At 39.4% G+C, this 69,852-nt stretch overlaps 5 protein-coding genes, 3 long non-coding RNA genes and 1 pseudogene across 13 annotated transcripts; 5 read left to right on the top strand and 4 right to left on the bottom strand.

Annotated features, from left to right (window-relative positions):
• The first annotated feature begins 5,308 nt into the window (after positions 1–5,308).
• On the top strand, positions 5,309–9,681 carry LOC112194960 (cyclic nucleotide-gated ion channel 1). The gene is given in 9 exon segments (XM_040517224.1): positions 5,309–5,382; positions 6,033–6,465; positions 6,597–6,794; positions 7,530–7,554; positions 7,557–7,833; positions 8,261–8,372; positions 8,528–8,803; positions 8,989–9,152; positions 9,204–9,681. Coding segments are annotated over 9 exon segments (1,776 nt in total). The 5' UTR covers positions 5,309–5,326; the 3' UTR covers positions 9,439–9,681.
• A 975-nt stretch (positions 9,682–10,656) lies between these two features.
• On the bottom strand, positions 10,657–15,106 carry LOC112194711. 3 transcript variants are annotated; one of them, XR_002934115.2, is made up of 9 exons: positions 14,953–15,106; positions 14,779–14,834; positions 14,593–14,645; positions 13,787–13,927; positions 12,163–12,346; positions 11,882–11,926; positions 11,535–11,640; positions 11,025–11,140; positions 10,657–10,930 (listed from the first exon to the last, which is right to left on the bottom strand). It is a non-coding gene; the product is annotated as an uncharacterized LOC112194711 (long non-coding RNA). The 3 variants fall into 3 exon arrangements; XR_002934114.2 differs by having other exon boundaries at positions 13,827–13,927; positions 14,953–15,105; XR_005808597.1 differs by lacking the exon at positions 13,787–13,927 and having other exon boundaries at positions 14,953–15,105.
• A 53-nt stretch (positions 15,107–15,159) lies between these two features.
• LOC112194710 lies at positions 15,160–27,460 on the top strand. Of its 3 annotated transcripts, none has more exons than XR_002934113.2 (21): positions 15,160–15,724; positions 15,809–15,908; positions 16,000–16,082; positions 16,274–16,497; positions 16,591–16,708; positions 17,254–17,336; positions 17,543–17,749; positions 18,181–18,534; positions 18,805–18,955; positions 19,479–19,670; positions 19,874–20,083; positions 20,182–20,274; positions 20,772–20,986; positions 21,249–21,806; positions 21,887–21,967; positions 22,056–22,141; positions 22,812–23,561; positions 23,808–23,961; positions 24,055–24,150; positions 24,900–24,967; positions 25,322–27,460. XR_002934113.2 is itself a non-coding variant. In XM_024334926.2 (21 exons), exons 1-20 carry the CDS (start codon positions 15,305–15,307, stop codon positions 24,916–24,918), a joined length of 4,182 nt encoding a protein of 1,393 aa, XP_024190694.1. In that variant the 5' UTR covers positions 15,160–15,304; the 3' UTR covers positions 24,919–24,967; positions 25,322–27,460. The 3 variants fall into 3 exon arrangements, 2 of the variants coding, with proteins under 2 accessions (XP_024190694.1, XP_024190696.1); XM_024334926.2 differs by having other exon boundaries at positions 24,055–24,138; XM_024334928.1 differs by lacking the exons at positions 15,160–15,724; positions 15,809–15,908 and having other exon boundaries at positions 16,274–16,493; positions 16,586–16,708; positions 24,055–24,138.
• Positions 24,959–27,477, top strand: LOC112194465 (annotated as a pseudogene).
• A 6,476-nt stretch (positions 27,478–33,953) lies between these two features.
• On the bottom strand, positions 33,954–34,578 carry LOC112194463. The gene is made up of 2 exons (XM_024334702.1): positions 34,327–34,578; positions 33,954–34,238 (listed from the first exon to the last, which is right to left on the bottom strand). Exons 1-2 carry the CDS (start codon positions 34,576–34,578, stop codon positions 33,954–33,956), a joined length of 537 nt encoding a protein of 178 aa, XP_024190470.1.
• A 5,416-nt stretch (positions 34,579–39,994) lies between these two features.
• Positions 39,995–41,746, bottom strand: LOC112194462. Its single transcript, XM_024334701.1, has 3 exons — positions 41,572–41,746; positions 41,414–41,529; positions 39,995–41,062 (listed from the first exon to the last, which is right to left on the bottom strand). The coding sequence occupies exons 1-3, from the start codon at positions 41,744–41,746 to the stop codon at positions 39,995–39,997; spliced, it is 1,359 nt and encodes a 452-aa protein (XP_024190469.1).
• Positions 41,747–50,556: 8,810 nt separating this feature from the next.
• Positions 50,557–51,577, top strand: LOC121052111. Its single transcript, XR_005808012.1, has 2 exons — positions 50,557–50,814; positions 50,924–51,577. It is a non-coding gene; the product is annotated as an uncharacterized LOC121052111 (long non-coding RNA).
• On the bottom strand, positions 50,722–52,331 carry LOC112193181. Its single transcript, XR_002933794.2, has 3 exons — positions 52,172–52,331; positions 52,016–52,086; positions 50,722–51,380 (listed from the first exon to the last, which is right to left on the bottom strand). It is a non-coding gene; the product is annotated as an uncharacterized LOC112193181 (long non-coding RNA).
• A 2,506-nt stretch (positions 52,332–54,837) lies between these two features.
• On the top strand, positions 54,838–56,947 carry LOC112191501. Of its 2 annotated transcripts, none has more exons than XM_024330847.2 (4): positions 54,838–55,020; positions 55,137–55,177; positions 56,055–56,102; positions 56,229–56,947. In XM_024330847.2, the coding sequence occupies exons 1-4, from the start codon at positions 54,966–54,968 to the stop codon at positions 56,367–56,369; spliced, it is 285 nt and encodes a 94-aa protein (XP_024186615.1). In that variant the 5' UTR covers positions 54,838–54,965; the 3' UTR covers positions 56,370–56,947. The 2 variants fall into 2 exon arrangements, with proteins under 2 accessions (XP_024186615.1, XP_024186614.1); XM_024330846.2 differs by having other exon boundaries at positions 54,843–55,020; positions 55,105–55,177.
• The last annotated feature ends 12,905 nt before the right edge of the window (positions 56,948–69,852 follow it).

Here is a 69,852-nt window from a genome sequence, read left to right as displayed (position 1 = left end):
TTCGAAACCCGTGGGAACAAAGTATATTCCGGAGTCCAATTATAATCGCGCCCCTGAGAGAGGGCTCCAAGAGTGAAACCCTAAATATAGGGACAATTCTGAATGTTTTGGTCCATATTCTCGATCTAATGAGGAAGGTAACCGCCAAAATAGGCGAACACGGAACCGAAGAGGTCAACGTGGAAAGAGAGTGGGAGGCAACGCCTCTGGCCATGTTGGTGGCACCACCAACACTAAGAGCCATCCAAATGACTCTCTCAAAGCGTCTCAATCAATGGAGTTTAAGCACAGAGATGTATGTTCTCGACGTGGATTATCCGGTCATTGGGCACATATTTGTAGAGCTTGTGAAAAAATTGTCACTGCCTACAAAGCATATTGTGAAGCAAAAGAAGCTCACTATGTGGAACAAGAAGATTAAAAAGATGATCTAAAGTGAAGGGTTGAAGACTTCAAATCTGGCTGGGATCAATAGATCTCCAATTCTGTTTAAGTCTTTATTTCTCTAAGAGATGTAATAGGCAATTGCCATATACTTTGTAGTAAATACCATTGGTTTAGTTTTTCTTCACATAGGCTTAACCAAAATGAGTATGATGTCTAGGAAGCTTTTGAGATAAGTGGTACTTAAGCGAGTTTTGCTCCACCGACATCTCTCTACTCACCTGGTCATATTTATTTTGGAATTATCGAAAGAAGTCAAACAACAACCTTTGTTTTTCATTAACTAGCATTTAGATTAGATTCTTTTAATGGTTAAGAGACAATGATGTACTCTATTGGTTTATGAATAAAATTTTGAGTTCTTTTCATTGACTCCATTTTGATTGTGAGCATATGACATTGTGCCTACGATGGCTGGGCCATAATTAGTTCGAGGATATGGAATGGCCCAAATTTCGCTTGCCCAATGGCATCTTGATTACCGTCACAAAAACTCTCTACGCTCTTAGGGAGAATTGAACCCTATTGAGCTATTCAAGCAACGGATTCCATGCGAAAACACATGTAGAGAACGACAATGAGTTCCTTTGCAATACCTCTAATGATTGTGAACAAAGGCGCATCATAGAGAAGTTTATGTGTCTCTCTAGTGGACTCTATGTCACTATTCAATCTATTAAATCCAATAAAACTATGAGAGAAGATCTCTTAGATTTAGACACGTATTGGCTTTGTCACAACAGGATAGGTCATCCTAGTCATAATGATCCGTCTATTAAAGACTTCACATGGACATCCATTCTTTCGAGCGAAATGAAGCATGAATCAAAAGTTGATTCCTAAACTAAGTGTGACCGCTTCTGGCACAACCGCCGTCCACCACTAGCCTAGGGCTAGCACAGTCTCTATCTATGACGCCATAGATGGCTTCCATCATGGTGATGGCACCCTAGGTGATGCTGCAATCACCTACTTTGCTTCAAATAGCGTTTCAAACGCTCAAACCCAACCAAAATCCTTATTGATTGCTTATAATGCCTCTCGCTTATTTCACAAAGTGTGTTCCTTAGGGAAATTAGGACTGAGACTATCTTATGCAAAGGATATGAAAATTTTCATTCTGTTCTTACATAGAGTCCTTGGGGATTCTGTGAACTGGTTCAACCAACTTGCGGACGTTTAAAATATCTCATGATGTTGGTTGACACGCAAACACGCTGGTCACATGTTATGTCATTGTCCACTTGTAATGCTGTTTATGCAACACTTCTAGCACATATCATATGACAACATGCTCACTCCCTAGATCATCCTATTCAGTCAATTGGATTTGACAATGCCAGAGAGTTTATATCAAAGACTTTCGATGGTTATTGCATTGGGACTGATGTTGGACATCAAATTCCCATGTACACACCCAAATGGTCTCGCCGAAATGACTACGATGGTAGTCCGGACATTGATAATGCGCACTAATCTCCTTATATCTGATTGGGGTGATGCAATATCGCATGTAGCTATGCTAATTTGTCTACGACCCACTGCCACTCAATCTACCTCTGCATTATAGCTAGTGATTGGGTACCAGCATTGTACTTACGCATATTTTAGTGTCCCATTTATGTGCCAATTGCGCCGCCACAACGTACTATGATGGGTCCTTACAGACGAATGGGCAACTAAGTTGGATTTGAGACTCCAACAATCGTCCGCCATTTAATGCCCTTGCTAGGCGAACTCCTTACCGCTAGATTTGCATATTGTCACTTTGATGAGACAGTATTCCCGTCGTTAGGGAGAGATAAAAACACGAATGTTCAACAGGAACGACAAGAATTGTCGTGGTCTGTCCCTACTATGTCTCATCTCGATCCTCACTAAAGTGACGAGATCACACATATCTGCTGCAAACATGGCTGTAATGATGGACGTCCCTACGAGAGGATATAGCGCCACCCTGCACGGAGGTAACCATGGTGCCAACACCATAGAGAGTAGCACTCTGGCGTTACAGGCCATGGCCCCAACTAGGATGCGTTGGAGGCCCGTACGTTGGAAGGATACTTTGGCACAACCCAATCCTTGGATCGTCGACACTCAAAATCTGTCTCATGATAATCTTCCAAATTATGGTTATCATTGGGGAACGCCTCAACATCAGAACCTATTCTTGAGAATATAGAGCTCTTTGAAAATTACAATAGTGTACATAAGATGTGGGATAGAAACTCCATCATAATTGATGATGTAATCGCGCATTTCGTTACGCATGAGTTTGTTGAGTCTGATGATATCGAACCACGCTCCGTTGATGAATAAATGCCAATGTAGAGAGATTTGGTCTAAATGGAAAGATGCAATCCAGGTTAAGTTAGATTCTCTGACAAAGAGGAACGTGTTCGAGTCAATGATGCCAACACTTCCCAACATAAAAATCTATTGACTAATGGGTCTTCGTTAGACAGTGTAATGAGAAAAAGAGATGGTAATCTCACCTTATGGCAGAAGACTTCTCACAAAATGCCCTGTAATCGACTAAGATGAGACATATTCTCTCGTAATGGATGTCATTGCACTCCACTACCCTGTCAGTTTGGTAGTTTCCGAATAACTGAACATGCAGCTTACAAATGAGGTTACTACGTATCTCTATGGGGATCTAGATACGGAATATACATGAAGATTCATGGTGAACTTCATTTACCCAAGCCAAGTGGCTTTAGACCATGGAGCGCGTTTACAATGAGGTTGAAACTCACTAAAGTGACTACTTGATTGGGAAGGGATATGCCCACGCGTTTCCATAACAAGTTTCTGATTCTATCGAGGTTTATGTTGGACATGATCTTCATTGGAAGCCTTTAAAGAGTTAAGGGAAACCGCTGAACACTTAAAATCCGAGTTTGAGATGAAAGATCTTGGGAGAACACGATTATGTCTCGGTTTGGAACTTGAGCATTGTGTTGATAGATGCTTAGGCATTTTGACAAGGTCAAGCCTTCAAACACCCCCATGGTCGTCCGTAGTCTTGATCCTGAAAATGGTCCTCTTCATCCAAAGGATGATGACGAAGATGTGCTTGAGGCAGAAGTCCTTACTTAAGTACAATAGGCACATTATTGTACTTAGCTCAATAGACCGGACATCTCATTTGTCATGAACTTGTTAGCTAAATATAGTTTTGCGCCAACACAATACCATTGGATTGGTGTAATAGATATCTTTTGGTACTTGAGATGTATGATTGATATGAGCTTATTCTATCCCTACAGAGAGACAATGGATTCGGACTCATCACATACCAAGAACTCCGCCAACACTAGTTTGCGTCCTCTATCCCCATCCCAAAATGATATGTGTTTTGGAAGGTTTTGTTGATGTTGGGTATCTCTCTGACCCACACAAAAGTCATTTCCAAACTGGTTAAGTGTTCACCATGGGTAAGACCGCAATATCTTGGAGGTCTACAGAACAGACCCTAGTCGCTACTTCTTCGAACAATGCAGAGATTATTGCTCTTCATGAAGTGGTTCGTGAATGTATATGGATTAGATTCATAATTATGCATGTTCGAACAATTGTTATTTGAAGTCTACCACAGATGGGCCTACGAGCATTTAGGATAATGCTGCTTGTTTTGAATGAATGAAGCAAGGTTACATCAAAAGCGACAACACCAAGCATAATCAGCAACAACAGACTCTCCTCAAGATCAAAGTGAACTAGGTTCGATCTGAGGATAGTATGGCAGACTTGCTCACTAAGTCATTGCCTAAATTTCACTTTCGAGAAATGTGTTGGTAGCATCGTCTACGGAAGTTATCCGAACTCCCATGACTGTTGTCATCAAGGGGAGATGTCTACATATATAGTCTCGAAACGTGAAGGGTGTGTTGTGCTCGTTTTCCTTTGATCGAGGTTATTTTTGTCCCACAAGGTTTTGGTTACTCGATAAGGTTTTTAATGAGGCAACAAGAGGAGCACCACGTTTGGACGACATAAGGGGGAGTGTTCAAGTAAATCCAGAATATGTGTCTGATTCAAACTCTAAGTTACTTGACCTAGTTGTAATAGGGTTTGAATTAGAGATATTTTCGGAGATATTCATAGATATCCGATTAATTGTACGATTATCTTTCCTTGTACAACTCTGATTCTATATCTTGTAATCCTTTATATAAAGAGCCTCTATTATCAATGAAACTCATGAAAGTACGACTCAATTCTCTCTCAGTTTCAGTTTTTCTTAAACAAATATAACTTTTTAAATATTTATTACTCTTAATTGTATAATCTTCTAATTATAAAAATAAAAATAAAAATTAATCTTAAACTTGACTTTTTTATTAATAAAATTAAAATAAAGAATAAATTTTATTTTTGTGTAATTTAGCTCTTTTTAATTGAAAAAAAATATGTATAATTCCACATTTCGGCCGACTAAAAAAACACTCAAATAATTCAGCTGACTTTAAAAAAAAAAAAACGCAAGGTTACTTTGGGGAATAGAGTTGTTTGCTTGGGCTCCCTGTCAGTGTCGCTTGTGATATATGCTGTGAGCTGCACTTGGTGAAAGTCTTTTTCTATATAATTGAATCTAACCAATTTGTCCATATTGGTTCTACTTCTTACTAGCCATTCGGTTTTCATTTCCCATATTGAAATTGTTACCAAAGTTCCACCAACCAGAATTTTGTTTCGGCCGTACGTACGTTCTCCTGCTATCTGCTTCTCGATCTCCAGAGGTTCCCCTTCTCCATCCTCGCTCAAACTTCATGAATTTACTATATATGTGATACATATATTAAGGTTCAGGCTATAACCACCTGCAGTTTCCATATTTTCAGTAATTTCTCAGGACTATCTTCCGGAGTCCTATCCTATGCAACATATATGCATGTCTAACAAGCAGGTACCCAATGATGTCCCTATGATGAGGTTAGTATCTTTTCCTCGTTATTTTTTTGGGTATCATGATTTTATGTTTGTATGTCTGGTTACCGTTTATTTTATGAGCCAGATATGTAGTAATATTTGATTTTCCCTTGCAAGCAAATTTTTATTTTTATAATTATGACTATCGACAGCAGATTTTTACCATTATCATTAACTAATAAAAATTTTCTGGGCAGTAGGTTTTTCTTTTTGCTACGTACATGAGTTTATTAAGATTGAGGATATAGACTTTAAGAAGAGGAATTAATGCTCTAAAGTCATACTATTGACTATTGACTTAATTTATAGTTTTATACCAATACAAACATAAAAATGTAGAGCATCACATAAAAGAAATTAGTCTGCAATCACATGCTCTTCATGTGCACGAAAAATTTTCATTTAAAAAAAAAAAAAGTGGGTAGTTATTGCAGAATAAATAGATTCATTGGTAGTTATCGCAGAGAGAAAATTATGGGAGAGAAAAATGGGGGTTGTGGAATCTTTTTTTTTTTTTTAATTTTCTCAATAAAAATCTATTTTATAATTGCCATATTTATCCTTGTGATTTAATTTATTAAATTTAATCTTTTAGGGTTAAATCTGTTAAAATTTTCAATTTTAGCTAACAAAGCATTTTCTCTTAATAATAGTGTAGATGTCGAGGCGCAACCGCTAGATCCCTCGAGTGGAGATCGAGATGCAGTTTCAACAAAAGAAAAATTGAAAGGAACGCTTCTTTCAATTTCATTCTGGAATAAGATGTTCATAATTGCATGTGTGATTGCAGTCTCATTAGACCCATTGTTCTTGTACATTCCAATCATAGATGAAGAAGAAAAGTGCCTTTCAGAAGACAAAGAGTTGAGGACTATAGCTCTCATTTTGCGATCGCTTACTGATGTCACTTTCGTAGTGAATATCATATATCATGTTTGCAAAGCCATTAACGCTGCCTACAAAGAACACAAAGGAAAAAAGTCTGAATTGGCAGCGGTGATAATTCCATTTGCTAAATTTGTTGCTGGGAAGCTAGCATGGCGCTCTACGCTAACCAGCATTTTAGCTGTTTTTCCCATGCCACAAGTAAGTTCCCATGCCACAAGTAAGCAGATCATAATTTGAGTTAATCCAATTATTTTAAATAGCTAGTTTAATTAATAAGTAGCTAGATATATAGGTTTAGAAATCTGACCAAAATTATTTATTCTTTCTAGCTGCTTCTAGTATTTGTCTTCTTCAAAATGAGAGGCCATGGATACTTGCAAGGTAGAAAGATTCTGAATGGCTTTCTTCTAGCTCAATATCTACCAAGGATCTATCGAATTTACCTATCATCTCAGAAACTCAGACAAACTACTGGAATATGGGCTAAAGCTCTGTTTAACTTTTTTCTATATATCCTTGCAAGTCATGTAAGTTTCATTTTATTAATCTTTAGTTTGCAAACTAGGACTCGATGAATATATATATATATATATATATATATATATATATATATATGGATTTTATCCAGAGCGGAGCTCCGCTTTGAAATTAATGTGTGAAGTTTGAGTTTTGGGTCACTTTTTGGTCGCATATCCACATCTCGACCGTTCAGTTTTTAGGTACTAATGTATAGATCATCTCAGCAAATTTTCAGCCAAATTGATGATCGTTAAGGTATTTAACTCGATTAAACTAATGGATGGACTGAATCTGTCAACCTGAACCGTACTAACTTTAAGACAATTATCAATGCCTTAACTATCATCATTTTGGCTAAAAATTTGCAGAGACGATCTATACACTAGTACCTAAAAACTGAACGGTCGAGATGTGGATATGCGACCGAAAAGTGACCTAAAACTCAAACTTCACATATGAATTTTCAAAGCGGAGCTCCACTCTGGATAGGATCTGTACATATATATATATATATATATATATATATATTTTACACTAAAATTGCTGACTTGGGAAAGATTTGATTAATTTTTCAAAATTGACGGATTCTTATTTTCGAGGTTTGTTGGTTGCTATAATACATCTCCCCACTGTTGAAATACCCCTACATAGTTGAATTATCTTTTTGTTTTTCATATAGCTACATGAGTTTTCCGTATTTATTAATAATATGATCAGCAAATAATTTGTGCACTGTCTTTTAGGTCCTTGGAGCTTTTTGGTATTTTTTTCTATTCAACGAGAAACTTCTTGTTGGCATTGGGCATGCGTATTTAATAGTACAGATGTTGAAGAATGTATGAGTACCTTATACTGCGAGGTTCACAATACTGCTGCAAGAAATGTCACATTCCTTAATCAATTTTGCTGTATAAGTGCTGAAGAGAATGCTAAGGCCCCTTCTGATTTTGGAATATTTTTGGATTCCCTCAAAAATGGTATCACAGGGAATATACCTTTCGGAAAGAAGTTATCTTACTCTTTTTGGTGGGGATTACGTAATCTAAGGTTTGCTTATATGCACGGAAAGTCAACTATTGTTTTACAATAAGTTTGAACTTTTATTCTTTTACTGTAATGTCTCTCGCAATGGTCGAATATGGTGGTTTTCATCCCGTTATCTGATGATCAAATAATTTGCCTTCATGAACCATTTTAAAATCAATGGTTGTGATTAAAACACTGAAAGTGTATTGATTTAGTTTCAACGCTTGATATTAAATCTAAAAGTGAATGACTATGAATTCTTTAATAACCTGATGACTAGATAAATAACCGTGGTCTAGTCATAGATGGATAATCTCAAATATTTAATTAACTAATTTCCTTTTCTTTTCTTTTTTATCCATACAAACTAATTTCCTTTTTCTTGAGCTCCAAATATAGTTTGTGTGCACACTAGTTCGTTGTTAATATTACTTCTGGCTTTTTGCAGTAATTTTGGCACAAATCTCGAAACAAGCACCTATGTGTGGGAAAATTGCTTTGCAGTTTTTATTTCTGTCATTGGCTTGCTACTATTTCTATATCTCCTTGGAAATGTACAGGTTGGTCATAAATCTCTCTATTCGTACTGTATCTTTATGTAGATGTGTTCAACTTGAATACACACATCATGATTTCCTTTATGGTGTTTTCATACGTGTAGTTAAGCTAGATTTAAGCAGCTAATAGAGCTAATTAATCGTTTCTGGTGAAACAGATATTTATGTCCATGGAAATTCAAAGACGGGAAACTCAAAGATGGGAAACTCAAAGACGGGAGGATGAAAGAAACAAGATACAATTGAAAGAGAAGTATTCAGGATGGATGGACAGAAATGAGCTTCCAGACGATTTGAAGAAAAAAATTATGAAGAACATAGAGCAAAAACTGGAAGAGAACAAAGATACTGATCCTAAGAATCTAATCTCTATTCTTCCGACGCATACCCAAACGTGTCTAAAGCGTTTCCTGGGCTTGAAACTGCTAAAGAAAGTATGTCCGAAATCTCTCTCTCTCCCTACACCGCAGACTTGTTTGCATACATGATTCTTGAATTGCAAGAACATTTTTGAGTTCTTTTGCATCCCTAAAAAATCCTAGGCTAATGAACGCTTAATTTGTTGATAAATATGACATGACATGTATAGCTAATAATTCGGCGATCTTATATTCGATAGGTACCGAAGCTTGCAAGGATGGATAAACGTGTGTTGAAAATGTTATGTGGCTATCTAAAGCCAGTGATGCATGACAAGGGCACCGAGGTTTTACAAATGGGAGATCCACTACATAGCATGCTACTCATTACAGAAGGCACATTATTGACCTGCAGAACTACCAAGTATGATTGTCATGTTGCAACTGAAAATGCAAAAACAGGTAGTAGTTCAAGTTCCCCGTCAGTGGGCACCCTTGACAAAGGTGACTTTTACGGTGCCGAAGAACTGATCGAGTGGGTAACACAAAACAAGGATTTAGACCAGCTTCCCGCCTCTTCCTTCAATGTGAAATGCGATTCGAAAGTAGAAGGCTTTGTTCTCAAGGCCAAGCACTTGAGAAGTGTAGTATCCAAAAACGAAAAACGGTGGAAAATTGGCATTAGCAAGTCAGACCACAGCATATACTAGGATTGTGCGCAGAAACCTGGAGTGAATCCCCAGTACTAGCAGAGACCTGGAGCAGTTAATTTGTACCTCTCTCCATGGCGGCTGGTCTCCCGGAGGCAGTGCTATGTGATTTTAGATCTAGGGTCTTCCTGGTTATTGTTGTTGAGCATTTGGGCCTCGGTTTGTTATTTTCTACTGGGCTTCTAGGCCTAAGACCCTTGCTTCATTGTGTACATCTACATCTACATTTGTAGTATGTTTCTATTAATGAATGAACTATTTGACCAAAAAAAAAAAAAAAAACTAAGACAAAACCAATGATCAACTGCTTATGTGTGTATTTATATAGTTATTAGCTAGAAACAGAGTGCTGAAGGTGAAATAATCGAGGGGTAATGGCGAATTTATCTCCCAAAGACTAGTACGTAATTGTCACATGCTCGTGGCCTAGTAATTGTCATATTGACTTGAAGTATATTTCTTGTAATGTATATCAATATATTGAATTATGAATAATTCTACAGTACATATTTGCATATCAGGTATATATTTACAGCTATGATATGTTCGGTATGGTGTCTTTATTGTTGCATTAATGCATGTCATTAATTCTAATAAAAAGAAGAAAAAGAAAAAACAAAAAATAAAAATCAAACCAGCGTAGCAATAACTAACTGAGAATAAGAGGATAAGATCCTCATCAACCAGTCCACCGCTACCAAGTTCTCAACCACCCGTGTAGAAAAATGATTTTGTTGTGCTGATGACAACTACCGTTGCTCTAGATCGACTTAGTTCTCCACCACATTTAGACAAGCTTTCGTCCATTAACCGATTTTTGTCCACTTTAAAGAGGTTATTCAGATTGTCTTGGCAATCACGCCCTCGACGGTTACTTTTCTCTTGGGCATCCTTGAGCCCTGTGTGTGTTCCTATCGGTGGAGGAGGTGGTGCGATATGATTGTGCAATGGTTGCTTCTATCCAGGAAGTTGCTCGAATATGGCAGCAGGACTGTCCAATAGCAGATCCCTCGGTGGCAGTTTGATAGGATTCTAGAGTTTGCTAGTTTTTCTTTAGGCTTTTGTCTTGTATCTAGGTTAGACCCATTGCTGATTTTCTTTTATGTTCGCTGGGCCTATGCACCTTTCTTGCTTGGCTCTTGTACCGTTGTATTTTGTTTGATCCTTTAGATCTTCTAATACAATCAACCATCGATAAAAAAATAAAAAAATAAAATATTAGCACTTGGTAAACAATTTTTGTGGTGTAACCCTTTGAGTACATTTTGTCTCCCAAAAAGGTTTTAGTTTTATTTTCAAGTCATGTGTATTAGGCAGGCTCAAATACAGTTGGTAAGAAACAAGACATGATTTTTACATGGTTGAGCAAAAATTCAACACCTATAAATGAAGTTCAGAATTTAAATAATTTTGAGCTAATAGGCTACTACACCAGGAACTCTCATCTCAAGATAGCCTTCAACTTGCTCTCAACCAACTCTCTTACAGTACCCTGCATATGCAATTGAAACAAGTTTTGAGGTTATGCTTTTTGTATGCTTCTAAGAACGAAAGAAATGTTACAAACTCTTGTGTATATGAGTAACCTGCAATTTATTGACTTCCTCGTCTGTAAGTGATCGTTCCGTAGACCTATATAAGCAATCCTGTAACAGTGACTGGTCATTCCTTTCTTGTTTGTGAAATTGTCTATCAATTGCACCTGGCATTATACAAGAGATATTTCAGTAAACAGCTTGAAAAACAGCCAATATTGATGGATTGCAAAATATATTGGCAAGTATTAGGGATTATTCCACAAGACTTCTAGTCATTTGGAGCACAATGTACATGTTTTTGGAGAGATTTTGGAGCAATGTTTTGGACAGACAAGGTTGAGAAAACGTCAAAATATACTGATTTTACAGGGCAATACAATTGTTGAACAGACATTCCACAGTGAACTGCTTGATGGAACTTTCAAATTTGAAATACAAAATACTATGTGAAATGCAAGGATTATATTCCACAAGAACCAATATATTTTCTTGGTGCAGGAGATTCTTTCAATTGATGATTTTCAACGGCTACACCAGAGCAAACACTAAAAGACATACCTCCTTAGCAAGATCTCCAGCAACCTCTCTGACAACTTCACATAAATTGTTTTCAGTGAAAGATTCACTTGATCCAAAAACTAACATCTTTGTAACACGGAGGATACTGAAAACAAAGGAACAAATACAATAAGAAATGTTTGCCAGCAGTATGTATCCGTTAAACCTATAGTTACAAATAAAGGAAACTGCCTTCAGGTGACTCATACATAGAGAAATACATAGTTTTTAACTTTTTATGAATTTAGACCTAATGAAAATCTTCAAAATCAAATATAAAGCATCAGTAGAAACCATATTGCATACGAAAAATGTAAGTTTCTTCTCTCAGTGTGTTGCAAAAATACCTTTGAATATGGCTTGAACTTGACTCCCAGCTGCCCCTTCAAAAACTGTAACAAGAAATCCAAAATCAAATAATCAGACTTGCAGTTTAAACAAGGAAAAGAAAGATATCAGTGGACTACCCAAGTATCAAAGACTGATAATTTGGTGTTTTTACTTTTCAAGAAGACTTGAGTTCCAAAAAAAAAAAAAGGATTACATGTGAAAAAAAAAAGGAGGGAGGGAGGGAGAGAGAGTGAGAGAAAACAATACAAAAACATTATTTAATGGGTACAGGAACCACCTGAGAGCCCAAGTCAGGGATGTCATCAGTTGACCAGAAAAGGCGAATATCAGGGATGTCAAATAGAACCATTGCCAGCCGCTCCAATCCAAGTCCGAAAGCCCAAGCAACATTCTGTTTTCCCACTTCTCTTCAATATTTCTTGTTCTGTTACTCCGCAACCCAAAACCTCCAACCACTTTTCCTGAAATTATATTCAATATCAGTTTATAAATGTTCTATAATGCTAAGAAAAGAATCACACACACTAACTTAAATATGAAGCATGACCAAAAGCAGAGAGAGGGAGAGAGAGGCATTTAGGTTTTGAGATGTGGGAGGGAGGGAGGGAGGAAGCTGGAGGTGGCATTTTATCTATAAACTTCACCATATTCAGGTAATGGTGCCAAACTTTGACAAGAGTTTGAGATGTCTTACTGCAACTCTTATAAATTTTTGTCCACATGAATTTAAGTACTTTCTGTTTTTGTTTCTAAGACCCTTTTGGTTCTGCGTTTTGGAGCCTGAAATCACTTTTTCTCACTGTATTGGATGGAATTTCTGTTTGGTAAAAAGATTTATAGTGGGTTTATGAAACCATAGGTCCTAAACGGTGGTTTTCAGAAAGCTGCCACTTGCCTGCTTTCTAAATACTGAGTTTTCCCATAGCGTACGGAGAGGCCCAAGGTTTAATGAAATTTTGCAAATGCCACTAGCACCCACACCTTTTCATCAAAAGTCAACCCTTATCCTCCGCGAACAATTGAAACCTCCTCCGGTCCTCCCCCTTTCTCTTCCATTTCCTTCTTCTCCATCTCTTGTTCACCTCTATGTCCAATGCCTCTATATTTTACTACTTTAGCCATTCAATTCTTCTTTCTTCTTAGATTAGATGGATTTTCTTTCATTTATTAAGTTAATCACCAGCGAATTGTGATTGTGTGAACCCAACCCTTCCCCTTCATCGCTCATCTTTCTTCCTGATGAATCTTCTTCTGTAGTTCCCCTCCAATTTTGGTGGCTCACTGTTTAAATTTGTTTCCCAAGTGCTGTAAGTTGCTTTTTCATTTAGAATAGTTTTGATTATTCTTGACTTGCTAGTTCCAATATATCTACTCTTAACCTAATTGGTTTTTAAGTTTTTGGTAGTGTTCCTTCTAATATATGGCTTGTTTTGCTCAATGGGTTTCTTGCTTTGTTTATGTTCTTTTTCTTTTCTTTTTGGTGCATCTACGTTTTCATAATACTTAACACTAAAATATCCAAACCTTAGAATAGCATTGTATGATTATGTCAATTCAAAAACTCATTTCACCAAACACTTGGCTGAGTTTTACCTTTGACTATTTTAACAACTGAGTTTTTTTAAAGTTAATTATTTCCACAGCAGTACCAAACTAAGCCTAAGAGTCTCAAGATTGTTCACTACATGTAATTAGGACATGCATGAAGTTCCATTGTTTCATCACCTATTAGTGTTCCTAGATATCACAACAAGCAGATTGTTTTAATTCATCTTGTCTTACTTGAATATATGCCATTCTGAAAAGTTGTTTGCAGTAAGTTAATAAGATATGTCCCTGAATATTGTATTAGTTTTGATTACCCATAAATGGAACAAAAGAAGTTCTAACAGAATGATCACCTGAGACAGATAAAAGCAGATCAAAATTCAAAGTTCTAACCCATTAAATGATTGGAATCAATGCCTGAAAGAAAATCTCAAGTTCAAATGATGGATTGGTAAATGGAAAGTACGTATCAACCCAGCGCATCTCCACAGCACCTGAAAATATTGATCTCATCAAATCAAAGGTTGAAAGATAGTATATAAACATGACGTATAAGAAAATTACGAGGCAAAAAAGAAAAATAAATGAAGACCTTCTAATTAATAAAAAAAATAACGCAATAAACGACTCCACTAATATATAGAGAAAATTCAATATATATAGCTATTATATGTGAAGTTTTCCTTCAATATTACCTCAAATATTGCTTCTATGTGAGTATTTGTTGTCTACGGTTCAGGAAACTAGCCTCCATACTCTCAACTTATGCACGATACCTTTTGGATTCTAAGGCCCTTTTAATGGTGTGCCCAAAATTAGAGTCATATATGAGTGTTCCAAGATATTAGTCACTCTTATGATCTTATCTTACCAAATAGGTGGCGTGCCAGACCCTCTAAGACATTTCTTGAAGTAAAACAACTTGAAAGAAACCACTCTAACCCCAATTATGCATATCTTCATCTGTTTAGGGTTTAGGACTGAATACATCCTGTGATTCTTCTACCCTTAGTTCTGTCAGTTCGATTCCAATTACAAACATATATAGCTATCCCAATTTAGATTTCAGAAGAAAAAAATATGATGCCATTAAGATGAGAATGAAATACTACGGGTGTGATCTAGTGCCGGAAAGAATTAAAGGGTTGTGAAAACTAACCTTCTCTTTTCCATCTGAGGAAGGTCGCACTTGGCATACTTTTCAACAATCACCTGTAGCCATAGACAGAAGGAACATGTCATGGTTAGTAATCCATGCATGTACGTTTAATTAATTAATCTTCAGTTGCAATTAGTAACCTTATCAAAGAAAATTGATCAATAAAGCAGTTGGGGTAGCTCTTACCGGAACTCGATCAGGGTATTTGGCCTGAACATCCCGCGATTCTTGCACCCTTTGCTCTGTCAGTCCGATTCATATTTCAAACAGAGACGAAATCATATCACTAAACTCCAATCCTAAACAAAAACCAAAAAAAAAAAAAAACAAGAAGAGAAAACTGAAGAGGCGAAAACAAACCGAATGTAAGCTCGTCCTTGAATGATTTTGTTCTACCCATCTCTTCTAACTCTGCGTTGTCGATGGTCTCTTCGAAATTGAGAGAGATAAAACAAACATGAAGAAGAAGAAGAAGAAGAAGAAGAGAGTGCCGCAAACGCAATGCAAACAGAAACGATGGCCTTCCAAGCAACATCTATATAAATACGCCAACGAATTTAATACCGGGTCAATCTCTAACAAGTTTTTTACGTCGGCCCAGTTTTTTCGACCCGACCCGACCCGGCCCATTAGCTCTTGAACCCTTTTAGAACAAAGGGGTTTGAGAGGTTTCAGTAGCAGGCAGCTGAGTTGTGAGAGACGGCAAAAGGCAATGGCTACGGAGGAGAAGAAGAGCGGCTCGTGGCGTCTGCAAAGTGGTCAATATCTGGGAGAAGTGTCAGCCCTGTGTTTCCTTCACCTACCTTCTCACCTGTCAATAATAAGGGAGCTTCCTTATTTAGTGGCCGGGTCCGGTTCGCAAATCTTGGTCTATGATTTGGAGCTGGGAACAATGATGAGTTCGTTCGACGTTTTCCAAGGCATTCGCGTCCATGGGATTTGCTGCGGCGCTACTCATACTGATGGCCCGGAGAGTCAAGGTGTTGATTTCGAAATCGCTGTGTTTGGGGAAAGGAGAGTCAAGGTGTTTAGATTGGAGATTAATTTGGGGCAGCAAGTCAGCGTTGGTCTGAGGCTGTTGCACTTGTTACCTAACTTTGGGAATTGGGTTCTGGATGTTTCCTTCATCAAGGTAATCAATGCTTACTCAACTTCAACTGGTTTTGTTTAGTAACAATTTTTTACTATTTAGTGAATTTTTTTTTTAATGTGGTAGCATGGGGAAGGTCAGTGTCTTGCTATTGGGTGTAGTGACAACTCTGTCCATCTTTGGGATGTATCTACTTCTACCGTGGTTCTTCAAGTTCAGCATCCTGGTTAGTTCTAATTAAAATGATTGATTTGTTTTTGAGCTTCTGTTTTTTTTTTTTTTTGTTCAAGAATTGAATTTTTTATATTCAACTGTAGAGAGGACGCTTCTGTATTCAATGCGGTTATGGGGTGAAACTATTGAAGCTCTGCGCATTGCATCCGGTACTATCTATAATGAGGTGGCTAATCTTGCCTTTCAATAATTCCCCCCACAAACTTAAATGATTGAATTAGTCTCCCTGCTGTGTGTGTCTTCTCATTACTACTTTTGCTGATACCAACTAATACTACTTCGCCCACCCCCATAAACGACTTAATTTGTTGATCTCTCTGCTTTTCTGAACTCTTTTCATGAATTGGATTTGCACAGATCATTGTTTGGAAAGTGGCTTCTCAGTCTGATGCATCATGTTTGACAAGCCAAGTTGAACAGCACTTTGATCAAAGCAATTCGCTCTCAAACGGTGTTCAGCTTCATAATTGCCAGTATGAAGCTATTCATATTAGCAAACTTGCTGGACATGAAGGTTCAATTTTTCGCATATCGTGGTCCTCTGATGGATCAAAACTGGTTTCAGTATCTGACGATCGTAGGTGAATTATTGCTTAAATTCTATGATCTTTATGATACTTTTTTTTTATTAATGAGTGTTTCTAATCATTAATTTGCTCTCTTTGTTAGCACAGTGCTCGTGTCTGGGCAGTTTGTACTGAAACGATGCATTCTAATAAGCCAGCAGACTCCATTGGGCTTATGTTATTTGGTCACAGTGCCCGAGTTTGGGACTGCTGCATTTTTGGATCGGTAAGCTTTACAAAATGTTCGAACATTGCCTTTTGTCCTAAAAAGAGACTATGTTAGTGGAAAATGAACTCCCAGTGAGAGCAGATATTTCAAATTTATCGTCAAGAAGAGTTGTCATTTATTGGATTTTCAGTCCAGTCTATCTTCGATGTGTGTAACGGTTATATGAATTAATTTGCCTAAATTTTATCTCCTAGTCAACTGAACTTTACTGTTCTGGTTCTGTTTTGCATATGGTTAATTTCCCCAATGTGAAATAACCAAGTTGGTCTACACGAGATTATAAATTTTTTCTTCTATTCAACTGAACTTTATTGTTCTGTTTTGTTTTGCATTTGGTTAATTTTCCCAATGTGCAATAACCAAGTTGGTCTACGCAGCATTATAAACTTTATCTTCTATTCAACTGAACTTTATTGTTCCAGTTCTGTTTTGCATATGGTTCCCAATGTGCAATAGCCAAGTTGGTCTACTCTACATTATAAGATTCTTATGAGTAACTGATTCCTAACCAGTTTCTTCGACACGTTTTTTTTCTTATGAAGTTAATTGTCACAGCTGGTGAGGATTGTACTTGTCGTGTGTGGGGCCTGGATGGAAAACACCTAGAGACAATCAAGGAGCACATGTAAGTGACTAGTGTTTCTTTTTCTGTTGAATTTTGAGAAACAGAAAATGATTACGTTGGTTTCTATCATATAAAACTGTAAATCATTGTATACAATATCAGCATTGTTTTAGAATAAGTTCTGGAAAAAATTGGTTGGTAACAGTTCCAGGAACTCTAATTATGTGGCAGACAGCCTTAATCATTCCCATTCTTTTTATGTACAGAGGAAGGGGCATATGGCGATGTTTGTATGATCCGAAATCTTCGCTTCTAATTACTGCTGGCTTTGACTCTGCAATTAAAGTGCATCAGCTGCACATTCCATTCTCTGGGGGATTAAAGGGACATGCAGAGACAAAACAAATCGGTGGAATAGTTACATACACAACTCGTATCCCTACTTTATCCGAGCATATTGGACCTATGGACAGGTTCATCTCGGCCCTCTTAAACTACACAATCTTAATATTATCAAAGAGGAGAAAATATAAGTTTGTACTCAGAAAACTCTTTTTAAGTTTTTGAAAATGCAATATAGAAATTTGGTCGTCCACATACTGAGCTAGGGTAAGTGATCCATTGGCACAATAGATAAGAAAGGACTAGACTATAAGAGTCCAACTTCTTAAAATCTTGGTTTCTTTGGCAGCAGGTAATGATACATTTGTCAAATAGATGGGTGGGTATTAAGACCTCAAGATTTATAAATATGCATACATCTAATTTAGTTACGCGCACACCCATTTTCTTTCTTTCCACTTCCTTTTTTTTTTTTTTTTTTGCCCTCTTTTGTAACAAACCAAAATATTGTTTACTTTATTGGTAAAAAGTGGACTTATTGGCCGCTTTGTTATCTCTCCAGCAAAAGTGAATATGTTCGTTGCTTGCGTTTTACATGTGAGGACACCCTTTATGTTTCCACAAACCATGGTTATATGTACCATGCTAAGCTATTGGATACCGAAGTAGAATGGACAAAACTTGTTCGCGTCAGTGAGGAGGTGCCAATTGTTTGCATGGATTTATTGTCAGAACCATTCAAACTTTCTTCTGGTGTTAAGGATTGGATTGCTGTTGGAGATGGTAAAGGAAACATGACAGTTGTTGGGGTTATATATGGTGCTTGTACCCCTAGAGTTGGTTTTGCCTTTACTTGGTCAGCTGGAATAGAAAGACAACTCCTTGGAGCACATTGGTGCCAGTCACTAGGTTACGGGTAATGTTCACTTAATTCTCATCCATACCTAAGTTACTCATACATATTGAATGGATGCTATCCAATTTCCCATGTAGATGTATTGGCCATGAATGTCAATGTTGATCATATTCTAGAATTGCTACACGTATCACTGTGCCAATTTGCAGACTGATTATGGCCATGCTACTTAGACTTCCCATGATAGACATTCAAATCTTCTTGATTTGTTTTTCAGATGCCTAAAGTTAGAATATTCAGCTCATCAATTCTGCCGTTGTCACCATGTAGGTTCATCTTCACTGCTGATCCTAGAGGAACATTGAAGCTGTGGAGGCTGTGTGATCACTCTGCAACGAGCTGTGATGTGTCTCTTTTAGCTGAATTCACATCAAGTTTCGGAAGTAGAATAATGTGTTTAGATGCATCTTTGGAGGAAGAGGTGACCTCATCTCATCATTTTTTTTCCTGTTTAATTTCATTTATATGGGATTTTTACCATTATCTGTTTCTTCTAGTTAAATGTTGTTTCATCGTTGGTAAGAAGTGTTTGGAATCTGTGTGTGTGTGAAACCGACCCCCGTGCAGAGCAAACTTAAATTGAGCCATATGTGGTGTCTGTTCTTACTTGTTAGGCATCATATCTTCTGTCTTGATCAATCCAACAGTAGTGTCTCTGCATCCCATTGCCCTCCCTTCTGACACAAAATAGTGAAACACACATACCCCAAAGCTCCAAATTTAAGTTCTTTGAAACTTCTTCAGTATGCTTAGGTAAGACATGATAAACAATGACTAGTGCAAGTCCCAGTGACACAGGAACAAAAAGCATCCACCTTCGATTATAAAATACTTGCCTAAGTTAATATATAAAATGAACAGATCATTTCAAATTGATGCCCTTGCTGGACTTGAATTAGATTTACTGTAAATTGTTTTTATATTCCCTCAAGTTCAAATTGCAGGTATTGGTATGTGGAGATATACGTGGAAATCTTGTTTTGTTCCCTTTGTTGAAGAGTGTGTTGCTGGGCACATTGGTCACTTCTGATGTTAAAATATCTCCATCAAGTTGTTTCAGAGGAGCTCATGGGATATCAAGCATCTCCAGTGTTGCTGTTGCTAGACTAAGTAGTAATCAGATTGAAATATGCTCGGTAAGGCAAAATTTACTTGATATGATACTCTTTTCTATCATTTTTTTGTGTATGTCTGTGTATGTGTGTATCATGAGAAATTTTGGTGCGATATATCATTCCCTTGTCTTTCAACAAAAAAAAGAAAAGAAAAAAACACACTGATGTATTATCATATTCATATCTTATTCATGGTTATGTAATTAACTTCTCACTCTTCTCAGACTGGAGCAGATGGGTGTATATGCTATCTGGAATATGACAAAGATAGGAAGGATTTGGAATTTATAGGGATGAAACAAGTGAAGGAGTTGAGTCTTATTCAATCTGTCTCTGCGTGCAATAGCTTTGTGAATGAGCCATCAAACTGTCATTATGCTGCTGGTTTTGCATCAGTGGATTTTATAATTTGGAATTTATTAACTGAGACCAAGGTAAATTCTCTTCCTGCACATCATATTGCTTCCTTTAAAATGATTTATAAGTTACTTGTGTTCTTCATTTTTGGTGCCTGAGTCCATATTTGTTCCAGGTCTTCCAAATCCCATGTGGTGGATGGCGGCGTCCTCATTCCTATTATCTTGGTGATGTACCAGAGATAAAGAACTGCTTTGCATATGTTAAGGTTTGTATCAGCCTGGCTATTTTGATTAAATAATTTCAGAAAATAAATAAATAAATAAACCCACTAGAATAAGTATTCCAGAAAGGTAGGTACATGAAGGGGGTCAAAAAACTGGTTGTAACTTTTCTTTCGACCCTAAACGGTGGAGTCGTCCCTTACAAAGCTGTTTTTCTGTCAATTTTCTTTTGATACAAAGGAGGGATAAGACCCAGGAGGGAACAATGAGAGTCAAACATTGACCTAGGTTTGGGTAGAATTGCTCTCTATTACCAAAGCTACAAGCCTCACTTTATTTTAACTCTGGAACAAATCTATAAGAGGCCATGATATGACATACATCGTAATTGAATTGATTTGCTGCTAGCCACATTTTATCTTTATAGTTAACCATTATGCGTGTCTTTCATTATTTTCACTTTTGAAAAGTAAGGTTCAAACATTTTCTAGTAATTTTGAGTTTATGCTAAAAGTAAGCCCAATATTCATTTCTTTGTCAGGATGATATCATTTATATTCATCGACGCTGGGTACTGAATGGTGAAGGGAAGGAACTCTCTAGGAATTTGCATATGCAATTCCATGGGAGAGAGATGCATTCCATATGCTTTGTCTCAGAAGAATTGCAACCTGGAGTAACTGGGAAGGACCATCTGCTCTATAGATCTAGTTGGATTGCAACTGGCTGTGAAGACGGAACTGTGAGGTTGACTAGGTATGGCTATTGTATGCTGTTTAGAATCTGATAAATGTGGCCAGTTTGCTGATTTGTTTTTTTCGGTAATATAATTAAATATTTGATCCTATTTTCTAGACCTTAAGTTGGTCAGCTGAGAGTATACATGCTTGCAGCATGTATGTACTACATAGAAATGAGCATATGCTTGGCATTTTAAATATTGTTGCAATTCCACCCAAGTCGGTAAAGTGAGTAAATGTTTATGCAAGAGCAGCTAATCGTGTAATGGTTTACTTAGGTATATGCCAGATGTTGATAATTGGTCTGGATCAAAATTGCTTGGGGAGCATGTTGGTGGATCAGCTGTGAGATCAATATGCTGTGTGTCAAAGATAAACATACTTCCGTCAGATATGACTGGCATTCCCAATATAAGAACTGCTAACAATGGAACAACAGAGAATAGAGAGACTCCAACTTTGTTGATTTCTGTTGGTGCAAAGCGGGTCTTGACTTCTTGGCTACTAAGAAGTAGGAAAGTAGACAAGAAGGAAGAAATAGTACGTGATCCGCAGCATGACAACACTGGAAATGGCAATACATGTTTGTCCCCAGAGTCGCCTTCAATGTCATTCCAGTGGCTTTCTACAGATATGCCAGCAAAATATTCTAGTATTCAAAAAGTTCCAACAAACATCGAGAAAAGAGCTGATCAAGCTGGCGATGCTGATGGTAAAGATGATGCAGCATCAGAAAAGGGAAACAAAGACTTGAACTCCTGCATTAAAGATAAATATGAAGATGACTGGAGATACATGGCTGTTACTGCTTTTCTTGTAAAGTGCGCCAATTCCAGGTAATAGAAAACAACTAAGATTTGTCTTTCTTGTCAATTTCCACTTTGGACCTAATACATTGTCTTGCATTGCTTTTCAGGATAACTGTCTGTTTTATTGGTGTTGCTTGTTCTGATGCCACCCTTGCATTACGGGCTCTAGTTTTGCCCTATAGGCTATGGTATTTATGAAGAGCTTTTGTTGTTTTTTTTTCTTAATGTTTTTTCATGGTCTCCTGTATGATATTCTATAACTTCACCTCGCTGTAGGTTTGATGTTGCTTTTCTGTGTCCTCTATCATCACCAGTTCTGTCCCTACAGCATGTCATCCTTCCTGCATGTCTACCTTCTGAAGGTTAGTTATTATTCTAGTGGGTAGAAGTTTGTGCATTGGGAAAACTTTTTGATATACATAGTTGGAATTGTTGAGCCCCTCTATTCTGGACCGTAATGTTGGTCCCCATTAGTTACATAATTTCCTTGTATTGCAAATCAAATGATGTAATTTTAAGAATGTGGCTATTCGGGTAAGTTTTATCATGTGATTTATCAAAAAAAGAAAAAGAAAAAAAAAAGAATGTGGCTATTCAGAATCTCCCTCAATAGCATTTGGTCTGAATCAGAACTGCATCTTAGGTCGGGAATTTCGTTTGGGCAGCACCTTTTTAAGTGGCATTGACCATTGCAACTATGCCATTAGAATAAGTGTTGTTCCTCTGTCTCTAACCATCAAGTAAAGTATTTTTGGTATTTTCTTGGGCTTCTCTTGCTATCTAACAACTCATCCACAGTCTAGACATTTTAGTTGAATGTAAGATTGATATCTTTTGACATTTGAAATTACGTTTCAAAATGTAGATAATCACTTGGCTCTCTGTCGCCCAAGGTTTCCCCTTGCCATTATTTTTGTATTTTTAAGCATATGCACGCTAGGGTCTTATTCAAAATGTTTGTCTTGATTCTTAATATCTTGATTTTTTGGGTTGCATTACAGAAGTGTTGCTTCTTGTCACTTTGATTCACAGGCAATTGGCAGATTGGAAGTTTGTATATTCTCATCAGTGGGGCTACTGATGGAAGTATTGCCTTTTGGGACCTCACTAGAAGCATTGAAGCTTTTATGCAGCTGGTATCAGTGCTTGATACAGAAAAGTTCATTGACTGTCAGAAACGGCCGAGAACAGGGAGGGGAAGTCAGGGTGGAAGACGGTGGAGATCTTTAGACAGTAGAATGTCAAAGAATAGGCTAGGTGCCAGTTCTACTACTGTCAAAGCTGGAGTGGAAACTGATGAGAATTTGCCAAAGCATTCTGGGGATGGAACTTCATCAATGCTAAATGATAATGGGAGCAGTAGAACGGCTTCTTCACATGCTATTCATACTGCTTCCCTAGATTCAGAAGCAAGTGCTTATGATTCCTCATCGGACATATGTGAAATATCACCATTACTTGTCTTCAAGGCCATTCACAAATCTGGTGTCAATTCTCTCCACATTTCAAATGTAGAGGGTTGTCTAAGTCCTGAAATCGGTTTTCTCTATAATTTAATTAGTGGGGGTGATGATCAAGCCCTTAGCTGTCTTACATTTGAATTGTCATTGTCAACATTTAGCGCTGAATTTGATAATATGACACTGGAAATCAAAAATTCAATCACTGAACTTGGAAATGCAAAGAAGTTGGTTCATTCTAACCAAGACAAGAAGAAGAACTATTGGATCCGATTCTTAAATCATGATACAGTCCCCTCAGCTCACAGCTCTGCCGTAAAAGGTGAAGGCATATATTCAATCCTAGTTTCACAATGCCGTCTTTGAGTACATAATGAGCGTAAAGAGGTCTTGTGTAGTTGAACTCCCTTTTTTCTTTTTTCTTTTGTCTTGTGTAGTTGAACTCCCTTTTTTCTTTTTTCTTTTTTTATTACCCCTTGATGTCTCTGTTTCCTACTTGAACTTTGATCTTCTAGTTCGTGGTCTGCTAAAATTGATCATGTTTACTAAGATACTTTCTTTTATTTAGGTGTTTGGACAGACGGATCTTGGGTTTTTTCAACTGGTCTGGATCAGCGTGTCAGGTGCTGGCGTCTTCAGGAGGAAGGTAAATTAATCGAGTATGCTTATTTAGTCATCAGTGTGCCAGAGCCAGAAGCACTGGATGCTAAACTGTGTGGCAGGTGAGTAGGGTGCCTTACTGGACAATGATGTAGCATTTTATTAATATAAAATTTAGCAGATAACAATTTACAAGTGTTGTTTGTTCTATTTAGGAACAAATATCAGATTGCTGTAGCTGGGAGGGGAATGCAGATGCTGGAGTTCTCTGAAATTCTGGCATCAGTTGATATAACCCAGTAAGAGGAAGGGTAAAGTCATTGTTTTGTTTTTTATTTAGGTTTTGTTCGCTACTATATGCTGCTTAGATCCAACGGTTTTAAATTCTATTATAGTATGCTCGGTTTTGTTTTTGCAATTAAAAGAGCTTCGGTGTGTTGATAATGGGTATGTCTTACCTTAATATTATTTAAGAATCAAAAATTTTGCCAGAATGTTGAGGGACCTGGTCTATGTATTTAACATCTTGACATCTTGATTTAGAATGCAATGACCATTCGTGTTATCAAAAATACACACTCATTTAACCTTAAGATACTCTTTTACTTTTTGCTTGGAATATTCATTTCTTAGAGAAAGTGTAGGTATATTAATCTTGTGGGATGACAAAAAGAAGTTTTTTCTCTTCTTTTCATTTTTAATCATACCAACCATTCCATTTAAATTAAATCCCTCTCTCCTTGATTTCATGAGGAAGGGAGCATTCAAAACTTCTCTGTTGGATTTTCCTCTTTTTTCTCAGAGTATAATTCGGAGAACTTTCCCTTGTTTTTCTCCTCGTACCTAAAACGTCTTGGAGAGAGTCATACATGATATTTACGCAGGGACAGTTACCTACAAAACAAACAAATAAATGTAATTTCATTTTTCAAATTTGATATATCTGGACTTCCCTCAGGGTCTTATGATTGCTTTGGCTAATTCTGTTGAGTATTATTCATTCTTCTGATTCTGTTGAGTTTTATTCATTCTTCTGATTATTGGCATTGGGGTATTGCAGAACTAAAATGATTTTGTGAGATTTTGAACCAGACACATCTCGTCCGCTTATCTACGAAAATGATGCAGGTAATTCAAAACTCTTTAGAAAAAGACCAAGGAGTTGGGTTTTGTATTGATTCATCCAGCAGCCACAAACGTTTTTCCTTCTTTCCATATTGGTTTTTTTACCTGCTAATTCTGATACCCATAGATTTATTGCGAATCTGTGAGGGCAAAACAAGCTTCGACACTGAGAAAAATCTGGCAACTAGGTTTTCAAAAATGAATTTCACAATTAGACCCAAAATGTAGAAGTCTTTGTATCTTTGCTGTAAATTTGTGATCAGCAATAGGACTTCAAAATTGTTCATATTGAGTTATTAACAATGTGCCCCTTCGAAAACAATGATTATTGGGTAATCAAGTGTATATTGTTTATAGGAATTGTCAACCATTGATGATCTACTTGCAACTAATGTGGAACTTGAACCAGAAAAGATTGAAGATGGGAAAAATGGAGGTCCTTCATTCCATTCTGATCTTTACAACACGGAATTAGTCCACAACATAGCTCAAGGTTTCATTCCTAGATTAGCTGCTGCTTGTGTTGATAAGACATCTGGAGATATCTTCAAGACCCCTGCTTCTGTGGCGGCCGATGTGAGAAAGGAAATGGTGGAGTTGTCACTCAAAGAAATGAGAATTTTGTTGCAGAATCTGTTATCCTAGAAGGTGGCCAAGATCGTTAAGTGTCTGATCATCCCTATGACATCATTTCTGATTTTGTTTGATGACTTTGCCAGCTCCAAGAGAAATTTATTTAGTCAGGTTTGAGGATGGCTGCTAAGTGAAAAGAGAGAAGATAAAATAGATGATTTTGTTCAAGAGATGGAAATAAGTGGGTTTTGGTTGGTTGATGAGATAGAAACAATAGCACAGAGTTTGGTAAAGAATGTCGACCTCAAGAATTAGCATCACTGCGATATGAAATTTCACACCCCAGAGGAGCTTGAACAGAATTTTCCAAATTGTGGCTATAGGTCTATGAGTTGCACAAATGATGGATATAATGCCATATTTTGTGCAAGCCAGGTGTATAAACATGATGCAATATGCTCCTTCAAGAATCAAGATAATTCCATGCGAACAAAACTGCACCGACACGATCATGAGACGTGAGATGGATAGACATTGTATTACCATCTGTCCAATGAAGCTTGTTAGTTGTCCTTTCTATGCAGTGGGATGGCAATTCCCAATACCACATTGTAAGCTTGAGCAGCATCATTCAGATGATCTCCATTCTCACATGCTGGTTGTTTTACAAAGTATTCATAAAGAAGCATCGATGGAAGATCTGGAAAGAAGCCTGGAGCAACTAAAAGAAGTGAGTTCTTTATATCTTAGTTGCACTTTTGTTAACTACAGTTTAAGGGCAAACACCACAAAGATCTGCTATTTGGTATTACAAGATTTAAACATAAACAGTTATAGCATTGAATATGAAAAATAACTATGCTCTTTTTGGTATACCTGGAAGGCTAGAAGTCTGGAACTACCTTTAGCATTCAACCCCCAGAAATATAGATATTTCATTTTCCAAATATGTGTAGGTGTCAGTATAGGCTTCTTAGTTTTAGTGGTCTTAATTTCGTGGATATATTGGGAAATGAACAAAAGAAGGCTCATCAAGCTAAAAAAGAAGCACTTCTAAGAAAACAGTGGCTTAACGTTACAACGACAACTCGCTAGTCATAGAGGAGCCATGGAATCAACAAAAATCTTTACAGCGGAAGAACTTGAGAAGGCCACAAACAATTATCATGCAGATGAGATCCTTGGTGAAGGAGGCTATGGAACGGTTTACAAAGGAATTCTACCCTGAATACTTTCCAGTCCAATCAACTCACCGAAAAAAGTGACGTCAATAGCTTTAGAGTTGTCCTGGCAGAGCTACTAACGAGCGGAGTGGCACTTTCTTTTGCTAGACCTGACGCAGAGAGATGCCCAGCAAGTTTCTTTGTTTCTTCAATAGAGAAAGATTGCTTGATTGAAATTCTTGATGCTGACATAGTGAATGAGAAGAACAGAGACAGCTCTCTGCTGTGCTTATCTCGCAAAAATATGTCTGAGGATAAAAAGAGAGAAAGGCCTACAATGAAGTAGCCATGGAATTGGAGGGAATGCAAATTACAGCGAAGCATCCATGGGGAAGTAATGCAAATTCATGTACCGAGGAGACTGAGTAATTGCTGGGGTCCTATCAATTCAGAAGCTTACATTGTTAATGTTAAGGGTGATGGTGATGAAGGCTCTAGTGGCACAACTAGTGAGTATGACAGCATGCAAATTCAGATGTTAATGCCCTATGGTGGTGGGAGTTTTAGGTAACTTGTTTCAATTTGGGTCCTCATCGAATAAAGTAAACTACGTAGTGTTATTATTTTGTGTAATTGATTAATTTTCGTCATACAAAGTTGATAATATGTAACTTAGGATGAGGGATTTTCTGTTCCAGCAATTTGTAACAATTTGTAAAGATTTGGGTCTTTTCGTGTATTGTTATTGGAATTTGGAGTATGTTCTTTTCTGTGAGATTTTTAGTGTTTAAAGTGAGAGAGTAATCTCAACAAATTTGGTCAACAAGGGAAAGCCAAGGTTTTGATAGTCAAACCACACCGTATCAATCATCTGAAATGGAGAATCAAGTTTGTTATAGCCCTCTATTAGTAGACTTAGTCTAGATAGACTAAGACCCAGTTTGGGATTGCTGTGCTGTAAGAATAAGTACTTCCGAACTTACTGTGAGAAGAAACAATTCTGATTTTGCTGTGAGAAGAAGTAACTGAGTGTTCGGTAAACTGTTTTTAAAAGTGTTGGAAGAACGAAATGCAATTTTTGAGTGTTCGGTAAGTTGGAAGTGAAAAGTGAAACTAAAAATAGCTTCTAACAGGCCTGGCTTCTAATTTCCTGCTGCCCATGTAATCGCTTCCACACAAAAGCAACAATTTTGGAGTTTATCAAACAGCCTTTCTACCAGAACAATTTTTAATTGGACCAAAAGCATGTTTCAAAAGCGATCCCAAACTGAGCCTAGGTCTAATCATGTATTGGATATAAAATTCTAAGCCTTGTAAAATTAACAGAAAAATATCAAATACTAGTAGCCTTTCTTCTTTCCTTCTTATATTTTCTTAGATTTCTTGCTAGCCTTCTTTTTACCTTTTGTTGTTTCACCTTGAACTTTAGCAATTAGGATATATAGTATCTGTTTGACACAAAAATCAGTGAGGTACAAACTGTCTCTTTTGAATGCCCGAGCGTGCCAGCACCGTGGGGTGCAGTCGTCGGGGTGTCCCCTGACCTGACTTCTTGATCAAGCGTTGTGGACGAGGAGAGCACCAACCTCGTCACAAGGCTCTTTTCTCTGCCTTCCGAGAAAGGTCTTCTTGCCTTACGGATAAGGCTTCGGTTGTGATCTCTTCGCATCACCAAATCGATACTCAACATTGTAGGTCGAGCAGAGCAATCACTGGGAAGTTTGGAGAAAGCACAAGGTTTGCTAAAGCGTGACTTTAGCTTCGCGGGGGTTGCGAGGGTGTTACCCTAGCTTCGCTGGTAGTATCGGTGGCAGTAGCACTAACAGTCGGCTCTTGGAGAGATTAGGACTGGAAGCACGGTCGCCGAATTTCAACGAGGTTGAAGGTTTGCTCCAAGGAGGCTTGATAATCCGAGGGATTGATTGATTTGAGAGATGTCCCTGATTTGTCCTTGAAACCTGGTGTTTATACCTAGAGTTTCGACTGTTCCTTGCCATAGAAGGATTATTGATTGAAGTTTCCTATTCAATCTCTGGTACCTGACTCCAATAAGGGCTCGTTTTCCTTATGGGTTTTGGAATGAGCGAAGCTGTAGCCCAATTCCAAGTAGACTTATTTTTGGGCCGCAGGTATCGGCCTGCTATGCTAAATCCACTAAAGGATCTTGGCAAAATTACTTTTGGGCTCAAACATTGCCCCCCAGGCCCCGAAATCGGGCCCGTGAGAATGTAACTGATTGAAGGGGACTAAAACGATGTGTCTGATGACCGAAACGATATCATTAATGAGGATTGCGTCTATTCGCTTGGAAAAACGTCTTTTCGTCACATCGTTTCCCTCACAAAATCTTTTATTTAAATCCCGCAACCACTCCAAACCTGTCACATCAGAAACTCTTCAATCTCCTAAAACCCAGAAACTTTTTCGTCTCAAACATTTCTCCTTACAGAAACCCAGAAATGGCTCCTCCAAAGAAAATAGTTATCGATCAGGAGGAAGAACTCAACGAGAAAGCTGCACGCTCTTGGGGAACCGGAATTGGTGCCCTCTGTCGTCTCCACACCAATATCCAGAGACCACTGCTTCTCAGGCTCCCAAATCAACATGTCGGACTGGGCCCAGCGCCACGAGATTCCATTCCAGATGACGCTATCTCCCTCTACGGCCTACCCATCCGTCGGCCCATTCCGGTCTTCCGAAGGACCCCTGGAGATTTCAGCAGTTGGGCTGCGCAAAAACATCGAGAGAAAATAGGGTACTGGCCGTCCTCGATCAGGGCGGCAGAGCTTTCTTGGTATCGCGAAGCCCGAGCGTGAGATTTGGCTGGCTGGAACGCAGCAGGTATTACCTAAACCATTGATTTATGCTTTCTCCTTCCTCGCGGTGGCAATCGTTAGCCACTCGCTGCCTTTGCTTTTGGAATACTGCCACCAACACCTTCGATTTCCGATTTGGCCAAATGAGTATTACACTATTAGATATTTTTACCATTACTGGATTGCCCATTGACGGTGAGCCCTATCGGCATGGCGAATTCGATTCTGACAACTTCTTATCAACCATGGCTCAAACTAGTCGCGGCGTTCATAGTAGCTCCTATCCGCGGTGGTTGGCCTATTACCACAAAGAACACAATGTGACTGGTGGCATTGCTTTTCTGGAGTATTGGCTCTGCAAGTTCATCTTCTGTATCTCCGCCAATAAGCCCATTGGTCCTTGGACTTTCCTGGCCACAACCCTCTATAACGGCCGCTGCGTGGGGTTAGGACAACCAGTGTTGGGTGCCCTCTACCATACTCTATACCAGGCCACCATGCATTCTTTCGAGACTAGCATTTCTGGCCCTTTTTGGATCCTTGATTTCTGGATTCAAACTTACTTTCCATTCTTCCGTCGCGACGATATTTCATTGCTACCACGGGCTAACGCCCTTCTTGGTCAGTGGCTTTGTCGTGAGGAGAGGTACACATCCCCACCCTATTCTGAGTGTTTCTCATATTTGTACCTCCTGCACGAAATGCCTTACTGCGACTTAGTACTCAATAGGAGATTGCCCACTCCTCTTGAAAATGGGTTCCTTCCTGGGGCTCCTAATTATAGTGATCGAGCGCGCCTGGGTTTTCACCGCGCGATCTCTTGTTTAGACATTAGGCTTGCATCTGATGAACTCAGTTATGAGCTGTATGCTCCCAACCACTTCGCTCGCTAGTTTGGCCTTATCCAACTAGTGCCATTCCCCCTCTATGATGCTTGGAACTACAACACTTCTTGGCGCAGAATTGGCCCCTTAAATGGGCCTCCGCCAGTACAAAACATGCTTATACTGGTTGATCTCCCTGACTGGGCTAATAACATTGACCCCGTGGATGGGACTGCTAAAGATTATGATCAATGGTGGTCAGAAGTTTCCGTCAACTGCTAGGGACAAAAGGATGACGAGCTCTTCGCGACCATTTTTGAAGAGCTGAGATATCCTTATGATGCTGATACCGAGTTACTTGCTCGCTTTCCTGAAGACGAGGCGCAACCTCCGCTATCTGAACAGGCTCCTCTACCCGCGCGAGCCCCGCGCCCAATCCAGGCTAGGATTGTCATTTGTGAGCCTCCCCAAGAGGTAATTGTCTTTTATATATATATATATATATATATATATTTATTTATTTATTTTTTACTTTCTGTATGTTTTTTCCTTTTAACCCACACTTTGTTGCATCAGGGAAACGTGCCACCCTCTGGCGGTCGTGCAGTTGACGCTTCTCCGGCCCCTGGTCAGACCGCGAAGAAGAAAGTGATAGCGACGAAACTTGAAGTCGAAGACTCTTCCTCTGACGATGATGACCCACAAACAGTAAGGCTCTTATCTTAAAATCTCATAATTCTGATATCTCCTTCGAAGCTTATTTTGACTTTACTTTAATCCTGACAGATTGCTGCCGCTTTAGCCCGCAAACGCAGTCGCGCTGATCCCCGAACTGATCCATGGGCAGAAGATGAACCAGTCGCTGATCGAATGGTAATACTCATCTAAAATGAGCCATGACGCTTTGTTCTGTTATGTATGACTCTATAACGCTCCTCCTCCGCAGGTTCGCCGTAGGTCATCAAGGCAAGTTGGGGAAGGATCATCCGTTGCAGGCGAAGGTGCGTCCGGTGAGCAAGTCCAAGAGCCAAATGGTTCCAATAATCCTCCCTCCCCAACTGCAAACAATATGCAGTTGGTTCTGGTCCCTACAATGGTTATAGATGGCAGCTCGCCTGAGGTTGACGAAAGAATGCCGCTCCCAGACACCTCCCATGAGCAACCAACTGCCTCCCTCCTTCTGGGACAAGTAGCGCCTGATTCAGTTCCAGCATCCGGTGAGGTTGCCCAGGAACCTGTGCTAACAGCAATTATTCGCGAGCCACCTGTTGAAGAGGTACCACTCTTAACAAAATGTTTTATCATTAACCCCTGGCTTGGTTATTCTGATAATGCCTCCTTCTAGGATCCAAATGCTATTCCAAACGAGGAAGCGGCTGTCATAGCTGGAGAGATCGTGGCTGAGAATCCTGCTGAACCTGTCCTCGATGTGGTTGGTCAGGAGCCTGCCCCCCAAGCCATTGAAGCTAGGGAAGTAGGGGAAAACCCTGAGCCATTGCCAGAGGCAGTACCTGTTGCAGAACCTCTTGAGGCCCCTCCTGTCGCTGAGCAACCGCCTCCGTCCACTTTAGAACGGCTAGCTCGTGTGCTTGAGGTGACCCCTCCTGGGGTCGTAGATGATACCAGAGAAGGCCTTCATCGCCTCCTGGACCCTGATATTCTGATTCCTGGCGCGCCCGCGAAAGTTTTGGAGTATCTGAGGGTACTTCTCCGCGAGGGGGCTATCACTGAAGACCAATTTCAAGAGGTTGACCAGCTGCTGCAGGATCTTCCCCAAGGGCTCAATGAAAGGGCGGTCGCGACTGCGTAGGCCAGGCAGACCGAAACACACTACCAGACTCTTGCTCAACAGACGGCCGCTGGGCGTGATTTCTTGGGTGATCGGGCCAGTCTCATCAGAGATCTGACTCTCGAGAGAAACCACCTGAGGACCCAGATCCATGATCTTCAAGCCCGATTAACTGATGTGACGGCTAGGCTTGCTCGAGCGTAACCTCAATTGGAGCAGCCCCTTGCCGCTTTCGAGACGTTGACCCATGACCTGGCCCAAGCTCGTGTAGCAGCCCAACAAGCTGCAAAAGCTGCCGCTGATGCTAGTTTACGTCTGGATGAACTTTTCCTCCGCTTAACTCATGCAGGCCGAGGATTTTTAGGCCGCTGATATTAGGCCCATTAATTTGTACGAACAATATTACTACCAATAAATTAATTATTTAGCCCACTTGGTTGGCCCAAATTTCTTTTATCTCTTAGGCAATAGCTCTGTTCAATTCTTGCTTTAACTACACAAAAACAGTTTCAAAAAGATAATCTCGAAAAGGAGTAGTTATCTCCTTGGAGATCGCTCTCTCGTCCATGGGGACTCAATTTCATTTATTTCCGAGATTTCAGCATTGAATTCCATTGATATTCCCATTGATGGTGTTGAAACGTCTTCAACTGCCCGTATCCAAGGGTTGAAGCCACTGAGGCAGGCCTCTATAAATATCAATACTTTGGAAAGATGAAAACTTACACAAACATGGCTTACCCAGCAATGACCTTGCAAGCCTTTCTCCTCTTCCTTTTCTTTCTCAAATCTTCTCCATACGATCTCGCCCTTAGCGTCTAGATTTTAGGCTTTATGGCTTAATCTCACTGCCTGTGTAGGCCTTATGGCCTAATCTCAGGCAACCTCGTGTCTTTGGTCTATGAAAGCCTAGATGAAACATCCTATGTTTTTGGTAGATTGAAGATCACAAGGAGCTCCTAACGCGAGGCACCACAATCTGGGGAGTCCCTCTCCTTAGATTTCTCTGCGTGGAGCAAAGCGAAGAAGGGCGAAAGGCCACTCGAGGCCAATCGTTCTTCTTCCACTGCCTACCTTAGGGATCTGATGAGCCGACTTCTGTTTTCCCCCTGGAGGTAGGTGAGGCAACTGGGTCGCACTCCAGCGCTGATTCCGTCTCTATCCTTAAGGATAACCAACTGGAAGGGTTGCGATGGATTATTTTCTTCCCTCTCCTTCCAGTATAAATGATAGTAGCTGCGACTCAGATCAGAGGAGGGTGAAGAGAGGAAGAGTAAGAGTCGATATCTCATCAACCCTTCTTGCCGCAAGATCCGGAAGCTCATAAAAGATATGAATCCTTATTAGTTGTTTTAGCCAACTTTCTGGCTTTGTATATCCTTTATATATCGTTAATGTAATTTTTCCGAACACATTGTCTTGCTCTTGGCTGCAAAGCCACTTTATGAATGAAAGATTCGAAATTTTCTCATTTGCTAAAAACAATATGATATAATAAGGCCTCTGGTATAGGCCCTTACACACATTCCTAACACATATTGTCAAGGATATTGAACGAAAATGTACAAAAAACTTGCCAGAAATGGCTAATGCAAACATGCAAAAATAAAATAATGGCCACTATAAAGGCCCTTATGCATAGAGTGTTGCCCCCCTAGTGTTCGTAGGTGGAGCGAAGACAGGTGAACGAGGCCACAATGAAAAGGCCTAATTATAAGGGATGAGGCGAGCCAAGGGACACTATGTTTGCCCCCCTGTCCTTGCCACGGAAGAAGCTGGGGGATCTTCAAATTCCCAAACGCTGGGGTAGTATTTCTTTAAGAATCAGCCATTGATAGGGTTGCAGTGGAGGTCGCCATCCAAATCTTTGAGGTGAAAAGCCCCACGTTCCAGAATTCTATAAATCACAAAGGGCCCTTCCCAGCGTGGGGTCCATTTACCACGACGGGTCAACTTCTCACCAAATGGAAGAACTGCCTTCCAAACGAGCTCGCCCTCTTTGTAACTGCGGCCACGAGTTCTCTTATCATAGGCGTGAGCGATGCGTTGCTTCTCCATCACTAAGTTGTCGAAAGCCTCTAACCGTTGTCCGCTAAGGTCTTCGTGCTCCTGCCACATGGCCTAGACGTAGTCATCACCAATCAAATGATTGATCTTGGACGCGTAGAGAGTGAAGATTTATCTCCAAAGGTAAAACCGCGTCGTGACCAAACATGAGTGCATAGGGCGTTGTGGCAATAGGAGTTTGTTTTGAAGTGCGATAGGCCCGCAATGTTTCATACAATGTCTCATGCCATTGGCGAGGGTTTTTCACAAGCATCTTCTTCAGTAGGGTAATGATAATCTTGTTACTGGCCTCTCCCTGACCATTAGACTGGGCATAATAAGGTGTGCTGTGGAGAAACTGGATGCCGAAGTCGTTGACGAGCTGCTCCACATCACCGCCCATAAATGCTACCCCCCTGTCCGATACTAACACCTCGGGGACGCCGAACCTGCATATAAATATGTCGAAAGATGAATTTGTTGTGAATTTGGCTTGTTGATATGCCTAAGTTGATTAGGATTCAAGGCAAAACCAGATAGGTAAATGAAGATTAGTGCGCACAGGAATTCTTCTAGTATTCTAATGGGTTTTAGAATAGGAAGAGTTATTCTTATTGATTTAGACCTGGAAAGTAAGTTCTATTCTAGTTAGGAATAGGAAAGCTAGCTCTCTTTCCTTGTTCTAATAGTTTTAGGAATCCTAATGTGACATGTTTGTAACCAGCACCTATAATCTATAAATAGGGCTGCAGGGAGGTCACATAATGTGTCCTAAGATCAGAGAAGAGATCAAAGAGAGATCTCAGAGAGTTCTCAGCTACATATAAACACAGGGGCAGGGAGAGCCAAGGGTGATAGAGAGATCTAGCAAAAGGGTTGGGGATTAGCATAGGGATTTCAATAAGTACTTGTAATCAAGTTGTTATTCTCCATATTGCTAGTGATTCTCAAGAGAGATCACACAGAGGAGGTAGGCAAAGTTTTTTGTCGAACCTCTATAAAATTCTGTGTTGGTGTGTTGTGGTTTGTCTTGCTGTGATATTTTGCATCATCATCCTATTATTGTTTGCACAGTCATAAGCCTATAAAGAGAAACAAAGTTCTGGGTAAAAGGTGCATATTTACTACAAAGTGGTATCAGAGCTTAGGCTCAAGGTGTTTCTAAAATGGCAGATGACAAAGCAGACGCAGGCAGCAATGTGATGCCCATTATGTTGAATGGGAAGGATAACTTCACATTATGGCAGAGGAAGATGAAAAGTGTCCTGATTCTACAGGGTCTGTACGAGGCTATTCTCGGGATAGAGAATATGGCAGCTGATATGGCAGACAAGGTTTGGCAGAAGATGGACAAGAAGGCAAAAAGCTTTATAGAGCTACATCTTGCTGATCATGTATTGGTTAGTGCCAGTGAGAATATGAACAACAAAGAGACCTGGGATTATCTCAAGAAGGTTTACGCGAGTAAGGTTCATATTGGTGAGAATATGGACAGTAGTAAGACATTGGACAATGTCAAAGAGGTTGACGCGGATAAACTCTTTCTGAAAGACCAACTCTATAGTCTTTGGATGGAAGAAGGAGGGGATCTGCAGGATCATCTGAATAAATTTCAGATTTGTGTTGCCAATTTATCAAAGGTGGATGTGCGGTATAAAGATGAGGAGAAATCACTTATGCTGCTAAGATCTTTACCATCTTCATTTGAGCACTTCATCACTAGACTCGTTTCCGGTAAGGATTCTCTCAAGTACAGTGAGATTACCGAAACTATTCAATCTTATTTTAAGATGAGTAGGGAGACCGAAAGCTCTCAAGAAGGAGGCATTCATGTCAAGGGCAAGGAGACAGGTCAGTTGACGAGTAAGAAGGATAAATCTGGTAACAAGGGTACATCAAAATCCAAGGAAAAATACAAGAAAGGTTGCTTCAAATGTGGTGCTACCGACCACTTGAAAAGAAACTGCAGAGAAGGGAAGATGAGAGCAGAGGCGATGCCAGGGAGTTCAAACATAGCCAATGTAGTCATCAAACAAGATAAAGATGACGGTGAACTCCTTGTGGTAGCAGCCAGCTCCAATGCTTTCAGAATTTGGATTTTGGATACCGGATGTACATTCCACATGTGTGCAATCCGAGAATGGTTTGGCACATTTGAGGACAGTAGCAGTGGAGAGGTTTTTAGGGGAGATGACTCATCATGTAGGATCCTAGGTATTGGATCAATGAAAATCAGAATGCATGATGGAGTTGTTAGAACGCTGGAGAATGTCAGATATTTTCCAAAGTTAAGGAAGAACTTGATATCTTTGGGTACTTTGGACAGGGCCGGATATAGGTATCGCTCTGAAGAGGGAAGACTCAAAGTTCTCAAGGGATCACTTGTTGTGATGAAGGGCAACATTCAACCTAACAACTTATACAAGCTTCAAGGGACTACAATAATAGGTGGAGTTGCAACGTCTATTGAGGTAAAAGACAAGACTGAGCTATGGCATCATCGCCTTGGGCACATGAGTCAAAGAGGAATGCAAGAACTCCACAAGAAAGGTAAGCTAGAAGGTGTCAATGTTTGCAAACTGAACTTCTGCAAGGATTGTACTCTTGGGAAGTAGAAGGTGGCATTCAAGTTAGCAAATTGTGAGAACAAAAGCAAAGGATTGCTGGATTATATTCACTCAGATGTATGGGGCCCTGCACCAATAAGGTCTATGGGAGGCTTCAAGTACTTCGTTACTTTTTTAGATGATTTTTCGAGGAAGATTTGGGTCTACTTTATGAGGGAAAAATCCAAGGTTTTCACCAAGTTTAAGGAGTGGAAAACAGAAGTAGAAAATCTAATAGGCAGAAAAATCAAGTATTTGAGAAGTAACAGTAGCAATGAATATAGAATGAAAAGGTTCTTACAATTTTGCAAGGATGAAGGAATCACAAGACACTTCACGGTGAAAGAGAATCTCCAACAAAACGGAGCTGCTAGAAGAATGAATAAAACTCTCTTAGAGAGAGAAAGAAGCATGCGGCTGCATGCAGGATTACCGGACACGTTTTGGGCAGATGCAGTTAACCATGCGTGTTACTTGGTTAATCGGTCACCATCAAAAGTCTTGGACTTCAAGTGTGCAGAGGAGGTATGGTCTAAAGAACCAGTTGACTACTCTAACTTAAGGGTGTTTGGTAGCAGTGCATATGCTCATATTTCCAACAATGAGCAAACCAAACTCAGGCCAAAGTCACGCAAGTGCATATTTCTCGGTGTTGAGAAAGGAGTAAAGGGCTACAAGTTATGGGATATTGTAAGCAAGAAAAGGGTTCTAAGTAGACATGTCATTTTTTATGAGGAGACAATGCCGTTCAATGAAGTCAAGAAAAGTGAGGTGAAGAAGAAGACTGATGTTGTAGAGAAAGCAACCGAAGTTCCTCTAACCAAAGGGATCATGGAAGAAACTCCAGCTCAGGTGGAGCAAATTGAGCAAGTGGAGCATGATAAAGGGGTTATCAAGGAAGAAGTCTTAGAGCAACAACAACAGTCATTAATACAAGCTCAGGTGGAGCAATTAGCACTGCGAACCTACTACTCGGTTCGTCAGTCACTTGGGCAGGAGTTCCAGAGAAGCATAGCATTGGACAAGCATACTCTAAGTTTGAGTCCAGGAGATCCAACCACGTATCAGGAAGCTATAGCAAATGATGTACGGGAAAGTTGGATGGGAGCTATGTTAGAACAGATAAAGAAGTCCATGCAGAAGGACTTGGTTCAGGAGTCGGTTCCTAAGCCCAAAGAAAGAAATCAGGTTGGTTGTAAGTGGGTTTATAGGAAAATGGAAGGAATGCATGATAAGGAAGCCATGAGATTCAAAGCTTGGGTTTTGGCCAAGGAGTATTCACAGAAAGTAAAGGTCGATTATGACCAAATCTCACCAGCGGATAGCTGCGTTTATCATCATGTGTTCAAGGGTAGTATGGGTTTACTATTGCTACTTTATTTAGGTGACGTGTTGACTACATGTCGGGATATGTCTAGAATTTCGAAGTTAAAGGCACAACTAGGGAAGGAGTTCGACATAAAGGATCTAGAAGCTGCACAACAGATCCTAGGAGTGAAGATAAGGAGGGACAGAGAAGCGGGAAAAATATGGCTGTTTTATGAACCCGTGTCTACTCCACCAGTAGCACACTTCCAGTTGAGTGTGCAGAGATCATCTATGAAGGAGTTAGATGAGATGATGAATGTGTCTTATGCAAGAGGAGTGGGATGTCTTATCTATGCTAGAATCTGCACAAGACCAGGTTTAGCTCAAGCATTGAGCATTGTGTCAAAGTATATGGTGAATCCAGGTAGACGGCACTGGCAATCAGTGAAGTGGATTCTGTATTACTTGAGAGACACCAAGGAGCATGACTATGTTTGAAAGACAATAAGAACAAGCATGCATTGTTGGTCCTGAGGGTTCAGATTTGGCAGGAGACATAGACAAGAGAAGACCTGCAACAAGTTATGTTTTTACTTGTGGTGAAGGTTTAGTGAGTTGTAGAGCAACTAAAGAATCAGCTACGACGTTGTCTACCATTGAAGTAGATTGCATAGCACTAACAGAAGCTTCTGCAGATGCATTATGGCTTAATGGATTGATGAGTGACTTTGGAATTCAACAAAAAGTTGTGGTGAAGAATGGGGTCATCAATTTGACAAGGAATCAAGGGTTTCAAGTAGAGACGAAACACGTTGATATTCGTGGTCATCGCAGCGAAGGTTGGGTCAAGTCAAGGAAGATAACAATTGAGAAAGTTCATTCAAGGGAGAATGTCTTAGATTGTTTGACCAGGACCATTGCCATGGGGGAGTTCAAGTGTTACTTGAACTTGCTCATTCTTACAGCATGTTGAGATTGAGGTGGAGCACCTCCTCACTTGAGGTGCGTTGAGGCAAATAGACTTTTGCCAAGGTGAAGGTTCTTGAGGGTTTTAGGATTACTTCAAGAAGTACAAGATATCCTGGAGGTTGCAGAAATCAGTTTGGTATCAACTCACCAAGGTGGAGATTGTTGTGAATTTGGCTCGTTGATATGCCTAAGTTGATTAGGATTCAAGGCAAAACCAGATGGGTAAATGAAGATTAGTGCGCACAGGAATTCTTCTAGTATTCTAATGGGTTTTGGAATAGGAAGAGTTATTCCTATTGATTTAGACCTGGAAAGTAAGTTCTATTCTAGTTAGGAATAGGAAAGCTAGCTCTCTTTCCTTGTTCTAATAGTTTTAGGAATCCTAATGTGACATGTTTGTAACCAGCACCTATAATCTATAAATAGGGCTGTAGGGAGGTCACATAATGTGTCCTCAGATCAGAGAAGAGATCAAAGAGAGATCTCAGAGAGTTCTCAGCTACATATAAACACAAGGGCAGGGAGAGCCAAGGGTGATAGAGAGATCTAGCAAAGGGGTTGGGGATTAGCATAGGGATTTCAATAAGTACTTGTAATCAAGTTGTTATTCTCCATATTGCTAGTGATTCTCAAGAGAGATCACACAGAGGATGTAGGCAAAGTTTTTTGTTGAACCTCTATAAAATTCTGTGTTGGTGTGTTGTGGTTTGTCTTGCTGTGATATTTTGCATCATCATCCTATTATTGTTTGCACAGTCATAAGCCTATAAAGAGAAACAAGGTTCTGGGTAAAAGGTGCATATTTACTACAGAATTGGCGAATGGTTGCTCCAGAGGCCTCCTTCAAAGGTTCAGCTTCCACCCATTTAGTGAAGAAATCCGTAGCGACGATGATGAACTTGTCTTGGAGTGACGAATGGGGATGAATCATGCCAATCAAGTCCAATACCCATCCTCCCGCAGGCCAAGGTTTAATAATAGGTTGCATGGGAATATTGGGAATATGCTGAACTGGTCCATGAGACTGGCAATCCTGATAGCCTTTCGCGAACGTGATATAGTCTTCAAAATGTTGGGCCAATAATAACCATGTCGCCTGATGAGCCAACGCATCTTTGGACCCGCTTGATGGGTGCCACATATGCCGACATGTGCTTCTCGCATTAAACGTTTTGCATCTCGGCCAAACACACACCGAAAGTCTATGCCATCTTCGCCACGTCGACGCAGCTCATCGGCTCTGAGAAAGTAATTCAAGGCAAGAAAACGAGTCTTCCTATCTGCAACGGAGTCTGGTTGCTTTAGGTAAGCAATCAAAGGGACGCTCCAGTCTATATCAATAGGTTTAAGGACAGCAATGATTGGATCATCCAGCGGGTCAGGCGGCGCGAGCCAAGAAGGCAGCGTGCGTCGTTCAACTTTCAGGATTCGCTCTCGAACCCCATATTTCAAAGTAATGCCTGTAGCCAGTTGAGCAAGTTCGTTGGCCTCAAAGTTGCGCTCGCGAGGGATATATTCCAACTCCACGTCATTGAATTGATCCAGAAGTTCAGTGGCGCGATTCAAATATGGTACAAGCAAGCAACTCACACACCTGTACTTCTCTTGAAGTTGATTTATGACAAGCAAAGAATCACCGCGTACTTGGACATCTCTCACTCCTAGCTCCAGTAAGACCTCGAGGCCAATAATGAGGGCCTCGTACTTTGCTTGATTATTAGTGCACTTAAACTCTAATTGGAAAGAATAAGAAAAATGATCGCCCGCTGGGTTTTCCAGAATAATCCTTGCCCCTGCTAGTGTTTCTGTTCTTGAGCCATCAAAAAATAATATCCAGGGTTGAAGGGAGATTGTGGCCTGATACCAAATAGCATATTCTGGAATGCGCACCAAATCTGGTCGAGTTATGGTTGTGGTCACTATCTCTAACTCCTTCACTGTGGGGACATCCAACATAGGGTGATGTGCTAGAAAGTCTACGATGGCTTGTCCCTTCACTGCTTTCTATGGAACGTATTGTAGCGAGAATTCGGATAATGCCAGTACCCATTTGCCAATACGACCTCGCAGAATAGGTCGCGACAGCATGTACTTAACCAAGTTGGTTTGAGCGATAATGCAAGTGGTAAAGGATAACATGTAGTGTCACAACTTGCATGCTGAGAAGTACATTGTAAGACACAATTTTTCCATGGGTGTATACCTAGTTTCACAATCTATCAGTGTGCTACTGAGGTAAAAAATGGCATGCTCGACACTTTCCTCATCATCCTGGGCGAGTAGGCTGCCAATGGACACTTCATCTGCCGAAATATATAGCTTTAATGGAAACCCAGCTCTAGGTGGAACGAGTACTGGCGGGCTCGCCAAATAGGCCTTAATTTTATCAAAAGCCTCTTGGTGTTGAGGTTCCCACACAAACTCGTTCTGTCCTTGTAGTCTTAGTAGTGGGGAAAAAGGCTGGATTTTACCTGCAGAGTTAGATATGAAACGTCTCAAGAAGTTGATCTTACCCAGTAATCGTTGTAACTCTTTCTTTGTGCGCGGGGAAGAGGCGTTGATGACTGCGCTTGCCTTATCCTCAGGGACCTCAATACCCCTTTGATGGACAATGAAGCCCAAAAAATCTCCTGCCTGAACTTTGAAAACGCACTTGGTGGGGTTCATCATGAGCTTGTGCAGCCGCATTCACTCGAAGACTTTCTTGAGATCTGTGATGTGATCCCCGTGCTGCTTGGACTTGACGACCACGTCATCAATGTAAACCTCTAAAATCTTCCCCAGGATGTCGTGGAAAATCAGGTTCATGGCTCTCTGAGACGTTGCCCCAGCATTCTTCAGTCCGAAAGGCATAACCATGTATTCAAAAACGCTCGCGAATCCTGGGCAACGGAAAGCCGTTTTGTGTCTATCTTCCTCTGCAACCGGAATCTGGTGATACCCAGCAGTTCCGTCCATGAAGGATAACAATTCATGTCCTACCACTGCATCTACCAACATATCCGCGACCGGCATGGGGTAGACGTCTTTAGGCGTAGCGACATTAAGGTCTCTGTAGTCCACGCAGACCCTCATCTTACCATTCTTCTTATGGACTGGCACGATATTGGACAGCCACTGATTATATTTGGCCACCCGAATGATGCTCGATCTATGCATCTTTTTAACTTCTTCTTTGACCAGAACTTGGGTCTCGGAGTTCATTAGTCGCGGCTCTTGCTTCACAGGCCTCTTTTCAGGGAGTGTTGGTAGTTGATGGCAAACCAAGTCAGGTGATAGGCCGGGCATGTCTTGATATTTCTCCTCGAAGTAGTCTTTAAACTCCAGTAATAAATCAATGAGCCTCTGTTTCTCGCTAGGCTTTAAGTAAGCAGTAATAGCCACTTCCATGGGTGCAGCTGCTGTTCCAAGATTGACTTTCTCTGTAGGATCCCTGACCTTTGGAGGGGTGTCATCCAGCGCTGCTGGAACCAGCTGAATTTCTTCTGTGTCTTCTGTTTCTTGGTTAGAGAACTCATCGTCGACAATTTCCAAGGTCGCGACACGATCATAGGCCTCTTTTTCCACCAGGTACGAGGATAGTCTTTCGTACAGCGAGTGGAATGCCTCTATCTCTTCTTCTAGAAGGTCGTAATCCATTAATCGTTTAAGGGTTTGGGCACAACGTGGCCAGGCCTTTCCAAGCCTTCTTTTGCAAGCGTAAGCTCCCACTGTGCCAATTCAGAGGCCGTCACCCCTGTGGGGCGGCCTTTGTCGTTGATGTCACTAACTTGCAATGGAGTAATTGGCTCCAAGTAGTACCTGGCATCTACATAGTTATCGGAGACTGGGAATGGGCGAGGATCCGCTTTAATCACCTCAGCTTGATCTGTTACCCTATTCCACATCACCAATTCCTGGTGGAGAGTTGAAGGAACACAATAGCTCTGGTGAATCCAGTAGCGCCCTAGGATGGCGCTATAGGCCGCGTAATAGTCTGTCACGAAGAAAGCATAGACTCCCTCTACTGGTCCTACCTTGATACGTAGAAACAATAAGCCCAAAGTCTTTGTGACTGTCCCCACGAAGTTCTTCAGCGTGAGGGATGTAGACTGGATCTTCTCTTTCTTGATTCCAAGTAAATGCATGGCTCTTGTGGTGATAACGTTGACAGCGGCCCCTGTGTCGACCATGACCTTACTGACTTTAGTGCCAACAATCTCTACTGTTGTATATAAAGGTCGCATGTGCTGAAACATCACGGGTGTTGGTCTTGTGAAGCTCATAAAGAAACCTTTACCCTCAGCGTCTTCAGTCTCAAGAATCACTGCCTCTGCTAAAGGTGTCGTTGCAGCCGATGTGATTTGTAGAGGCTGATCGGTACCTTCTTCATTCTCCACACACTCCTGCGCGGCGATTGGCAAAGAAAATCTCGCGGGAAGTACATAGACCATATTGCAGGCCACCTCAGTTTCGTCTATGTCGTCCTCCAGGTTGAGCTTCGGCTCTCCAACCGGGATGTCAGTGTTGAACTGCTTTGCCAGTCGATCTACCAATGACTCTTCTGTAATGCCATTTACCGCACACTGTTTCTGTTCCTGCAGCTCGGCCATCAAGTATGGTGAGTTTGATTTCTGTTCCCCTACAAGTATCTCCTTTGGGGGTGCCACCACTAGACTTTGGACTTTTTTAGGTCTCCACTGTAAAGCTTCTGCAGTATTGCCCTTGCCCTCCAGTCTTTCAAAAACTGAGGGTTAGGCTTCTGGTTCCTCTCAAAACAACCTGCGCCTAACATTTGGCCCCCTAGTTGGCGAGTTGTCCTTCCTAGCTAGCAGAGGTGCCCTTTCTGTCGTGATCCTGCAGAAAACACTAGGCTTAGAGGCTCCTGATTCGGAGCACGCCTGTTTTTGAAAACTGCGAGGAGCCACCAATGGCTTAGCAGCTAATGCCTCCATCTCCTTCTGATATTGCTCAGGAGATTTAACTAGTTGCAATGGCTTGATCAGGCCCTGCTCCAGAGCTTCTAGGGTGCGCTTGGCTTCTCCGAACCTGCGCTGCAATTTCCTTTTTCTGGAAGGGCTGATCTCCACTGCTTTCCCCTTCTCTCTGGTATACCATTTGACTTCCTTGATGGTGGACGTTGAAGCAGGAGGAATGTATGGTTTGGTCACGAAATCTTTGTGCTCATTCCATGCCCTTCCTTCTTGTTTCTGATCGGCCGTGGCCGCTTTCAATTTCTTGAACAAGTTGGAATCCTTTGGGAATAGTGGTGACTTTACCTCATCTTTCTCCTTTGGGCTAGAGGGCTTGTAGTTTCGTGACGGTGAAGCTCATTTGATTGGAGGGAGGGAACCAAAAGGAAATGTTTGCTCGACTTCTGCGTGCGACACTTGGATGCTACATTCTTCTTTGCATCCCGAGCAAAGGACCACTGGTGCGGCCTCGTTGATGGGCTTAGCTTTCTTCTTTGCAGGGATTTCCTCCCCTTCATCCCTTTCTTCTTTCCCCTTTGTAGTCAAATCCAGGGTTGGTTTCCGCTGGTTCTTCTTGGGCCAGTTCACATCAACCATACTGACTCCGGTATCCGGAAAAGGGTTCAAGTCTACTAGTACTGCCACGGTCGTCGAAACTTCTACCTGCAAACTGCCGTTATTGAGCCATACCTGAATTTGGTCCTTTATCTTCACACAATCAGCTGTGTTATGGTTCCACAAGTTGTGGAACTTGCAGTACTTCATCCCTTTCAACTGATACGGTCGAGGGAAAGGGCCAAAGTCTATTTTCACCATCTTCGCGGCAATCATTTCATCCAGAATCTCATGTGCCTTATTGGCATCATATGTATATGTCGCGAACTCAGGTTTAGTGAAAGCCACAGACTTGAGCTTGACAGGCTCTTTAGATATCTTTAACTGCTTGAGGGTTGAATTCTTCCTACCTGTCAACTCTAGCGCGGAGATGTCGTTCTCCTCTTCCTCATCTTCCTCTTCACCCTGGAAAACCTCTTCCCCTTGCTGGTGATAGTAAGGATCATAGATTGGCTGTAGGTATCCAAGAGTTGCCACTGTGCGGTGTTTCCCTGGCACATATGTTCCTTTGGATGCATTTTTCCTAGCATCAGTCTCTCTGAGGAGATGCTCAAAGCTACCCACCTCTGTGATCAGTTCTCCCATTGACTGGATCATGCTGCCATGTTGCTTCTTTTGTTGGTGCGGTTCCAAACCCTTGATCGCTAGCTTGACCAATTCTTTTTCAGGAAGGATCACACTCAGTTTGGCTTTCTGGATCTGAAAGCATTGAAGATAGGCAACGGTAGATTCGGTGGGTTGTTGGGACATCTGGGTAAGAGAGGCCAGATCGACCTCGGGCTCAATGGCTCCAAAAGTTTCTCTGAAGAGCTTTTCCATTGCGGGCCAATCTGCCACTGTTCCTGGTCGAAGTTTGGAAAACCATCTAAAGGCTACTCCAGAAAGAGAAGTGCCAAAGATCCTGCACTTAAGGATGTCATCATTCTGGTATTGGCCGCATTGCACCCTGAACCTGGCCAGATGAGTTGCCGCATTCTCAGTTTCCTCCCCTTAAAAAGTAGAAAATATAATATTCTTATAACCTCTTGGAAAGGGCGCGAGTGTTATATGTGGCGGGAAAGGTCCCTCATAGACCCCATCCATCTGGGCCGTAGGGTTAGCCAGCCTGACCATCTCCTCTACCTATTCACGTCTCACATACTCTGGGCCTGGAGGAGGAGGATTCTCCACAGTCTGGTGAGCAACCTGTAGAGGTACGGTTTGACAAGCAGTCGTTGTTCGTTCCTTTAGGCAAATAGTCTGGGGATTAGCAGATTGCTGAGGAGTTACCTCTGGTACAGGTGGATCCTTGACCAACGCTGTTATCTTGACAGAGTTGCCTGCCTGGTCAATGCCGTAGTAATTGTCTGGGAGTTCATGGTAGACATTCTCTGCCCCGTCGCTGTCGTACTGAGTAAACACTATAAGATCAGCTGGAGTACTATCACCGGTCTTTTGGATCTTATCCTTTTGTGAGGCTGATGAAGCAGCCTTATTACCACCAATCACCAAAGCTCTTTCCTTATTTTTGGTTGATGCAGCAGTAGCTGTTTCAGGAGGTGTGGCTATACTGCTGCTAGCCTTCTCGCGAGCGTTTGGTAGTATATACTTACCAGAACCAGAGGGCTGACCAAGTGAGCTGAGAATGGCGCTAGGATCGCCTAGAGCTTTGTTCAATACTTTTTTAGCCTGGTTCAATTCGGCTCTCTGCATGGCGACCTCTGTTACAAGATTAGAACCATCCTTGAGAAGACCTACCAAATCTGACGCAGTTTGCTTGGTTTGGCTCGCGATAGCTTTCATAATTTCTTTTTGATGTTGACTCTGCTCATCAGCGATACCTCTGGCATGAGCCCTTACTGCATTCTCCGATCGTGCGATTTGTTGCTTAGAATCCTCAGCATGTTGGGTAATGCACTGGTCTAGTTCGCGTATAAGTTGGTCTGTTTTCACGGTTTCCCTGTCAAAGTCAGCAGCTACCTTCGCACGATGGTTCTCGATATTCTCCATGATGATCGTGAGTTTTTCCTCGAAAGCTGCTTCATCTGGAATAGGCTTCGGAATGAAAGCCTCTCTTTCTACACTTTCTGCGGCATCAGAAACCACAGTAGTGTTGACAGGCGCACTTACCTGGTTAGTAATGACACTTTGACCCTCAGTAGCGGTCGGGTGATTTTCTCTCTGTTCAGTTGACATGTTGGTTGATTGTGGGTAAAGAGAAAACCTTTGAGTCACTTGTTCTTCAGAAAGACCACGACAGTCCGCGCGAAAGTTCGGTCTGTAACTAGAGGTCTTATGCTTTGAGCAGTTAGCGTAAACCTTTTGATAAGGGTTTTCACTTGACTTCCCAATGGTTATGTTCGCGAAAATCTAAAGGTCCCACTGGGCGTGCCAAAATGTTTGACACGAAAATCAGTGTGGTACAAATTGTCTCTTTTGAATGCGTGAGCGTGCCAGCACCGTGGGGTGCATTCGTCGAGGCGTCCCCTGACCTGACTTCTTGATCAAGCGTTGTGGACGAGGAGAGCACCAACCTCGTCACAAGGCTCTTTTCTCTGCCTTCCGAGAAATGACTTCTTGCCTTACTGATAAGGACTTTGGTTATGATCTGTCACATCCAAAATTTTTTTTTTTAGATGCGACTTATATTCCAATCATGGAAATAAATTTCCAAAATTGAAATACGAATAATTGGAAAAGAACGATAATAGACAAGTTTCCGAAATTGAAACACAACATTTATTACAAGAGGGGTTTACACCAACATTTACAACAAAAGGTCAACTATATTCCAAGTTCTTGTCTAGGAATCCAAGCATGATTAACAATAACACACATGTATATTACATTATTAAAAACACCCTTGCAATAAAATAACTTCAAACTTATTTATTCGTCACCTACAAAATGATAAAAAGGGGTGAGCAACCATTGCCCAGTAGGAGAAATAAACCTCTTTGAAAATCATAGTTAGAATAGCAATAATGAATGGATGCAACTATTATCTATTCCCAATAATCCACATTGTAAAATAAACTGAACCTACATGTCCCATACCATGTATTTTACCACGAAGGTGACTAAGAGTATTCAACAATGTGAACTAACTCCCACCCAAAATCAATCCCACTAACCCTCATTTGCTAGTCATCTTGTCTATTCCCCTTTCGCCAGTCCCGAATTACCCTTTCAATATCCTATACTAAGTGCACATTCACAAGTGGGCATACCTGGGATCTGGTACCTGCTGAGGTTATAGACTCAACTACGCAAAAGATAAACCAACATACTCATTCCAATAGCATATTCACATTATCATTACCACCCTTATACTTCATGTCTTATTGATGCACAAATACTTTGAATGTGTATGTGTATTCACTATTCAGACATACCAAACAAACATAAACAGAGGACATAAATGCATATAATCATGTACACAACCATCCAATACAATCATGTAAGCAACCATCCAATACAATCATAGAGGCTCCCCAAGTTTTTCCCCTACCTCGATTGATTTTCACGTTAAGTATCCGGATGAAAACAAGTTCCTATTGCAAGAATAGAATTTATTAGTTCCACACACAAAGAATTAAAGTAAAACTCAGTTAACATACTATGAAAATCTTAGCAGTGAGTTATTTTGACCAAAACAGGTTTTTACTTGACAAACTGAAATACTGCAGTTTTCTGACCCAGTCACCTAAATGTTTAAAACTGTACAAATTTGTTTAAAATCTGCTTTCAAGGTCTTCTAACGATTTGTAGCTGACATCCTAAAGAAACTTTCGGAATTCAAATCATCTGAAAAAAAATTTCCTAGAATTAGTTATGAATTTTTAAAGTTCAGCTATAGTCCCACGTTTTTCTGCAGAAACTGCCACTGTGTGCTAACCTCTTCATTTTTAATGTACTTTCTACAACTCCAATTTGTGTAAAACTTTCAATACTGAAAATAGACATTCTAAAGTGTCAAAGAAAAGAAACCACACTTACAACAAGGCTTTAAAGGATGAGTGAAGGCTTTCTAAATTCAACTTTAAAACTGCATATGTTTCCTACTTGGTTCTTGACTCTTCTCAAATCAGATTCTATTAATCTATGTCTTCCGAAAATTCTAATGACTAAAGGAAACAACAAACCAGATACAAAGTGATTTCAAATTCTAATTTGGATCAATTCAAAGACAAAAGATATAAACTATTTTCCAGAAAACTAGTGAAATCAAATAGAAGATGAGAAAATAATTAGTTCTAGTTGTTCCAGTAACAACAACTTTATTCCTAACTGAACTTCATCTCTATTGTAACTTCTTCTATCATCAAGAACCCCAGGTCTTATAATAACCTATGAACATAACCCAATTTCCAAATTGCATTAACCATCAGAACCACAAAGAACTCATCAAATCAAAAATTAAAAGAATCACACCTGACTTTTTACTCCTCCACTTCTAAGATACCAAAACTCTCTCTCTCTCTCTCTCTCTCTCTCTCTCTCTCTCTCTCTCTCTCTCTCTCTCTCTCTCTCTCTCTCTCTCTCTCTCTCTCTCTCTCTCTCTCTTGTTTGTCTATGTATCTATCAACTCAAGAAACTGTATGGAAATCATAGATGGTTCAGCCTATTTATAGTGTCTGGAAAGGATGGGTAAACGTAGAAAGCAAGATTAGTCTAACAGAAAGAAAATTTGATATTCTAATTGAAATCTTACCCATCTAGATACTAGACTTGCCACCTCCAGATTTCTAGAGTTCCAGCTCTTGATTCTAGGGTTCCAGCTCTAGCTTCATAGCTTTGGGGAATCACCAATCTGAAACTTGATTTCCAAGGCTGTTGACACCTCCTACTTCCCCATGGCGGCGGCTATGTCCTTTGTACTTTCCTAAGGCGGTGGCTGGTGTATTAGATGGAGGAGAATATGGGGTGAGGAAGCTGATGAAGAGACGGGACAATGCTTTGAGTTTAGGCGTTGTTTGATTTGGTTTTGTCGTGGAGTTTATTCTATCAGCTGTTAAGCTACTTGGGTTTGAGTTTTGGGCCAAATCTTTTGGGCTAAACTCTATTTACTTAAACCCAAATAAATAAAATTCAGCTCTATACTATATATATAGATATATATATAAACAATATTTAAACAAATAGTTTAGCACAATAATTAAAATTAAACTTATTATTTTTTTTAGAAAATGTTTAAAAATTTTAGGTCGTCACATGATCTCTTCACGTCACTGAATCGATACTCAACATTGTAGGTCGAGCAGAGCAATCACTGGGAAGTTTAGAGAAAGCACAGGGTTTGCTAAAGCGTAACTTTAGCTTTGCGGGGGTTGCGAGGGCATTACCCTTGCTTTGCTGGTAGCATCGATGGCAGTAGCACTAACAGTCGGCTCTTGGAGAGACTAGGACTGGAAGCATGGTCGCCGGGTTTCAACGAGGTTGAAGGCTTGCTCCAGGGAGGCTTGATAATCCTAGGGATTGATTGATTTGAGAGTTGTCCCTGATTTGTCCTTGAAACCTGGTATTTATACATAGGGTTTCGACTGTTCCTTGCCATAGAAGGATTATTGATTGAAGTTTCCTATTCAATCTCCGCTACCTGATGTTGAAACCGAAAAAAAATCACGAGTCCAAAAATTGGTCCTTTAAATCAGAAAAATCAAGAGCCCATATTGGTGCGCAATTATACGCTTGTATAAGTTGTTGCGAGACCAAAAAAACAAAACAGAGAAATACATTCATACATATCTATTGATAAGCTTAAAAGTTTGAATGGATAGCTATTTGGATATTTGCATTCCAATTTAAATTCATGGTCATCAAACTTCAACAAACAATGGATGCTTAGTTGAAAAAAGGATAGGCGTGCAGATCACGTCCAAGGTGATTATTTGGATATTTTGAATCATGATAAGATCAAAGTCAGGCTAGCTATGACCAATTCAATTTAAATCCCAGTCGGTTGCATGGGAATGCACTAAGGCCTACAAACTTGGTCAAACCGATTGATATGATTTCAAATTTAAATTGGAGTCATCTTTGACTCTAACTAATTCATTACTTCTCTATAAAAAAGAAATATAGAGAGCATAAAAAGGGGGAGGCAGCAGAGAGGAGGAGAAAACGCTATACAGCAGAACAAAAGAAATACAAAGAAGTGGAAACACACGAGAGAAGAAGCCACCAGAGAAAGAAAGAGAAAAGCTACAGGTATACATATGCCTTCTCTGTGATACATGCTTCTCCAATTAATCCTCGTATGCCCTACGGCCCTTCAAGACTCTAATAGGCCGTTCATGAACGACCACAACTATTACAGTCTTCCCATGCCTGTCAAATTGATGGTGTTGCTGCCTCAGATGCTCAAGCATTGAAACAAGAGTGGTTGTTCATGAACAGCCAAGTTTCATGCTCAAAACTCCTCCGAAACGGGGCTGCTCCTACAAGAGTTATTGCATAAAATTGGTTGTTCACGAACAACCATTGAAGTGCTAAAAACTCCCTCCAAAATGACACCCCATGATCGTCCTACCAAAACTTACAAGAACTAAGGTCGTTCGTGAACACGACGAAAGTTTTCTCCATAGTCGGCCAATGCTTTCAGTTGATTGTTATTTGAAGTTGACGAGAAGTTGTTGCTGATCATGACGCCACAAAGTGAACAAATCTGCAGTCAAGTTGTTTTTGCACCAACAAGAAATACAAAACTGTTGATCTGCCCATTGAATACAGAGGCAATGGTGAAGTGAGATTTGGCGGTAGCAAAGCAACCAAGTCTGCACACCAAAAGATTTGAAACCAATTGTTAATTGAACTTCTTTCTTTGTCCACGAAAGTAGTAATTTAATTAACAAAGAAGATGATAGAGGCAAGCTTAATTGTAAAACTGGTGAATGCTTGAAGCGGTGGTGACAGTCACAATCACAACAAAACATGGTGGCAAATTTAATTAATGGAGCAGCCATTTAGTTTTGGTGGTGTGATCAGTAGGAAGGTAAGATGACGTCAAGTCTTAATTGTTTAAACATGCAGAAAGAAGACAAAGGACTTTAAACATAGAGCCTTCAGATATGCATGGAAAACAGTGGTCAAATGGGTGTGATGAACAAGAAGACAAAAGACCAAGTTTGATTGTTCAAATATGCAAATATGTGTGCAGAAACATGCCATGTCAAAAGGAAAGCAAAGTATAATTAACCAAATCTCTTTGTTTTCTGGATTAATCAATATGGCGGCAAGTGCTTTTAAGTGTCCAGACCACAAAAAAATGGGAATGACTTTAAGTGTCCAGACTTGAACTTGCTAGAAGCAACGAAAGAGACAAAGCTTAATTAAAATAGCATCTGAACATTTGTTTTGTGGTGGAAATTATGCTATATACATGATCATCATTCCAAAGGGTGTATGGTACCGGAAATCAAATTGGTTCGTGCTGGCGCTGCACACAAGTCGTTCGTCCAATTGCCACATCAAGTGCGCAAACTATAGCAGCAAAAAATATTGGAAAGCTTCGTCAGTATTCTATCAAGGCTCAGTGAGAAGAGATGGGAAAGTTTGAAAGTCTTACCTAGTTTGAGTCCCCGTTGAATATGGCAGAATCAAGGCGATCAATTCCTTATTCGTACGAAGCCAGGCACCAAGACTCCTTCTCCAGGGCGTATCTCCAATTCGACTCCAAGCTCGAGCCTGATTCTTCTTAGTTTTATCGATTGGGATGAGGACGACGAATTGTTATGCGGCCAGAAGCTTTTCTCTTGGTTATGTGGTTTGGGCCTGGAGTTTCAGATTTGGGTGTCCAATCCATGGGCCTGACGCGAAACAAAGCTAAAAGGCCTGGAAAGAAAAATGGGTATCCAAAATTCAGGCCAGACCCGGTATGGAGCTAAAGGTCTAGAAATACAGAAGAAATACACACCACCTTTTAAACTCGTTTACCTCAATGTTCGGGCCTGGCCAAATTCGTTTGTCGACAAAACAAAAGCCCATTCACACAGCCCAGTTCAAGATTCAACACATCGGGTTCCCAAATTAAATTGTGGCGACTGCAGAAGAAATACATTTAACGGATTCAAAAATAATATATGTACATCCGTCGACACAAAAAAATTCTACCAAGACCAGAAATACAAATTCTTTCTTAACTACAATGATTTGATCCCTTTACAGGGTATGTAGGCAATCTAGCGACCCACTAGATGAAACCGCAAGTCCAAACAAAATCTCTGACTCCCTGGTTCATCTGAATCCCTGACCTCATCAGTCAAATTCTGCCAAACACTAGGAAACATCACAGCCTTTCCAAATAAAATCCATGACTCCCTGGTTCATCCAATCCGAATCCCTGACCTCATCAGTCAAATTCCGCCAAACACCAGGAAACGTCACAATCTTTCCAAACAAATCCAAAACAAATCGAATCTCTGGTTCACTTACACCAAATTCGTCCAAACACTATTCCTATTCCAAAAAGCCATACCCTCCAATGGGTCATTCACCCATTGGAACTCTTGAACTACGAGTGGCTTGATCCCTCTCCAAGGGTATGTAGGCAACCCATTCAAATATCTGGGTGCAGCCGCAAAAACAAACAAACACACATCCCGTCAATTGGTTTCTTCATAAATGGAATCAAAGGGTGTTTCCCTGTAACAAGAGATTGTAATTAAGAGACACATTCTGTTTTGAATGGGTCGAACCCGAAACAATTAAAACTTTATTCGCTAAATGAATACGAGTGAAATTATGTTGGGTGACATTTACGCTCACTGTGTGCATATTTTTCTCTCAACACCTGACTCCAATAAGGGCTCGTTTTCCTTATGGGTTTTGGAATGGGCGAAGCTGTAGCCCAATTCCAAGTAGACTTATTTTTGGGCAGCAGGTATGGGTCTGCTTTGCTAAATCCACTAAAGGATCTTGCCAAAATTACTTTTGGGCTCAAACAGTATCTCTAAAGAAAACTTCTTGAACTTACAATATACATGGAGCAAGTCTTGAAAATCCAATTTTTATGCATACATAACTTTCACCTCAAAAAAAAAAAAAAAAAAAGTAAAAAAGAAACATACAGACATACATGGCTAACAGCAGTACTCATCATGTCCCTTTTATTTTACAAGACACGGGGATAGAGATAGCGCACACATACATAATTATTTCCAATCCAATATGAAAAGGCTCTGTTGGCCGAAAGATATTTAGCGACTGTTGAGAGAAAATCTGCATACTGTGAGCGTAAATGTCATCCAACATAATTTCACTCGTATTCATTTAGTGAACAGAGTTTTAATTAGTTCGGGTTCGACCCATTCAAGACAGAATGTGTCTTTTAATTATATTCCCTTGTTACAGGGAAACACCCTTTGATTCCATTTATGAAGAAACCAATTGTGGAGATGTGTGTGTTTGTTTATTTTTGTGGCTGCACCCGGATTTGAATAGGTTGCCTACGTACCCTTGGAGAGGGATCAAGCCACTCGTAGTTCAAGATTTCCAATGGGTGAATGACCCATTGGAGGGTATTGCTTTTTGGAATAGGAATAGTGTTTGGACGAATTTGATGTGAGTGAACCAGGGATTCGATTTGTTTTAGATTTGTTTGGGGAGGCTATGACGTTTCCTAGTGTTTGACGGAATTTGATTGATGCGGTCAAGGATTCGGATTGGATGAACCAGGGAGTCAGGGATTTTATTTGGAAAGGCTGTGACGTTTCCTGGTATTTGGCAGAATTTGACTGATGAGGTCAGGGATTCGGATTGGATGAACCAGGGGGAGTCATGGATTTTATTTAGAATTGCGGTTGCATATAGGGGGTCGCTAGATTGCCTACATACCCTCGGGGAGGGATCAAACCGTTTTAGTTCTTGAATTTGTATTTCTGGTGTTGAGATAATTTTTGTGTCGATGGATGTACATATATTTATTTTTTTGAATCCGTCGCATGTATTTCTTCTGCAGACACCCCAATTTAATCTGGGCACCCGATGTGTTGAATATTATATTGGGCCGTGTAAATGGGCTTTTGTGTTGTCGACGAACAAATTTAGCCGGGCCCGAACATCGAAATAAACCGTTTAGAAATGGGCTTCAAGATGTGTAGGTGGGTGATTCCGCAAGCCCATGGATGGACACCCATTAATTTATCCCCACACCCAATTTGAGCCCAACGTCTTGCACAAGTGTGAAACTCCCAGCCCAATGAAGGCAGCCCAGTCCATAAACAAAAAGAAAAACTTGAGACTCGACAAGATTGAGAGTTCGGCGTGATCATCAGAGCCTGATTTAGAAGTCGAGTCGGAGATGGACATCAGCTATTGTAGTCCAAGACGGAGAAGAAGCTGTACCGCGGAGGCTTGTATAAATGGATTGGATCCTGTACCCCATTCCTGCATTCTGTCTCTTGCGTCTGCGATTAGGTAACAGCTTCGATCTCCATATTTTCTCTTGTTAGCTCCAATTTATTATTCGCACATTGACTGACCTTAGTCAATCTTACCCAGATCTGCTGCTGCGGTCGATTGGTCGTGTGCAGGAACGAAAAGCAGGTGCAACTCTTCTTCTGGTGATAGACTGGTACGACTCTTCTATGCACCCATAATCAATTGCTTCATTTCTGATTATCAATCCCCTGGGTTTAGTTGAAATCTAAAGCTGGAGCATCTTCTTTCTTTTAATTTTTCTTTTGACTGAGAGACGAGCACGTAGCATCCTGTTTCTTGGGCTGTGATTTGTATTCAACACCGATCTGCAGCACACTTGCTAAAGCTTTAATTGAACTTGTTGCTGCATTTTGTTTTTGTTGTTGCCACCATTCATCACCGTTTGCAATATATATATATATATATATATGCAATACATGTGATTGAAGATTCTTGCCATCAAAAGTACAGCAGCTTTCATGCTTTGAATAATACCCAATATATAGAGGCTTTTGTCTTTTGCATATGAAAGAAACTCAAAGCAAACCATGACTTGCAGCACGTTCTCTTTTTTTTTTTGCCATAGCAATTGTTTAATTAAACCTTGCTGCTGCACTTGTGTCTTGTTGTTGGCATCAGTACTTCAAAAGATCAATTAATATACCATCTTTTTTTAGCCACCGTTTGACTTGGGCAAGCTCCATGTTGAACATTTTTCTTGTCTTCTTGTTATCATGAATCTATAAACAAGTTCCATTTTTTATGTCTGTTGCTTCCCAGCTTGCATCAACAATATAATTAAACTAGCTTTACTTTGACCATGTGTAGCAACAACTAAAATTTGACTTCATTTGATTGCACCACAGCGTGAAATAGCTGCTCAATTCACTGGACACACTGCCACTTTTACTTTGGTTAATAACACCGCTCCACCACCGCTTCACAAAGCATTCATTAACTGTTTCTTTCTCTTTATTTGTGAACATCGATTTAGCCCATTCATTTCAAAGCTTTTGTGCTTCTATATGCAGGCGTCGTTGTGTCTCTATCACCAAGCCCAGCTATCAATTTTTACAGAGGTGAGTACTGCAGATAATTGGTAGCCTGTAGTTTTACCTTCCTTCTAATTTTTTCCTTTTATTCATCTTCTGTTCACAACTCTGCTTTCTTTCTGACCATCTTATTTTATCTCTTTTGGTTTGCAGGTTACAGAAACGAATTCATTAAGGGTGAGGCTTTGTATTACTTTGCTTGGCATTTTGGTGGTGGTATTTGGGTTTTGTATTTCTTTTTGGCAGTGGTGGTGGAAAGGTTTTGCTACGGTGGAAGAGAAAAGCAAGGCATGAAGCTTTTTATGTATTGCTGAGATTGAAGGAAGAAAATGTGGCGTCTTGTGCAGAGTTTTAGAAACAGAACTTGGCCATTCATGAATGACCCTATGTTCCAGCATTAGAAACTGCAGCAGCCAAGCACGTTGAGACTTCGGCCGTTCATGAACGACCATATCAGTCTAAACGCAAGAGAAGTTCTCTCGGCCATGGTTGTTTTCGATCAAAAGGGTATTGGTTGTTTATGAACAGCCCCCTTTGCTTGAAGCAAACCAGTTAATTCTTTGCCCAAGAAGACAAGAACAACATGACGCAGCGTATACCTGGACGTCTCCTTTTCGAGCTGCTTTGATTTTGCCCTCTGTTTTGGCAGAGCCTTGGCTTCTTGCTTTCTGATTTTTCTTCTCTTTCTCCCTTCTGTCTGTGTATTTCTTTTCACGTTGCCACCTTTAAATAGCAGTAGTTGGATAAGTGTAGTTGGGTGGCTGATAACCCTTTCCAACTTTGTATTTTGAATTTGAATGATAAGTTTATCTCCAGCTGTTATCTTCACATTTGAATTGGTCAAGCACTTAACCAACAATTGAATAGTCAAAGCTGGCAGAACATGTATCCTTGACGTCAGTTATGCTTGGTCAAAGCCAACCAAAATTTTGAATAGCAATTATCCTCATTTGCTAGACATTCAAAGCTATTTAACAAACTTAAAGCTTATCAATCAGAGATGTATGAATGTATTTCTTTTTTTTTCTTCTTTTTTTTCCACAGCAGCTTGTAGGAACATCAATGTTGTAATGGGCTTCCACTTTTTTTAATTTATTTTTTTTTTTAATTTATTTTGTATTCGCGATATAACCCAAAAATTACAACTAATAGAACAAAGAAGCCTATACAAATACCTGCAGTTGAAAAATCATAACCGAATGGCCCTTTAGTTTCTAAAGTGACTCAAGATATTACTACTATAAATGGAGGCCATCTTTTGGTGTCAAAGGGTTTTACCAAATTTTAAAGTACCTATAATATCCTTCAATAACATAATTATCAAATTAAGTTAATAGAATATAAATAGATAAAAGTATTAAAATGTAGGGAAAATGCTCATTTACCCAATTTTAGCTTAAAATTTGCCCACTTGCTCCACTAACTGTTTTTTAACCCCATTTACCCAAAACACTCTAAGGGATTATTTCCCCTTTACCCAATTAATTCTTTTTTTCTTCTTTTTATTTATTTTTGGGACTTTTTTGCCCTCTCCCCCCTCACCGATCTCTCTCTCTCTCTCCAGACGACGTCGGATTTCTCTCTCCCTCCCTCCATCCCTCCAGCAGGTCGCCCACGACGCCTGCTCTGGCCATCGCAGCGCCAAAACTCGTCGTCGTGCTCTCCGCGGCCAGGCTCGACGCCAAGCCAACGGTCCTCGTCGCTTAGAAGCTCGGCGAGGCCGGGGTTGACCTTCTGAAGGAATCGACCACAGACTGAAAACTGCTATCTGCTATTGTGCAGGCATAACCATAAAAGTTGTTACATTAATGCCCCCCAGTAGACTTTGTATTAGGGGCCAATGATGACTGCTTTATTTATTGACGGACTGAAAACTGCTATTCCAAAGTAAATGTAGTGTTAAATTGCAGTAGTCGATAAATGAAAAAAATTGTGTGGTTTGTGTCAGTCTAGTGGGGGGCAGTAGACAGAATATTGACCCTCAAAATGTGGGTTTTTAGACATTATCTGTTGTTTTGAGTGTGAATAACTTCTATAATCTGTGAAACATAGGAAGCGGTGTAATGTTTGATGGTCTATTGGGGAGCAGTAGACACATTAGTGCCACCCAATAATGTCTTTTGTAGGAGACAGTAATCATCTCTTGTTGATTTGTTTGTGATAAAGTGCAATACATTGTGAATCCTTGAAACTGGTGCAAGTTTTAATGGTTTAGTGGGGGGCAGTAGAGACATTACTGCCCCCAAATAATGTCTTCATACGAAGTCAGAACCCTTCACTTAACTGGTGCAAGTTTTAATGGTTTAGTGGGGGGCAGTAGACACATTACTGCCCCCAAATAATGTCTTCATAAGAAGTCAGAACCCTTCACTTAACTGGTGCAAGTTTTAATGGTTTAGTGGGGGGCAGTAGACACCCCCAAATAATGTCTTCGTTTTAAGTCAGAACCCTTCACTTAACTATCATTGACAGATTATTGTACTTTAATAAACTCAAAACAATATAAGACTTATCAAAACTCTAATTTCAGTGATTAATTAACCACAGTTAAGAAATTAGTGGGGGGCAATAATCTGTCTATTACCCCCCAATAGACCACAGTTTTGACGTCATCCGAGACCTGCAAGGGAAGCCCAGACCCGATTCCGACATGGAGCTTCGGAGCTTCCCGGACATCTGACGAACAAAACCGGCGAAGCCCAGAGGGGTTGGGATCGTGGAGTTAGATGGTGTCATCCTCTGGTGGTCCGACGGTGGGACGGAGCGGCGAAGGTGGAGGCTGACATCGACGGTGGAGTGGTGGGCGTGGTGGCTCAGAGAGAGAGAGAAAGAGAGCCTGAGACGAGGTTAGAGAAAGAGAGAGAAAGAGAGAGAGAGAGAGAGAGAGAGAGAGAGAGAGAGAGAGAGAGAGAGAGAGAGAGAGAGAAATCAATGAGGGGGAGGAGAGAGAGATATGAGTTTAATTTGTTAATTAAAATGAGGGCAATACTGTCAAACACTGTTATATTGGGTAAATGGGGTTAAAAAACTCTTGGTGGAGTAAGTGGGCAATTTTTAGCCAAAAATTGGGTAAGTGGTCACAGCCCCTAAAATGTAATTAGTCAAACTATCATTATTTTATGTCTAAAAAATAAATAACAACTATTCTTTTTAGTCAATATATTTTCCATTAACATCATAATATCACCTACGAGAAATGCGGGCACCTTGCTAGTTATTATTAAGAGAACCCACTTTGTCAACCAAAACGGGTGTGAAATAACATAAATATCCTTAGACTATAGGTTAATTGAAAATAGTTTTTAATATAAGAAGCATACTATGGTGAATAGAAAAATAATAAATGAAAATAAAAATTCAGAAGAAGAAGAAAATTCTTCTCCAAATAAATAATAAGAAAATTGAGAATAGTTCTCATCCCACATATAAACTTCTCAATTCCACTATTGAAAAATATAACTTCCCCCTTACCTACACATATAACTTCCTTTTTTTTTTCTTTACTTCAAAAAGTAAATAATAAAAATAAAATAAAATAAACTTGTTTCGCACATGCATCTCATGTGTCAATAAAGACTAGTACTATATTTCAGAGAACTCACTTTATTAATCAAAGGGTGTGAAAATACTCAAAGACTCGCACCATAGATTACAATAAATTAACATTTAATAAATGAGGTATATAAATATATTTAACAAAATAACATAAAAGAAAAAAATTACTAAAAAGGAAAAAAAAAAACTTTTGCAAATAACCACCCATACCTAAATTTGGCAAAATTATACACGTTATGACATGACATGAACACGAATGAAATTATAAGGATTTAATTTGAAGTTTATTCGTCTGATTCTATATAGGGTCACACGATAAGAACACGAATTTTAGTTATTCAGTTTATTGCTAATCTATTAACACGATAAGAACCATTAACATAGGGTATTCTTTGTAAATTTTGAGTTTCTCTATCTAATATACATTAGAACTCCTAATACATCTAATCTTTTTCTCAATATTCACGACAACAACCTTAACTCTTAACTTTCAAAAAAGAAAAGGTATCTCGATTGTATAAGATTTATGTGCGCTTCTTATGTTACTCTAAGTTTAGAAGATATTGTAAGTAAATATTTAGTTATATTTCTTAACGGGTCTTAAGCAAAAAAAATGCAAACAACGTCCGACCTTTGATCTATTAGTAACTTCTATACTTTAAGTTTCAAAAATATCATATTGGTACCTAAGGTTTTGCCCTCGACCTTTGCTAACTACATAAGTACCTAAAGTTGTTAACTCTGTAACAGTGTTAGCCAGCTGACATATATTAAAGGGTATATGGATAATTTCAGTCTATGGTATTATTATTTTTTTTCTTCACTCTCTGAGTGTAAGGGTTCACAAAAATTGAAGGGCATATGTAAAGGACAATTTTTAGGTTCACTCCTATGGTGAACGAGCATATTCACCCCGTTGTCGATTAACATATTTTTACTTAATGAATTTATAATCTAATGGTCTATATCTTAAATTCTCCTTCAAAGATCATTTCTGTTAAAAATCAATCGAATCAGAAATCTTTTAATTATTTAATTAAATCAAACAAATGGATTGTTCTAACAACACTTACTACTATTATGATAAACCGTCCATGTATTTCATAGAAATGAATAACTAAAAGGTCTTCAATTTGATTTATTTTTTACAGAGCTAATATTTGTATTACGTTATACAATATGAATGGTTAGATTAGAAAATTATAAAGTTATTATGCATTAATCGCAAGAGATAGTGAATATGCTAATTATTCACTCTAGGGGTGAACCTAAGAATTGTTCTATAAATAGTTATAACCATGGCTAAAACATACCCAATGAAATCTTCAGTGTGTTGTTTTCCGGGGGACGAGCAATGCACTTCAAAGGACCATCATTTTTGAACCCTTTATTACATTTACAAGAGTAACCTGCAGGTAAATTTTGACACGTTCCATTCCCGCATGGTTTAATTTCAGCCAAACACTCGTCAATATTTGAAAAAAAAAATCATAAAAAGTTCAGAAACACACACACAAATATATGAATATCACATATCAATCATAAATATAAAATTACATCTGTATCGGCAAAGAGATCACCTCGGCAGCCGATGTATGGGTTCCCTTCGTAGCCTGGTAAGCACTGGCAATAGTAACCAGGGTATGGGCCCTTGGCCTGGTTGACACAAGTAGAATTTGCCTTGCATGCATAATCCACAGCATTCTTTTTAGCTACCTCGCATGTCTCACTTCCAATCTGCCAATTAATTATCAACGGAATCTGATCCATGTTGTTGAGCTGTTCGAAACTCGTCGTACCGCTGAAGTTAAAGTAGCCATCTCGCACAAGGAAGGCATAGCTGCAGGGATTAAATTTCCACATAAACGTATGATTGTAATAGCTATGCAATGTCACGGTAAGATTCTTCAGTCCTTCAGGGATTTTGGTCTGGCAACACCCGACACCAGTGCAAGAGTTTTGATCCACGCTGCTGATATTGGGGCACACGGACAACCACCCTGTCATGAACTCTTCTTCGCCACGAAAACCCCGGAAAACAGCAGAAGTGTCACAGCCTACGGCGAAGAACCTGTTTTTGGGACCGGAAATGCTGAAAGGAGGACCCCAACGGAGCAAAGGACTGTTCCACATTAGAGCCGCTCTTGTCGTAACAATCCTTGCTTATAAAATTCAAAGATTCCAACTCACCCTCAGTAACATTAAAATCAGTGATGTAAGATTTTGTGGACTTATCAATCTCTATTAGGAATGCAACAACTTGCTTCTCTACTAGCAGAATAAGTAATTGGATTGAGTTGCATTATTTTGGCTTATTACCTCCTGCATTGAGGATACAAGTATTGATCATTCATTGTATCGTAAGTAAACTGTTATGTACATGAACTAGGAAAGATAGGCCTATGACTATTGGGATTAGGAATGCCTTTATGGGAAGGTACCTATCTCAGTTGCCTATATAAAGAAGACCTTGGTCCCTGCTCTAGCTATCAATAAGTATACATTATTCTTTACCCATTGAAGATTGCATAAAGGATAGCTCAAAGGAGAAACACCAAGAACGAACAACGAGATCAACCATGTCTGCACCAGGTTAGTTTGTGTTCTTAACTTGAGTACATTGTACATTTTTTTTTTTTTTTTTTTTTAAAAAAAAAAAAAAAAAAAAACCCCACCCCATTCCCACCCTTGATGGGGCTCAAACTCCTGACCTCTTATAAATGAGACCAAAGCCTTACCACTCCACCAAACACACACACCCAAGTACATTGTACATATGCATACATGTAAGATTTAAACTTATATTTGGTATCAGAGCCATTGTGCTCAATTAAGAATCAAACTTTGGTGATTTATAAATTAAAAAAAAATAAATAAATAAAACTTTGCTGCAATTTTGGGCCTTCATAAATTAAAGCCCAATGTTAATGGTGATAAGATGAAAGCCTACATTTTCAGCGGCTTTGTTTTCCCGTCCGTTTTCCAAAAACCAAACTCAAAACTTCATCACAACAGACGCGACCCCAAATTGATTTTCTAGGATTCTTCGATTGAGATTTTAATTGTAGAATTTCCGCCTAAATTCTAAAGCTACAATTGAAATCTTGATCGAAGGATTCTTTTTGCCGAAGAATTTGCTTTCATCTTGTTGCCATCGACAAAATTTTTGCAGTACAATTTTGCTCTAAGGTACGCAGCTGTACCAATACTAAAACCCAGAAATTTTGTTCTTTTGCAATCAGTATTATATATGTTTGGATATTGAATTGGGTTTGCTGATAGCCTTGTTGAGGCCTATATATGTGATTGCACTAGATGGTTGATTGATTTTGTGTTTTGATTGAGTATATGTTTTCTTCTTGCTGTGTTGTTTGCCTTTAGAAAAATCTAAGTCTCCTGATTCTTTGTAAAGCTACACAGTAAGCCTTCATTCATGAAACTCGAAACACTTCAAATTTTCTTGATCCAGTTTTGTTAATTTTTTTTCTTACATATAGTATTGTCAATAGCAATCCCATGTTAAAAACTTTAATTAAACCTGAGTATTGGATCAACATCTTGTGATATTAATCTCAGAAGCTGGGATCCTTGCTCCCCACAGGAGGTTTAAATGATTATGGTTCCTGACATAAATGTCAGCATATAACAGGCTTTAAAACTTGCCTCCAGAAGGTGATGTGAACTGTCTTCTTGCCACTCTAGGTGCTGATATGTTCTAAACTACCTATTGTTGAGTTTCAGATTCTGGGTATATGATTAAGTAAAAGTGTCAAAAGTCTTTTTGCCACCCTAGGTAAAGCATGACACATTCATAAAACATTCATTTAGGCACTGCATTTTTTGCCTCTTCAGCTAAATTATATATTGCTTACTGATAGGAACTTTTAAATCTTAATTTCAGTTATGAATATGCCTTTTAATTTCAACCAAATTGAAACCCTTAATGGTTCAAACTTCAAAAGATGGAAACAAGACCTAGAACTGTGTCTAGGATACTGTGATTATGAGCATGTCCTCAATGAAGATCCACCAGCTGAATTGACACCCACTAGCACTAGGGAGATGAAAGATAAGTATGCTCTTTGGCACAAGCACAATAGGATGGCCCTGGTTATTATGAAGAAATCTATGTCAGAAGCAGTTAAGGGTGGTATTCCTGAAGCAAAACTAGCAAAAGTGTATTACAAGAACATTGAGGAGAAATACCAAGTATCCGATAAAGCTGAAACTGGGGCACTTATGAATGCTCTTACTGGTATGAAATTTGATGGGGTTGGTAGTATCCGAGAATACATATTAAAGGGAACATAAATTGCTGCGAAGTTGAAGGCCTTAGGAATCAATATTGATGACCCTTTTCTAGTTCACCTCATCTTGAATTCACTGCCCCTTCAGTATAGTCAGGTAGAGTGTAACTACAATACTCAGAAGGAGAAGTGGAGTGTGAATGAACTGATATCTATATGTGTTCAGGAAGAGGACAGGATTAAGAAAAGAAAAGGAGTGGTGGTTAATTTGGTTAACAAGCCTCAGTTTAAGAGAAAAGCCTATAAACCTCACTATTCAGCACCATCCACCTCAAAAGCCACAACAGGAGCTTTTCAGGGATCTAGCAGTTCTAAGAACCAAAAATCTAGCTTTGTTAAGTGCTTTTTCTGCCGCAAGCCAGGACACGTTAAGAAAGAGTGCAAAGGTTTTAAAGAATGGCTGAATAAAAAAGGTAATAATTCAATTTTTCATTTAGAAACTAACCTTGTCAGTGTGTCTTCTAGCTCTTGGTGGTTTGATACCGCGTCGCCAATTCATGTAATAACTTCTATGCAGGGTTTTCTAAGAAAGAGGATTCCAAGCAAGGATGAGGCTATGATTAGCTCGGGGAACGGGAACAGAGTAGCTGTGAAAGCCATAGGAGTTGTCAGACTTATTTTTTCTAGTGGTTTTACCTTAGATTTAGAAGATGTGCTTTGTATTCCTTCTATGCAAAGAAACTTGATTTCAGGATCTCTTTTAGTCAAAAATCATGGCTGTACTTTTGTTGGCAATAATAAAAGCCTGGATTTCTTTAAAAATTATGAGTTTATTGGTGATGCTTCACTACTTGATGGTTATTGGCATATGAATTGTAGAAATTCTGTTGAAGTATTTTTGACTGAAAAAACTATTGGTTTTAAAAGACCTAGACTAAATGAAAAATCTGCTTTTCTTTGGCATAAACGTTTAGGACATATTTCAGAAGAAAGGTTAAAAATTTTAATAAAACAAAATGTTTTGCCATCTTTAGATTTTTCTGATTTTGGTGTCTGCATAGAGTGTCTTAAGGGTAAAACCACTAACTTGAGAAAGAAAGGATCTATTAGAAGCCAAGAACTATTAGAGCTTATACACACTGACATTTGTGGCCCTTTTCCTCATAACACTATCTGTGGGAACCAATACTTCATTACTTTTATCGATGATTTTTCAAGGTATTGTCAAGTTTTTCTTATTTCTGAAAAATCAAAAGCTTTGGAAGTTTTTAAAATCTTTAAGGCAGAGGCAGAAAAGCAGCTTGATAAGGTTATCAAGGTTGTTAGATCAAATAGAGGTGGTGAGTTTTATGGTAGGTATACAGAATCAGGGAAAAACAAAGGACCTTTTGCTCTTTACCTTCAGGATTGTGGAATTAAGGCTCAATATACTACACCAGGAACCCCACAACAGAATGGAGTCGCAGAGAGAAGGAACAGGACTTTGATAAATATGGTGCGAAGTATGATCTGTAAGTCTGGATTGCCAAGATATTCATGGGGGGAAGCACTGAAGACTGCTAACTATATCTGTAATAGAACCCCTAGCAAATCAGTGGAAAACAAAACCCCTTTTGAATTATGGTTCAAAAAGAAACCAAGTCTACATCATTTTCATGTGTGGGGTTGCAAGGCTGAAGCAAGGATTTATAACCCTCAAGCACAGAAATTAGATTCTAGAACCTCAAGTGTTTATTTCATTGGTTATTTGAACAAATCTAAGGGATTCAAGTTTTACAGTCCACACAGTCAAACGAGGATTCAGGAAACTAATAGAGCAATTTTTGTTGGAGAATTAGATAGCTCAGATAGCATGGACAATGGTGAGCTCGAGTCTGAAAATGCAGAAACTGATTTGAATAGTGCATTTGAATGGTTAGTATACAGTAATGATGAAATTGCTAATGCAGATATGAACAGTGAAGGAGTATTACCAGTTGTACATAATATGTTACCTCCAGCAGTAGTAATTGCAGAAAATATTGATGGTTTTCAGCATCAAAATGTTATCGATAAGCAAAATGATGAATTACAGCAACCTGAGCCTCATATAGAGCCACAGCAACATGAAGAAGTAATACAACAAGAACCAGTAAATGAAGCACAGCAGCAGCAGGGAGAAGTTCAATTAAGAAGGTCACAAGGAGCAAGAAGGCCAGCCATTCCAGATTATTATGAAACTGCATTTTTGACTGAAGTAGATTTTGATTTAGGGGAGGAAGAAGATCCAGTTTGTTACTCTCAAGCAATGGAATCATTACATGCTGATAAGTGGCTTGAAGCTATGGAATCTGAGTTACAATCCATGAATGTTAATGGTGTTTGGGAATTAGTTGACAAGCCAGAAGGTTATAAGGAAATAGGCTGCTAATGGGTATTTAAAACCAAGAAAGATACAAAGGGAAATATAGAGAGATATAAAGCGAGATTGATTGCTAAAGGTTTCACACAAAAGGAAGGCATCGATTACACAGAAACGTTCTCACCAGTGTCAACAAAGGATGCTTTCAGAATTTTAATGGCCTTAGTAGCCCACTTTGATCTTGAGCTACATCAGATGGATGTTAAGACTGCGTTCCTAAATGGGGATTTAAATGAAGTGATTTACATGATGCAACCAGAAGGTTTTGTTAGTAAGGGTAATGAAGAGAAAGTATGCAGACTCAAGAAATCGATTTATGGTTTAAAACAAGTTTCCAGGCAGTGATACATCAAGTTTGATTCAGTGATCACGTCATTTGGTTTTCTGGAAAATAGACTAGATGAGTGCATTTATATGAAGATCAGTGGGAGCAAGTTTATTTTCTTGATTTTATATGTTGACGACATTTTATTGGCAAGTAGTGATCAGATTTTGCTGAAGGAAACTAAGAGTTTTCTATTGAAAAATTTCGATATGAAAGACATGGGGGAGGCTGCATTTGTTCTTGGTATAGAGATTAAGAGAGACAGAGAAAGAAAGCTGCTGGGTTTGTCTCAAAGAAACTATATCGATAGAGTGCTCAAGCGATTTTCAATGGAAACATGTAAAGCAGGCGAGTTGCCAATGTCAAAAGGTGACGAGTTACATACAGGACAATGTCCTAGAAATTCACTAGAAAGAAAAGAGATGGAAAAGAGGCCGTATGCGAGATTGGTAGGAAGTTTAATGTATGCTCAAGTTTGCACGCGGCCTGATATTGCATTTTCAGTCGGTGTACTTTCTAGATATCAGTCTAATCCCGGGAATGATCATTGGGTTGCAGGCAAGAAAGTGTTGAGATATCTACAAAAAACTAAGGACTACATGTTGGTTTATAAAAGAACGGAAGACACAGAGCTAGAAGTGTTAGGTTACACAGATTCAGATTATAGAGGTTGTGATGACGATTTGAAATCGACTTCTGGTTATATTTTCATGTTAGCAGGAGAGGCAATTTCCTGGAGAAGTGTGAAGCAATCTCTAACAGCTACTTCAACTATGCAGGCTGAATATGTAGCTATTCATGAGGCCACTGGTCAAGCTCTATGGCTTAAGAACTTCATTACTGAAGTGAAAATAGTTGACTCAATCGAGAGACCTTTGCAGCTTTTCTGCGACAACGCAGCTGCAGTTTTCTTTGCTAAAAACAATAGATGATCAACAGCTTCAAGGAATATAGATGTGAAATACGTTGCTATAAGGGAGAGTATTAGGAATGAGGAGATAAAGATCATTAAGATAGGAACTCTAGCTCAACTAGCAGACCCACTTACAAAAGCAATTGCAGTAGCACCCTATCAAGCACATGTTAAGAGGATGGGGGGTTTTGGCAGGCTTTGATTCTGCTAACTAGTGGGAGTCTCTTAAAGGTTCTGTTTTTCGTTTGGTTGATCTTATTAACTACATACTTACTCAAGTTTAATTTGACAATTAGTATTAATTAAAGTTCTTCTCAGTATTCATTTATTCAAGTTCCGGATGTCATGTTGTTTGCACCTTCAATATGCTAGCTTGAATAATTAAGCTATTTCATGAACAGAGTATTTGCAGAAATACATACGCATGATGATTAATTGAGAACTTGAAACTTCATCATCAGTAAGCAATATTTTGTGTAAGGTTCTGTTTACAGAACCCTATATGTTGGACCTTTATGTGCTCATTCTATCTTCAGAGCATGCATCTGCATTTATTCATGTACAATTCATGACTCCTGTGATTTGTGATTGCCGTATCATGTTTGTGAGGTGCTGGTGTTTTGTTAAACACTTGTTTTCTCATGGTCTGGTATGGTTAATCTCATATTGACTGAGTTTAAGGTTAAACTTGAATTTGTAACTTATCCAGCGCGTACTTCATGATTACTATATCTGGTTAAGTGGCATTCTTGTTGCTTTGAGCATTGATAGTCCAAGTGGGAGACTGTAAGATTTTGTGGACTTATCAATCTTTATTAGGAATGCAACAACTTGCTTCTCTACTAGCAGCATAAGTAATTGGATTGAGTTGCATTATTTTGGCTTATTACCTCCTGCATTGAGGATACAATTATTGATCATTCATTGTATCGTAAGTAAACTGTTATGTACATGAACTAGGAAAGATAGGCCTATGACTATTGGGATTAGGAATGCCTTTATGGGAAGGTACCTATCTCAGTTGCCTATATAAAGAAGACCTTGGTCCCTGTCTAGCTATCAATAAGTATACATTATTCTTTACCCATTGAAGATTGCATAAAGGATAGCTCAGAGGAGAAACACCAAGAGCGAACAACGAGATCAACCATGTCTGCACCAGGTTAGTTTGTGTTCTTAACATTATACATATGCATACATGTAAGATTTAAACTTATAAGTGATACTGAGGTCTTCGTAGTGCTTCCAGTGCAGTGATGGGGGTTTAGTGGAATGATCACAAGTGAGTTCGAATTGCTTTTCCTGTCCCTTCAGTAGTATGTAACAGCCGTCACCGATCCCAAATGGATATGGAATTGTGAGGTCACCACAGCGGTCTGTGCAGTTGGGCTTGGCTTGAGGCGGTGGGAGGGGTTTACCAGCTGCTGCAGCTAGCAATGTCGTTGCAGCCGCTAATAAGACTAATGTGAGTTTCATAAGAAGCATTTTCCCATGTACTAAGGCCATAGGACTAATAAGGGCTTCTGCAATTGATGGTTTTTCTTATGAGTAAAGCATGTGCTTCGCTAACCTTTCAATTTAGGGCAATGATATAGGGCCTCAATGAGGCCTAAGATTTGTGGCCTCAATCCTAGGTGTCAAGCCATGTCACCTATACACCTCACTAATTTGTCAAATCATGTCATGTCATTCTTGAATAAAAAGACTATTTTATCCTTTCACAATCTAATGGCTCTAAATTATTTTAGTTTTCTTCTAGAAAATATATATTATTATTATTTATATATATATATATAATTCGTCTAAAAAAATTTATATTTATATATTTTTGTGAATATATATATATATATTTATTTATCTGTAATTTGTCAAAAAATATATATATATGTTGTTGAATATATAACGGCTCTAAAATATTTTGACTTTCTTCTAAAAAATATATTGTTTGGTTTTTTTTCCTTTCTTTCTTTTTCATTATTTTGGATTTTTTTTCATTATACATATTCAAAAAAAAATATGGGTGTATATATATATATATATAATTCGTTAAAAACAAAGTTATATATATATAATTCGTCCAAAAAATTTATATATATTCAATGGAGAATTAATGTGGTGTATATATATTAATATTGTAATTGTAATCCATGAAATCTGGTAAATTGAAGTAATATTTAAATATTTTAATAAATAAATGTATTAAAATTAATGGAAGATTAGTTACCTTACATTAACAAGTTAATTTGAAAAGTAAAAAATTAAATTGAATTCACAAAAATAGAAAGAAAAAGTATTTAAATAGTAATTTTAACTCATAAAATCTGGTGACTAAAAAC

This window comes from Rosa chinensis, chromosome 3, assembly GCF_002994745.2.
Source record: "Rosa chinensis cultivar Old Blush chromosome 3, RchiOBHm-V2, whole genome shotgun sequence".
Taxonomy (NCBI): domain Eukaryota; kingdom Viridiplantae; phylum Streptophyta; class Magnoliopsida; order Rosales; family Rosaceae; genus Rosa; species Rosa chinensis.
The sequence above is the reverse complement of the archived record's forward strand: the minus strand, read 5'-3'. Positions and strand labels throughout refer to the sequence as shown.

What these genes read in the sequence shown, in the direction of transcription:
- LOC112194710 (XM_024334926.2), top strand. Translation starts at nt 15,305, where the DNA reads ATGGCTACGGAGGAGAAGAAGAGCGGCTCGTGGCGTCTGCAAAGTGGT. An exon ending in ACTGCTGCATTTTTGGATCG is followed by an intron (nt 16,709 to 17,253) that starts GTAAGCTTTACA and finishes TTTCTTATGAAG; the next exon opens with TTAATTGTCACAGCTGGTGA. An exon ending in ATCAGATTGAAATATGCTCG is followed by an intron (nt 19,671 to 19,873) that starts GTAAGGCAAAAT and finishes CACTCTTCTCAG; the next exon opens with ACTGGAGCAGATGGGTGTAT.
- LOC112194463 (XM_024334702.1), bottom strand. Translation starts at nt 34,578, where the DNA reads ATGGGCGGTGATGTGGAGCAGCTCGTCAACGACTTCGGCATCCAGTTT. An exon ending in TCATGTTTGGTCACGACGCG is followed by an intron (nt 34,239 to 34,326) that starts GTTTTACCTTTG and finishes GCCATGTGGCAG; the next exon opens with GAGCACGAAGACCTTAGCGG.
- LOC112194462 (XM_024334701.1), bottom strand. Translation starts at nt 41,746, where the DNA reads ATGCGGCTGCACAAGCTCATGATGAACCCCACCAAGTGCGTTTTCAAA. An exon ending in AGAGTTACAACGATTACTGG is followed by an intron (nt 41,530 to 41,571) that starts GTAAGATCAACT and finishes CTAACTCTGCAG; the next exon opens with GTAAAATCCAGCCTTTTTCC. An exon ending in CCTATTTGGCGAGCCCGCCA is followed by an intron (nt 41,063 to 41,413) that starts GTACTCGTTCCA and finishes TACGTTCCATAG; the next exon opens with AAAGCAGTGAAGGGACAAGC.
- LOC112191501 (XM_024330846.2), top strand. Translation starts at nt 54,905, where the DNA reads ATGGACATCAGCTATTGTAGTCCAAGACGGAGAAGAAGCTGTACCGCG. An exon ending in TCTCTTGCGTCTGCGATTAG is followed by an intron (nt 55,021 to 55,104) that starts GTAACAGCTTCG and finishes AATCTTACCCAG; the next exon opens with ATCTGCTGCTGCGGTCGATT. An exon ending in AGCTATCAATTTTTACAGAG is followed by an intron (nt 56,103 to 56,228) that starts GTGAGTACTGCA and finishes TTTGGTTTGCAG; the next exon opens with GTTACAGAAACGAATTCATT.